This window comes from Bufo gargarizans, chromosome 8 (genome assembly GCF_014858855.1).
Source record: "Bufo gargarizans isolate SCDJY-AF-19 chromosome 8, ASM1485885v1, whole genome shotgun sequence".
Lineage (NCBI taxonomy): Eukaryota > Metazoa > Chordata > Amphibia > Anura > Bufonidae > Bufo > Bufo gargarizans.
Window position 1 is genome coordinate 171,022,399 of NC_058087.1, and position 72,089 is coordinate 171,094,487.

A 72,089-nucleotide genomic window follows, 5' to 3' on the forward strand; every position below is an offset into this window, starting at 1 on the left:
TACCGAGTGAATCTATTATATTCCTATAAAGCGAACAGCGGCCATCAATTTAAATATCGCTGCTCCTAAAATAGACAGGTGGAGGGAAAGAAAGCTTCTTTTTATGGATTCTGTTTGCGTTTTCTACAATTCATGTTTAAAACCTGTAAAAAGTAAATGCAATAAGCATGCCAGTCCATTAAAACGCTATTCCAATCTGCCATGAATGTTTTACTGTAACCCATTTGCTAAGGTTAAAAAGACGTTCTAATTGAAATTTGTGATCCAGTCTTCTGCCGGAGAGTTCACTACAGAATCTCTAATGAAGGTTGAGATGTATTGTTCTGTGCCTTTGTTGTTCTCCTTAAGAAATGTCGCTGAACCTGTTGATTTCGGCAGGAAGAGCCGGGCAGATGTCAGGGGCGTAAAAGATTGGGAATTGGATTTCAACATGCCCTATCCTTTTCTTCTCTGTGAAGATATGCTGCTTTTTTTTCTACCGCCAGCTCATGCGCATAAGTTTTATTTTATTTTTTGAACGAACTCTGAGCCCTTTCCCAATATTTTCCATCTCCAGAAGAACCTTTTTAAGTACTCCCCTCTCCCTTGTCTAAGCCCAGCCCCTCATCCGAAAATGGAACCGATCAGCAGGGGATTAACCACTGTAGACTCTAAATTTCTATAAGACTTTAGTCTAACAAACAATGGGGCAAGCGCATATAGCATTGTGCAGTATGCCTCCATAGTGTGCCTCTGGGTGGCTCTGTAGTACCCCAGACCAGAGGTATCTGCAAATAGTTTTATTGTTATTTAATGTTATGTATTTTATGCTGTTTTGGCCATAGGTTCCAGTATGTGGTATGGATGGCAAATGGATGGCAGAAGCAGGGCTAACCACCCTGTTCCTCCCTCTTGGTAGTAGTGGGTTGGTCCCACTTCCTACCAGGAGGAGGAGTTGCTGTGTAGACAGAGAGGGTAGAGGAATCACACTGCAGAGCTCCTGCTCCTGGTGGATATTCTCCAGAGAGACCAACTTGAGTGAGCTTCAAGAAAAGCACCTGAGAGACAAGACAGCAGTGTGAACAGCTAAGAACTACATTCCGTAGCTTCCAGTAAGAGGTATGCTTAGCAAATGGTTGTCAGAAGCAGGGTTAACCACCCTGTGCCTCCCCCCTTGGTAGGAGTGGGTTGGTCCCGCTTCCTACAAGGAGAAGTAGTTGCTGTGTAGACAGAGAGGAAGCACACCGCAGAGCTCCCACTCCTCGTGGATATTCTCCAGAGAGACCAAATTGAGTGAGCCTCAAGAAAAGCACTTGAGAGACAAGACAGCAGAATGAACAGCTAAGAACTGCATTCCGTAGGTTCTAGTAAGAGGTATGGTTAGCAAATGGTTGGCAGAAGCAAGGCTTACCACCCAGTTGCTTGACCCTTGGCAGGAGTGGGTTGGTCCCGCTTCCTGCCAAGAGAGGGGAGTTGAAGTTTAGACAGAGAGAGGAGAAAAGGCCCAATGCAGAGCTCATGCTCCTCGTGGATATTCTCCAGAGAGACCAACTCGAGTGAGCCTCAAGAAAAGCACTTGAGAGACAAGACAGCAGAGTGAACAGCTGAGAACTGCATTACAGCCACTGCTGTAAGGTAAGGGACTATGGCTCAGACACCTATCACCTAAACTACCACTAGACCAGATAGTCTGCACTTGACAGTGGACACTTATACCTACAAGTGACCAACCCGATTCCATACCTCCTTAACTAGTGCCAGAAACTGCACTTTGAATCTGCTGGTATTGGATGTACCATAAGGTACATTTTGCACTTAGGATATATACACTCTATGTGAAGAGCTCACCAGTATAGAGCACGGCCTGCTATAACCACCTAGCTACAGTACTTTATCATTCAACCAATGGTCGGCTCTAATTAATTAATCTAACATTTATTTTAAGATACAATTCATATAAGAATCCAACCAACAATTATAAAATATAAAAAAAATAAAAAATATTTCATATAAGACAAGGATAAAAAAAATTGAAATATATATATGTATAGTGATATATTAGTATTTATAGTTAATTGTAGTCACGGTCCCTCTTTTAGTTCCAATTGTGGAGCTCACGCAGTTTTGGAACCAAGTTCATATGCTGCGGTATATACAGTTAGATACACCACAATGAATTTGAAATGAAATGAACAAGATGTGCTTTACCTGCAGACTGTCAGCTTTAATTTGAGGGTATTTACATCCATATCAGGTGAACGGTGCAGGAATTACAACAGTTTGCATATGTGCCTCCTACTTGTTAAGGGACAAAAAGTAATGGGACAGAATAATAATCATAAATCAAACTTTCACTTTTTAATACTTGGTTGCAAATCCTTTGCATTCCATTACAGCCTGAAGTCTGGAACGCATAGACATCACCAGACGCTGGGTTTCATCCCTGGTGATGCTCTGCCAGGCCTCTACTACAACTGTCTTCAGTTCCTACTTGTTCTTGGGGCATTTTCCCTTCAGTTTTGTCTTCAGCAAGTGAAATGCATGCTCAATCGGATTCAGGTCAGGTGATTGACTTGGCCATTGCATAACATTTCACTTATTTCCCTTAAAAAACTGTTTGGTTACTTTTGCAGTATGCTTTGGGTCATTGTCCATCTGCACTGTGAAGCGCCGTCCAATGAGTTCTGAAGCATTTGGCTGAATATGAGCAGATAATATTGCCCGAAACACTTCAGAATTCATATTGCTGCTTTTGTCAGCAGTCACATCATCAATAAATACAAGAGAACCAGTTCCATTGGCAGCCATACATGCCCACGCCATGACACTACCACCACCATGCTTCACTGATGAGGTGGTATGCTTAGGATCATGAGCAGTTCCTTTCCTCCTCCATACTCCTCTCTTCCCATCACTCTGGTACAAGTTGATCTTGGTCTCATCTGTCCATAGGATGTTGTTCCAGAACTGTGAAGGCTTTTTTAGATGTCGTTTGGCAAACTCTAATCTGGCCTTCCTGTTTTTGAGGCTCACCAATGGTTTACCTCTTGTGGTGAACCCTCTGTATTCACTCTGGTGAAGTCTTCTCTTGATTGTTGACTTTGACACACATACACCTACCTCCTGTAGAGTGTTCTTGATCTGGCCAACTGTTGTGAAAGGTGTTTTCTTCACCAGGGAAAGAATTCTTTGGTCATTCACCACAGTTGTTTTCCGTGGTCTTCCGGGTCTTTTGGTGTTGTTTAGCTCACCGGTGCGTTCCTTCTTTTTAAGAATGTTCCAAACAGTTGTTTTGGCCACGCCTAATGTTTTTGCTATCTCTCTGTTTTGTTTTTTCAGCCTAATGATGGCTTGCTTCACTGATAGTGACAGCTCTTTAGATCTCATCTTGAGATTAGACAGCAACAGATTCCAAATGCAAATAGCACACTGGAAATGACCTCTGGACCTTTTATCTGCTCATTGTAATTGGGATAATGAGGGAATAACACACACCTGGCCATGGAACAGCTGAGAAGCCAATTGTCCCATTACTTTTGGCCCCTTAACAAGTGGGAGGCACATATGCAAACTGTTGTAATTCCTACACCGTTCACCTGATTTGGATGTAAATATCCTCAAATTAAAGCTGACAGTCTGCAGGTAAAGCGCATCTTGTTTGTTTCATTTCAAATCCATTGTGGTGGTGTATAGAGCCAAAAATGTTAGAATTGTGTCGATGTCCTAATATTTATGGACCTGACTCTATATTCATATATAGCATATCTCTATTATCATTTGGAGTTAATATATAAAGTTCAGTCTCACTGTAGTTTCATACTGCGTTTGCCTATTGATGACAATGTAGAGCGTAATTTATATACTGTATGGTTAAGCGGGGTACGTTGCGCTCTTGCGTCTCTTACCAGTATCCCGGTGTACCCGTCTTATTGTACAGTCGGCCACTACCAATAGATAGATTGATACATACGTGGCTTTATCAGTGAGGACTGTTTAAACTCCTTCTATTACTCCGGGATCGCTGAGCCTTGCGGTCCGTCCCCGCGCTTGTGCCGACACTTTAGTTAGTGCATGAGTATTGAAAATATTAGGACGACAAGCTCTGCCATTTATTCACTTTGCAGGTATGTATCTCGTGCTTTTGATACTGCAGCTTGTCTTTTATGGATCTTTTTCAAATGCGTTTTGAAACTCAAATAGTTTCAGGTGTCTCCTCTCCGGAGAGGGGTTTTCAGCAGCACTGACACTTTGGATCTCTGAGTCTCTAGATCAACCACTCCGCCACATTTTTGCACTTAGTAAAAAGAGATGTTATACATTCACTTCTGGGCTTGTTCTTCAAACTACTTTTCCAATCCCCAGGGAGCAACACCCTGAGGAAGTACACCATGACACAGCATTTCATCAGGGCCCCTCCCATCCTCTGCCTCGGCTCCTCAGGGGCTCACTGCACCTCTGGTTTCCAATGACCTTGATGAAAGTGGTTGTGGTCCAATGCCAAATGGTTGTCCATTCCTCCTTTACAAATTTGGAGGAGCTGGTGTGGCAACTTTTAGTCCATCGTCAACCGAAGTGCATATAAAGCCCATATGGCTTGTATGCATGTTCTGCTCTCCCACCCCTAGTTGTAATTTAGGGACGTATGTTGATTGTCACCATTGGACTAGATAGGTTTCAGATGATGAAAGCATGCCTGAAGGTCTGATTTACTTGCATATTCTACTTCTTTTCTAAAGACTACATTAAATAAGGTGACATTTGGGTAACTTAATTGCTAAATGAATAAATGACATTAAAATGGGCAATTATTGCTGGATATGATTAATTGATGTTTGGTAAAATCTTGGAAGAGACGTGAACTTTGATTAGAAAAATATAGTAATTTGTGGTGACATTTCCTTGTTTTCTTAGCTAAAAATGATGGGAAAAGTATCAGGCCGAGTTTCACTGTAAATACATCTCAAATTTTGTTTTTTAATAATTCTCGCCTACAGACATCTCTCTGATCTGATCTTTAAAGCTCTGCTTCCCCCTTTTGGATCCAGTTTTTAAATTATATTAGATAAGGGGAAGAAATGGCAGTCCTCTAACATGATGTTAATATCAGAACTACTCAATCTAGCTTCAGGGCTTTAAGAAAAAAAAAAATAAATGGAAGTGCAGAATGCTGACTGCTGCTTATGACAATATACACTGCCTGTGCAAAAAAAAAGTCACCATCTGGAATTAACTAAGCAAACAGTTATGAGCCTCCTATTGGATAATTACTGCATGCGCGGTTATCTTTCAGCTGGCAACAAGTTATTTAACCCCAGGTGGTGCAATGAGTTGCTTCTCATTTCTTGAACAACCATGTCGAAAGACACATCTCGTGGTCGTGGAAAAGATGTTAGTCTGTTTGAGAAGGGGCAAATCATTGGCATGCATCAAGCAGAGAAAACATCTAAGGAGATTGCAGAAACTACTTAAATTGGGTTAAGAACTGTCCAAAAAAATCCTGAATGATCGTGATCGGCGATCACTTAAACGTTTGGTGAAATCAAATCGCAGAAAAACAGTAGAGCTCAGGTCTATGTTTAATAGTGAAAGTAAGAGAATTTCCACACACACAATGTGAAGGGAACTCAAGGGATTGGGACTGAACAGCTGTGTAGTCGTAAGAAAACCACTAATCAGTGAGGCAAAGCAGAAAAAAAGGCTTCAATTTGCTAGAGAGCATAAAGATTGGACTCTGGAGTAATGGAAGAAGGTCATGTGGTCTGATGAGTCGAGATTTACCCTGTTCCAGAGTGATGGGTGCATCAGGGTAAGAATAGAGGCAGATGAAGTGATGCATCCATCATGCCTAGTGCCTACTGTACAAGCCTGTGGGGGCAGTGCTATGATCTGGGGTTGCTGCAGTTGGTCAGGTCTAGGTTCAGCAACAGTATGTGCTCCAAGAATGAGGTCAGCTGACTACCTGAACATACTGAATGACCAGATTATTCCATCAATGGATTTGTTCTTCCCTGATGGCACGGGCATATTCCAAGATGACAATGCCAGGAATCAACTGGCTCAAATTGTGTAAGAGTGGTTCAGGGAGTATAAGACATCATTTTCACACATGGATTGGCCACCACAGAGTCCAGACCTTAACCCCATTGAGAATCTTTGGGATGTGCTGGAGAAGGCTTTGCGCAGCGGTCAGACTTTACCATCATCAATGCAAGATCTTGGTGAAAAATGAATGCAACACTGGATGGAAATAAATCTTGTGACATTGCAGAAGCTTATCGAAACAATGCCACAGCGAATGCATGCCGTAATCAAAGCTAAAGGCGGTCAAACGAAATATTAAAGTTGAATGTGTGTTCATAAATAGGAAAAATGTAAAAAAAAATATTATTGGAGTACATTGATGGGGCCCATAGTAAATATCAACATGGGCCCCAGAACAGAAGAGCTGGGTGTTTGTCTGCCTCTCCACACACTACGACATTTCTTACATATCATAGTGACATGTCAGAAATGTTGATTGATTTGTGCCTGTATTCTGTCACCGATGTAAGTGAGAGAAGCCTCTGATGAGTGTGAGTGGCAATCTCTTGTAGAGGCAATGGAAGATAGTGAACTCGCAATAATCATTACCCTAGTGATACCAGTTGCATGTACAATTTCAGTGAGGGGGATGCAATGGATATGCCTTTAGGTAATTTATTAAAAGTACGATAGAGGCCAAAGGAAAAAATCCTCTCCTCAGCTCTGTGAAGCATGTCTGCCAAGCAGGAAAACACTGCAGGACACAGGATATGAGCTCACAGAGGAGGAGCAGTTATAAGATGAATGACAATGAATAACAACCATAGATAATTTCATAAACCAAATATAACAATGGCCACTAGATGGCAGCAAATCAAACTAAGTATAGTGAATAACAAATATAACACAGAATATAAAAATGTGTATTCTAGTTGAGAAACCATTACCTGGACACCACAGTCTGGTTGCTGAGACCCCCACTGATTGATGAAGTGAGGTAACGGAAACACTTAGCTTAGGGCTGTGCCTATCATTTCTGTTCAGCTCTCGGATTTCCAGGAGCAAAGCAAATGATTTAGAGTTTCATTAAAAGTCTATGGATGTTCTATGAGTCTATACACCACTAGCTTGGTAAGCCGAATGGAAAATAAGGGCCATGGTGCTCAACTGAGAACATCTGCGCCATCATTTTAGAAGTCTGCAAGGGTGCTAGCAACCTATGAGTAGAGATGAGTAAATTGATTTAAAAAAACTGGACTTGACTTGAATTTTGTAAAAATTCGAGTTGCATCTAGAAGCTGATTTTTTGGAGAATTGGAGAGAAAAGAAGATAAAAAATATAAAGAAAAAGTGAAAGACTAGAGATAAAAAAAAGTCCTTGGAGTCCTAGGAGGCCTCAGAGTATCATACACAAATTTTCATGCCAATTGGAGCACCTTTGATTCAGATAAAATCGATTTAGACATGAATCGAATTGGTCAACCGATTCTACCCCAAATCAAAATTTTGACCGATTCGCTAAAACAGACATGTCAGGAGCAGTGACAGGTCCTCTTTAAGGAGAAGGCCACAGACATGACTGCTAGAAAATACAATGCTATACTGTTATTATATGATTATATTTATATAATATTGTTATATATACTCTCATGAGTGGTAGATTTGACTTTTTTTGATGGTTCCCTTTAGTTATTTTGATGCAGTTTAGAAGCTATTTCTTAACCATAGGTGGTTGATAAAGCAGAGATGCCACAAGGATAAACCTCTGTCTGTGAACCTTCCTTCTTTTTTTTTTAACACAAGGTCCTATCTCCTCCTTGAAATATACTCATATTATCTAAGAGCCGGCAGATTGTCAGAGAAGCTTCTGTGGATTTATCATATCCACCCTAAGATTTATTTTCATTTTCATTACTGATATATACTTCATTTCAAACCCTTCCTCACAGATGGGAACATATTTAGTTTCTAAGGATTATGGGCCTTAAATTTCCCAGGTTTTCAGATTTCTAAGAGATCAGCAGATTGAGGTTTGCCCTAAAAATCTTCATGCATTTGCAGTGGAGATGTCAAAACACTCTATTATTCATGTTCCAAGTTCAGCCCAGGTGACACCTATTATAAATGGTCTTCTTGTCTGTAATAAAGCTACTTTATTCTTGATTTAGATGCTGGTGGCCTCACACTGGTTGCTATTTTGACCAGCTTGGGGGTTCTAATCTATACCTTATAATGGTAAACTTTGAGCAAAACTGATATACTTTCATGTACTTACCCATCTGCCCAACTGCAACGTGTCCGTCGGCACTATGGCGGCAATTTGTTGCTACGGCAACCAGCCCCGCTTAATGTTGGCCTGGTCGACCAAGCTTGGTGCAGACGTCACATTCTTCCTGAGGATAGGCTATTTAAACATGCAGCTGCTTGCTACAGTTGCCTGTGATTGGTATTCCTGCCTCACTAAGTAGTTCAGTGTTTGTTACTCTGGATCACTGACCTTTTGGCTTCTTCTATGACTTTGGCACTGTACTGTGTTTTTGCCTCTGATGTGACCTCCTGGCATTTGACTTTGCCATGTTTTATTTTTTTACCTTGCTTGATATTAGACATTGTTTGATATTAGACTCTGCTAGTTTTTGACATTGCCTTTGACTGCTGACTTTGTCTATGATGGTATCTCCTGGTTTCACTCTGCTGTGTATTTGACTTAGCTTTTACATTCTAATTTGGTCCTCTCTGGGCCGCTCTTTTTGTCTGACTGCTTCTTTATCGATTTAAGTTTAGGCCCCTACACTAAGTCAAGTCAGGGACCATCACTAAGTTGTGGGCCACCATTTAGAGCAGATTGTGCAAGTAGGTAGGAACAGTGGTATGGGTGGAGTTCAGGGCTGCTTGCTTACCTACCTTTCATGACTTGTACTGTACTTTGTTATACCTAGTACAGAGTTAGGGTCCCTTTAAAACAAACAATATCGATTGTGTCTGGATCTGTTCAGGAAAAAACTGATGGTTTTGGACACAAGTGCAGTCAGTTTTGTCTGCGTTCAGTGGTTCAGTTTTTTCTCACACGGATGATATCAGTTTTGATGCGTTTTTAGAAATGAATAGGTCAGGATTCAGTGTGGGTGCAATGCGTTCAATTCAAACATTGCACCCATATGGAAAACTTTTTTCTGTGAAAGGGGCCTTAGAGTGCTGCACATGACACTGCAAAACTCCATATGAAGCCTTGCCCTACACACAACACATTTTTGCTTGGACCATACATAAAGGGATCTTCTGGGAACTAAATATTGATGACTGATCCTCCAGTGGTCCGATCAGCTGTTGGAAGGGGCTGTGGCGCTCATCCTTTCTGAAGCTCAGTCCCACTCAAATGAATAGGATTAAGCTGCAATACCAAGTACAGCCACTAGGCAATGGAAAGAGGAGTTCTGATGCTTATTTCCAGCTCCAGAGCTACTCTCAAACAGCTGATCGGTGGGGGTGCAGGGGGTCAGATCTCTGGCGATCTGATATTGAACAGGAACAGGTCATAAACTGAGATGAGTAAATAGATTCTAACCAATTGAATTAATTCAAAATCAGTCTCCTCTGCACCGAGCAGCTGCTCAAGAGACTTTCCCTTCCTCCTTGATTGACAGGGCCAGACATCTCACCTGGCCCTGTCAATCTCTCACCTGTGCCATTGCTCTGAGGGCAGAACTTCTTCCAAAAAAAAGCATCAAACTCATCCAAAGGTTGTGTGCGGTTTTTCAGTGCAACCTCATTCACTTCAATGTAGCTGATATGCAATACCAGACACAGCCCATGGTCAGGTGTGGCGCTGTTTCTGGAAGAAACCAGTCATATTTTTCAAATCCACAACCCTTAAAAAAAAAATAACAGACAGAAAACTCAGCTGCCTCTCCTCCACGCCATCTCAACTTTTCAATACCTAAATATCACTGCACAGTAAGAGGAGTGAAGATAATCATATCCTAATTAATTTTAATGATGGCAAATGCAGATAGCAGTTTACCAAGGGACAGGATAGGAAAGCGTGTATATTAAATCACGGGGACATCTGGCAAACTATCAATTTGTACAGAATTCCAATTATATTCAACTGCTAAGTCAGAGGGCTTAGAATATAATAATAATAATAATAATAATAAGGGAATGTAATTATTATTGTAACATCTAAATGAAAAAGATACAATGAAGCCTCTCCAGAAGACCGCCTCTCTGAGAAGATCATCTCTGATCAAAACTGGTTGATTTTATGTTGGCTTTTAAGTGCTTGTCCTCATCTTTGAGAGTACAACCCCACCATTTTTTTTATTCAGTTGTATCACTATATAGTATTTTCTAAATAAACTCTACTAAATGAGTTAAAGGGATTGTCCAGCCTTTCCTAAGCGATGGCCTATCCTCGGGATAGACTTTTACTAGGCGATCAGTGGAGATTCACCAGCCTTAAGGGGTTGTCCCACCATTAGCCCATTCACGACATCAGGCGTGATGTTGTGAATGCAGACACCCGGAGGCAGAGTCCGTGATTGGTGATAACGCTGATCATAGACTTTTAACCTGTCAGATGCTGTGATCATTTGTGACTAAAGCATCTGATCGGTTAAATCCTGCGGTTCCTTTGTGCTGAGATCAAGGGAGACCTTCGGTTGCAATGGCAGCCTTGGGACTTCTAAAGGCTGAGAGGCCTGCCATAGTGAAGTTCCTATCAAGCCCGGCAGGTGGCAGGGTTTGATATGAAGGCAGTGGTTTTCCCACAGACTGCAATATTAAATGATTGCAGTCTATGGGAAAGTGATCAGAGGATTGTATGTTTAAGTCCCCTAAGGGGACCTAAATAAAAGTCTTAAAAATATTAAAAAAAATACAAAATATATAAAAATTTAAATCACTTTCCCCCCCTTTGCCCATTTTAAAAATAATAATAAAGAATAAAAATTAAGGTAACAAGTCAGTTTTACTATATAGGGAACTCTGTAAAAACAAAACTCTTACAAATATGGTGGAATTATGTTTTTCTCCAATTCCACCCCATACAGAATTAGTTTTCCAAGCATCCCACTACACCTGTGTATGGCTATTTGAACAGAAAAATACTAGAGGTTATGGCAGAGAGTAAAAAACTAAAATGAAAAACTGAAAAACTGCCGTGGTATGGAGGGCTTAAATATCATTTATTGTTTAGTTCAAATAAACACTTTCATAGACGGTTAAAATTTAATCCAATGAAGAGTAAGACAATTACTTACATATTAAGGCGCCACCAGGTGTTCAGAGTGTACAAGCAATGTGCATATCCACCTAATGAGCTGAGTGCAGCTGGTCACACATGCTCAGTCACTCTCTCCTCAGCCAGGTCTCTGCATAGTGATCCTCACTGCAGGGAAGCCAATGGAAATAGCCATCTGCCCTGCTTGTCAGGGAAGGAGAAGAGCTTCAGTATAGCTGATAAGTCTCCTCCAGGGAATAAGACTGGACTATATTGTCAGCTGCCAGAGGGTGATGGAGACTTATTCTTTTAAGCTCACCTTTTAAGCACAGATTAACAGCATGCACAAAGGGAGACACGAGGAAACAGATACTAACTGCCTTTCTAAACTTTTGTTATGAAAATCATGTCTTCGGATGATCTCTTTAATTGTACATCAATTTTTTTTTGTTTTTTGCTTATGAGATTTCTGCAGCCATAACTTTTTAATTTTACCACTGACATTGCTGTATGAGGCCTTTTTTTATGCTGGAGAAATTGTAGTTTATTTTTTTTACTTTTTGGGGATTTATATAAATTTATAATTAATTATTATTTATTATTATTATATAATTTTTGTACACAAACATAGGAGAGGATTCTTTACGGTAAGAGCAGTGAGACTATGGAGCTCTCTGCCTGAGGGGGTGGTGATGGTGAGTACAATAAAGGAATTTAAGAGGGGCCTGGATGTATTTCTGGAGTGTAATAGTATTACAGGCTATAGCTACTAGAGAGGGGTCGTTGATCCAGGGAGTTATTCTGATTGCCTGATTGGAGTCGGGAAGGAATTTTTTATTCCCCTAAAGTGGGGAAAATTGGCTTCTACCTCACAGTTTGTTTTTTTTTGCCTTCCTCTGGATCAACTTGCAGGATGACAGGCCGAACTGGATGGACAAATGTCTTTTTTCGGCCTTATGTACTATGTTACTATTAATAAATTAATAGACATTTTTTTTTTGCAGCACCAGTATAGAAAAAAGAGATTTTCTTCATTTTTTTGTGTACATTATATACCGCTGTTTTTATGCAATGCTTGTGCAAGAAAAGTTTTGTTCTATACTGCATTTATTAATTTTGTTGCGTGATCGTGCATTCGGGTATTGTTAGCTTTTACTAACTTTGCAATTGGTGCATTAGGTGGACTTCAGAGGAAAAGCAAACTAAGCTGGAATACAACTGGACACGTTTCTAATTTTTTTTCCTGGCAGCTGTTCAGGGAGCAGCCTGTTTTGCCAATGTCCTGCTCATCCGTGAGTCTGGATCACTGTAACTTGGCATAAAACCCGCGAGCTAGTCCCTCCATTATCTATAATAGTGCTGCCAACGTGTATTTTTTTAAATTTGTTGTATCAATTTTACAACCTTTCCTACGACAATAATCTGATACTGGGCTAAGTAATTTACAATCCTCCTGCCAAGTTAGCTGCCCACGGGAGAGTAGAGGGAAGGGTTGTTAGTTACTTACAGAATGTAATGAAACACAAATGAGATAAAACATCTAACCGATTCATATTGCATTCAGAGTGCGGTCCCACACACAAGCACTGTCGGAAATTGCAGGGAAACGTAAGGCAATTTGCGATATAACATTACTATGGTTATTTCATAGACCTGCTGTCTGGGAAAATGACAAAATAGAGCATTACACTTTGTGCTTTGTGCTGACTAAAAGCATTCAGGAACTGTATGAGTGGCAGACGCAGCAAGATTAAAATCCTAGGAGTCCCGGGAAAATATTCCTTTGGTGAGAGTCTCTCCGCAGGTGTGGCTGCTTCTTTGTTGCATTTGGTTTTTTGAAAAATGGTTTCGTGAAATGGCACTGACTATGATATAATACATAGAATGTGCATTTACAGCTTTCAGGATAGAGCTTGTAGGTTTTTGCAGGTTTTAGTTCAGAACTTTTTATCCCCATCCACTAGACTCTGACATGAACTGTCAACGTAAGTACATCAGTATAATCAGGCCTAAGAGATCTTTTAATAATGTATATAGTGTGTACTGTGAAAGCTGGCGGCAGATCCTCAAGCAGAATTGCACTGACACAAGATTGGTAAAATTGAAGGTCTCTCCGCAGGTGTGGCTGCTAATTTGTTGCAATTGGTTTTTGAAAAATGTTTTTGGGGGAAGTGGCACTAACTGGCTATGATATAATACACAGAATGTATACTTAAAGCTTTCAGGATAGAGCTTGTTGGTTTTTGCAGGTTTTTAGTTTGGATAGGAACTCCCCCCCCCCCCTTATTCACTGGACTGTCAAAGTAAGTACATCAGTATCGTCAGGTCTAAGAGATCTTTTAATAAGGTATACAGTTTGTACTGTGAAATCTGGTGGCAGATCCTCAAGCAGAATTGTATTGACAAAAGATTGTTTAAAGGGGTTTCCTAGTTTTAAAAAAAGCGTGGCTTAAAAACATACAGTACAGACCAAAAGTTAGGACACACCTTCTCATTCAAAGAGTTTTCTTTATTTTCATGACTATGAAAATTGTAGATTCACACTGAAGGCATCAAAACTATGAATTAACACAGGTGGAATTATAAACATAACAAAAAAGTGTGAAACAACTGAAAATATGTCATATTCTAGGTTCTTCAAAGTAGCCACCTTTTGCTTTGATTACTGCTTTGCACACTCTTGGCATTCTCTTGATGAGCTTCAAGAGGTAGTCACCTGACATGGTTTTCACTTCACAGGTGTGCCCTGTCAGGTTTAATAAGTGGGATTTCTTGCCTTATAAATGGGGTTGGGACCATCAGTTGCGTTGTGGAGAAGTCAGGTGGATACACAGCTGATAGTCCTACTGAATAGACTGTTAGAATTTGTATTATGGCAAGAAAAAATCAGCTAAGTAAAGAAAAACGAGTGGCCATCATTACTTTAAGAAATGAAGGTCAGTCAGTCCGAAAAATTGGGAAAACTTTAAAAGTGTCCCCAAGTGCAGTCACAAAAACCATCAAGCGCTACAAAGAAACTGGCTCACATGCGGACCGCCCCAGGAAAGGAAGACCAAGAGTCACCTCTGCTGCGGAGGATAAGTTCATCCGAGTCACCAGCCTCAGAAATCGCAGGTTAACAGCAGCTCAGATTAGAGACCAGGTCAATGCCACACAGAGTTCTAGCAGCAGACACATCTCTAGAACAACTGTTAAGAGGAGACTGTGTGAATCAGGCCTTCATGGTAGAATATCTGCTAGGAAACCACTGCTAAGGACAGGCAACAAGCAGAAGAGACTTGTTTGGGCTAAAGAACACAAGGAATGGCAATAAGACCAGTGGAAATCTGTGCTTTGGTCTGATGAGTCCAAATTTGAGATCTTTGGTTCCAACCACCGTGTCTTTGTGTGACGCAGAAAAGGTGAACGGATGGACTCTACATGCCTGGTTCCCACCGTGAAGCATGGAGGAGGAGGTGTGATGGTGCTTTGCTGGTGACACTGTTGGGGATTTATTCAAAATTGAAGGCATACTGAACCAGCATGGCTACCTACAGCATCTTGCAGCGGCATGCTATTCCATCCGGTTTGCGTTTAGTTGGACCATCATTTATTTTTCAACAGGACAATGACCCCAAACACCTCCAGGCTGTGTAAGGGCTATTTGACCATGAAGGAGAGTGATGGGGTGCTGCGCCAGATGACCTGGCCTCCACAGTCACCGGACCTGAACCCAATCGAGATGGTTTGGGGTGAGCTGGACCGCAGAGTGAAGGCAAAAGGTGCCAACAAGTGCTAAGCATCTCTGGGAACTCCTTCAAGACTGTTGGAAAACCATGTCAGGTGACTACCTCTTGAAGCTCATCAAGAGAATGCCAAGAGTGTGCAAAGCAGTAATCAAAGCAAAAGGTGGCTACTTTGAAGAACCTAGAATATGACATATTTTCAGTTGTTTCACACTTTTTTGTTATGTATATAATTCCACATGTGTTAATTCATAGTTTTGATGCCTTCAGTGTGAATCTACAATTTTTATAGTCATGAAAATATAGAAAACTCTTTAATGAGAAGGTGTGTCCAAACTTTTAGTCTGTACTGTAAATGAACTGATACTCACATTACTGATTCCCTGCTGCTGTACCACTACTACCCGGGTCCCTGATTCTCTATACTTCCCCCTCTGGTCTCAAAACCCGCTCAGTGATTCGCTGGCTAGTCACGGCTGTGGCCAGTGATTTACTAAGAGAGCAGCAGGAAGTAGAATTGGGGCAGAATTGGTAGCATAGGAATGGCAGCACCAGGGGATCAGTGAGATGAGTATCAGTTCCTTATAGTTTAAAGGGGTTGTCCAGGTTCAGAGCTGAACCCGGACATATCCCCTTCTTCCCCTACTTAGCCTCCCTGATATGAGCTTTGGAGAATTTCATGCTCCAATGCTCTCCTTTAACCTGCACTGAAATGCGCAGGCCAAAGGCATTTTCTAGAGATCTGGCGACGTACCGGGCTCTCCATGGGGAAAGCTAGGTGGAGGCTTGCGCCTAGCATTGAGCTTTGAGATGTCACTGGCACTAATGGGCAGGCTTTAACGCTGCTCTAGCCTGTGCAACGGCCAGGGCAGCGCTAAAGCCCGCCCATCAGAGCAGGTGACATCACTGGGAACACTGCTAGGCAGAAGCCTCCACCTAGCAGTGTGCCAATGTAAACAAAAAGCCCTGTATTGTGCAGGGCAAGGGAGCGCATCGGAGCATGAAATGCTCCAATGCTTATCTCAGAGACTGTTGCCTGGGTGAAAATGGGGATATGTCGGGTTCAGCTCTGAATCCAGGACAAACCCTTTAAGCCACTCTGAGCCAACTGACACCAACTCCAGTTTTGTGGGCTGGAAAACCCCTTTAAAACTTTTATGTTAATTCAAAAGCATTATGTGGCCTTCGGTGAAGTGAATCTTGCACAAGTCTACAGCGCCTAAAATTTTACACTAAGCACATCAGAAAATGCACAAAAAAATAAAAAACATCCCATCGCTTTCTTCCTTAGTCTCCTTCTATGCTTTGATCCTAAGTAGTCTCTTTTTTACAATTAAAACTGAGAAACATATTTTAAAAAAATGTTTAAAGGGGTATTTCCACCTTAGACAATGGGGGCATATCGCTAGGTGGGACCCGCACCTATATCGAGAATAGATTTTCCGCGGTCCGTCCACCACCAAGCGCTAATTCCCCGCCTCTCCCATAGAAGTGAATAGGAGCATGCTGCGCATGCGCGGCCCATGCTCCCATTCATTTCTATGGGGCAGACGGCAATAGCCAAGCCAGCGCTCGGCTATTTTCGGCGGCCCCATAGAAATGAATAGAGAGCGGCTGCGCATGCGCAGTGCGCTCTCCTTCACTTTCAGGGCTCCGTTCTCGATATAAGTGCGGGTCTCAGCCGTGGGGGCATATCCTAGCAATATGCCCCCATTGTCCGAGATGAGAAATCCCCTTTAACTATGTGTCCTCAGAGCTCGGTCATGTCTCCTCTCCTCCTTCTCACTATCCTGTGTCTGGCTGTTAAGAAAATGGCTGCAGCAGGAGCCTCTCCCCTCTGCACTCTATGCAGTAGGACAAAAAATTGTTCAGCCCTTTCTATTGTCAGCCCAGGAGATTTACCCCTGTGCTCTCTCTGCAAGGTTTCTACAAGACTGCCTGTTTATATCAGTCTGCAAAAGATCCTGCAGACTGATAAGCTTTGAGGGTATCTCCTAGAGCATTAGGTCCCCTTAAGAGGAGGATAGAGAGGGCCAACTGAAGACCGGCCCCTTCTCTATGGAACCCTGGTACCAAACACAGGAACTGGAACATCATATCGAGCAATGAAACTTTGTTTTATAGAGTGCAAATTTAGAAAATCTTTTTTTTTTCCCACCATAAATCACACTATGATTAAGTACGGGAAGGACAGAATCACTAGAGAGGACAATGGATGGAATTTTCCATTATCGCTAAACAGAGCAGTGAATTTCTTTCTAACATCCTGATACTAGTTTCAAATAATACAGAGAACTTTCTATCATATCCTCCAATGGCCCATTCACTTCTAAATAAGAAAGACAAATTTCTGACTAAAGCTCGGCAGTACTCAAGAATTAGCGCTTTTTTATAGCATTGTAAATGTTAAAGAAACAGGAGCATGAAATTACTGAGACTCAAATATCTAATATCCTAAAGCACTGATAGGCCATGGAAGGCAGAGAACAGGCCGGCATGCCGATTTTCATTTAAAGCAACTATCATGTTCGTATATACCCTATTAGGGCTCATGCACACGAATGTGTGCGGTCCGTGCCTGTATTGCGGCCCGGGAAACAGCTTGAATGGGTCCACAATCCAGAACATATGGTGCGGTGCAGAAAGGAGGCACTGATCAGAAGCCCGTGGAAGCACTACAGAGTCCGTGGCTCTCTACTGCAAAAAAGTAGCGCATGTACAATTTTTATGTGGTGCAGACCGTCGAATGCGCATCGCAGATCCCATTCAAGTGAATAGGTCCATGTCTGCAGATGGCGGGCACACGGTCGGTGCCCATGCATCGCAGACCGCGATTTGTGGCTGATTGGCAGGGATAGCGGGTGTTGGGCCCCCACCAATCAGGCATTGATGACCTATCCTATGGTAATAGTAATGTAATGTATTTATACAGTTGTACGTTACATCACTTAAAGGGGTTTTCCAGGACTGAGATATTAATGATGACCTATGATCATAGGATGTAGGTCATCATCAATATCTTAGTCCTGGAAAACCTCTTTAGGTGACGTAACGTACAGCAGTGTAAATACATTACAGATTAATACACAGCTCACAAACTACAATACTACATTTGCGGTCCGGGCTGTAGAAATGTACAGCCATAAGCTGGATAACATAATATTAAAAAAGATCCTATTCCAGGAACACGATCTGAGACCCTGGATTTTATATAACCCATGACATCGCTGGGGTTTATATTGCCTCTAAAATATTCATGCCGTAATAAAACTTGCCCAGAAGCAACAAGCCACGGTGAAGATATGTCGGCAAATGTTTATTAAAACTATTTAGCAAAATGCAACTTTTACATACTCAACATTATGTCCCCTAAAAATATACATGTCACTGGGCTAATGAATGGAATTAAGGGAAATCAGATGGATGTACATACCCTGGAACATGGTAAGGCTACTTTACATTGAAGGGGTTGTATGAGAGTAGAAGAGCAGAATGCTCTCTTTTTTGCACCTCAGCCCTATTAAAGTAAGTGGGGCAAGAATGGTGCTGTTTCTGATCTCAAACAATCCCTTAAAAGGGATCCCAAGGTGTAATTTCATGGGGTATCCCCATCATATTATGTTATGGCACATCACTAGGTTACAATTTTTTACACTGTCTCAATGTCAAAAAGTTGGCTGTACGCTGTCCATCCATCAGCTATTCCTCAAATCTCCTTTTCACACATGCACGATCAATCAAACATGTATGTGTTTTCAATTGGGGCAGGGGAGAAAGCTGCTGCCAGGCACATCTCGCGGTAGCCCCCCAGGGGAACAAAAATGTGGGCATGTTCAAATCCAACAAGCCCAACCCATCTTTCCCACAATAGCAAGGAGAGTTAGGAGGCCCCCATACACATTAGATGGTGGACTAGTTCGGTAGAAATTGGTGCATTTGACAAAAAGCCCCTTTGGCTTTTTAACCTCCACCGTGTGTTTTTCATGCAAACAAAATGTGAGTAACACTGGCCATAAGGATCATACATGTTGAAATCTGGCACTTATCTCCCTCAACATCTGCCATACACACTGGATAGTCAGCTGGTCTAGTTGGGATTGGTGCGTTTGGACAACATTCATTTAACGTGTATGACCAGTTTGCGTGTAAAGAAAAACTTCTTGGGATTTTTATATACCGATAGTTGCTGCCCAAAATTTAATTGTGTATAACCAAAATGGTTTGACAGGGGTTCCTTGTGCCCACCAGGGGACATTATTCTTAGGGTCCATTCTCCAGCTATGCAGATCATGTACATTTTTATTTGTAAACCCTGATGGCAAATGAGTAAATCCAATGTCTTCTACAAATAGAGTTCTCTTCTGCTGAACCTTTGGAAGCCCATTATTGTGGTAAAGTTTGGGATTCTGGTAGAAAACAAGACCACATCTTAAACTCAAAGGTATATTGTTGAAAAGGAAAATTGGAAACCTGTTCATCATTCTGATACAGAGCTCCAAACCCCCTGTATAGACTCCAAGCTCAATGATAAAATCAATGATAAAAGTCTGGCTTATTGTTTAATGATTTGTGTATTAAGGGGATCTCTGTATGAGAAAAAAATAGCTCTAAATGCTACAAAAATATATTCAGTTTAGAATATGTAACCTATTTAGATTAAAAACAAAATGTTGTTCAAGGTCTTACATTCACTTTAAGGCTGTCCAGAAACCAGTCTTCAAACTGCCTATATGCCACCATAAAGATCTGTTGGCAGCCAGGTATGAGCAGTGGACACCATACTTTTCTATGCTCCCTTCATATATGGTTCAATTCTTGCCCCATCAGGGGACTTGGCTGTAAAATTTTGCCTGCACTGATCATAAATGTCAAGCTTCCCATACAGTGTGACACCACACAGACGTTGCATTGAGGAAGCATTTCCTTTTCTACCACAAGTCACCTCCATGTATTCTGTCTGGCAGGTCTTCAAGTCATAAGGAATGGACAATTTCTGTTCTGAAGGGCATCTACAATGTGATATGAAAATGAAACAGACATGGATGTCCGGCACACGCTGCCTTTAGGCTCTCTGAGGAACACATGCCAAGATTCACCAGTGACTCCTGACAAAGCCTCCTTAGGGATCTTCTACACTGAATAAACATCCGTATCTGTTTACCTTCTATTGCATTTTTGTGGCTGCCTTCAACATGTGCATGCAGTATGTGTCACAGTTGATGTGAGCCTTTCCCGACATTATTGTGAAAGGGCGAGGAAACATCATGTTTGATATTTTCACATCAACATGAAAACTTGAGACAGCCCACCCAAGGAAATGTAGTATGGGTCATGGTGAGCACATCCTTGAGCAGCAACATCTTAAATTTTTCAACTTTTGAACATATATACCTGAAGACATGGAAAAGTCTTTGGTATCTTGTGGTTCTGTGTTGTTTGTTTAATGAATTTTAGACCTTTAGGGCCATTTTAGACGCCGTTCTTAATAAGCCCTATAGCTGGCGGTGGTTCGCCAAAGTTATATAGAGGCGCAAACCTCGACAAATCTTCAGCGGCGACACCGCCACTTCTAAATGTAAGCCAGCTTTCTAGTTCTTTTACATTTAGACCATTTTCTATGCCTAAACTGCCAACTTTTTAGACCTGACGTGAGCTGGAAGGAAGTCAGAGATTCTGCTGCACCATGGCATGCAACAGAATCTGCTCCAGATATACGCCACAAAAGTGCCTTATATGTGGTCATAAATGACCCCCTTAGAGTTTAGACAATTTACTTAAAGTCTATTTTTCAGGGGGCACTATGGGACCATTCTATATACTTGGGGCACCAAACTTAACCAGGTATGGTGCGGTTTTTGGAAATCAGATATGTTTTTGTGATTATGGACAACCTCTTTAGCCCTTTCACTATCAGTCATAAAAGATAGTAAAGCAGTCGTCTGAGATTTAGATATTGCTGGCCCGTCTTCAGTAGAGGTCATCTGATCAACATCTGATTGGTAGAGGTCCAACCCCTGGTACTCCCGCCAATCAGCTGTTTGAAGAGGCCGCAGAGCTCTAGGTGCAGCCTCTCCCTGCGGCAGTGACATCATATTCATTGGTCACATGGCCTAGGTACAACTCAGTCCCAGCTGTAATACCAAGCCCAGCCACTACGAGGAGGCCGCAACACTAGCGGGAGTGCTGGAGCTTCTTCAAACAGCTGATTGGTGGGGGTGTCCAGAGTCAGATTCCTGCCGATCAGAGAATGGTAACCTATCCTGAGGTTAGACCATCAATATAGGAGTCCTGGAAAACTCCTAGATCACTTTAGGAGATTGGGTAGAAGTAGATGTGAATGGGGAGACCATTGAAATTGAAAACCCAAGTTTGAATATCCTGCAGGTGGATCACCACTTAAATTAGAAATATTTTTTTATTGTACATTAGTATTTTTAGCCACCCTTTTGACATCAGTTAGTATGAACATACTCTATCAGTTTGCACTTGGCTTCAAAGTAGGAATGTTGGACACAAATATAGTAATGAGGGGGATAATATACTGAAAAGAACTGAGAGCTGTTAATGTGCCTCGTGGAGGAGCATTCTGCATCGGCTCAGCCTTAATTGGTTTACAATCTCGACCATGTATCTTTATTTTTCTTCTTTTTTTTTTATCTCAAGGACCCAATTTGCCCGACGGTTTTGTTTGAAGTTTTGCAGGTCCTTCACTCATTTTATTCACAACGTGTTCTCGTAAAAAGAAACATAACCGGGATGCTATTAATTTGTTCTCTAGTGATTTTCTCAAAGGATTCTGGGAACGCAGTCAGCGCTCGATCCGATCCCAATGTGTATAAACTGCTTATGCTGGAGGATTAACAGAGGGGGAAAAAAATTGTATTTTTGGGTGTTTTGTTACATTTATGTCTTGTTGGCTGGGATTTATTCAGGATTAGTACACGGTTCTGCATAATATTTCTGTCAAACAAGTTATTATAAAAAGTGCTTACGGAGAAACAAAAAATGTTTAATTTAAATGGACTGTATATGTGGAGGGGGGGAGCACCGCATTCTTGGAGCTCGGAGCTAGGAGAAACTGGTCTCTCATTACTGGTAGGAGATTAGAAGCCACAATTGTCCATAGGCTGTGTCTGATATTACAACTCTAGTCTTATTCTTTTGAATGGGGCTGAGTTGCAATACCAAATACAGCCCATAGACAAGAGTGGCGCTATTTTAAAAAAGAAAAAACAGGCACCAGATTTTTTCAAAATCTCAAGCAATCAAGAGTTGTAGTGAAATGGCCCTTCACACATGCCAATTATCGTCCCGATCTTTGGGGCTAATTTTCATGTAAAATGCTTATTTGTGATCAGTAGAGAAGCACAATTCAGTTGTATACTAATTCAATTCATTACGAGTTTCCCAAAAATGAGTAGTTTCTAGCGAATCGGAACTTCACGGGATTCATTCTGCATGAATCGCTCAAAACAGTGTCTTTCTTTTTACATATATCAGAATACAGGGAAGGTGAGGAGATGGAGAAAAAGAATCACGTATTCCTGTCCTAGCGAGCTTGACGATAATGCGTTTCAGTCATCCAATCATGAGGGATCAGGGATGTAGCTATACGGGGTGCAGAGGTAGCAGTCGCTACCGGGTCCAGGAGCCTGAGGGGGCCCAAAGACCCTTAGGCTGCATAAGAAGATTATAGAAAGTGCATGCTGGTCAAGTTACACCTCTGGCTGGAGGGAAGGGGATAGTTCAAAAATTTGGCATGAGGGGGGGGCAGCTTCAATTTTTGCCTCAGGCAGCATGAAGGCTATGTGCTCCCCTTTCCCTGGCCAAAAGGCACTGAGGGAAAGGGGGCCCAAGCAGAACTCTTGCACCAGAGCCCATGAGCCTTTAGCTACATCCCTGTGAGTGGATGTTACATAGGCACTATATAAGAGCCTAGCCAGGATAGAAGGGATAGCACATCTCTGAGATAAAGGAAAGAAATCTTAAAATACAGAATTTAGAGTCAGTGAGGAACAGTGAGAAGACAATAGCTAATTAGAGGAATGGTTTCAGAGAAAGGAATCCGTGTGTCGTATTGTGTAACTCATTCAGGTGGCCTCAGGGAGGCTTGGAGTGGCAGTCATTGTAGATGGCTTGTGTTACTGTGCAGGACTTACTCCATTCCGTCCAATCTTCATCACATAATTCACAATCTAAGGATACCTCTGGGACTCTTGCAAGCATGATATTAGTTAAATTAAAGCTACAAAACTCCATTTATTATATATGTGAATCACCAATATTAATCCTGGTGCTGATAGTGTGCCCGCCTGATGTGTTGGTCTGTGTCACAGTATTGCAGTGGTCTCTGTATAATTCACCCTTCACCCCAAAAAAAACATTTGTTGATCAAAATTTAGTGGTGGATAATATACAGGTCCTTCTAAAAAAATTAGCATATTGTGATAAAGTTCATTATTTTCTGTAATGTACTGATAAACATTAGACTTTCATATATTTTAGATTCATTACACACAACTGAAGTAGTTCAAGCCTTTTATTGTTTTAATATTGATGATTTTGGCATACAGCTCATGAAAACCCAAAATTCCTATCTCAAAAAATTTGCATATCATGAAAAGGTTCTCTAATCATCTGAATCAACTAATTAACTCTAAACACCTGCAAAAGATTCCCGAGGCTTTTAAAAACTCCCAGCCTGGTTCATTACTCAAAACCGCAATCATGGGCAAGACTGCCGACCTGACTGCTGTCCAGAAGGCCATCATTGACACCCTCAAGCAAGAGGGTAAGACACAGAAAGACATTTCTGAAGGAATAGGCTGTTCCCAGAGCGCTGTATCAAGGCACCTCAGTGGGAAGTCTGTGGGAAGGAAAAAGTGTGGCAGAAAACGCTGCACAACGAGAAGAGGTGACCGGACCCTGAGGAAGATTGTGGAGAAGGACCGATTCCAGACCTTGGGGGACCTGCGGAAGCAGTGGACTGAGTCTGGAGTAGAAACATCCAGAGCCACCGTGTACAGGCGTGTGCAGGAAATGGGCTACAGGTGCCGCATTCCCCAGAAACAGCGGCAGAAGCGCCTGACCCGGGCTACAGAGAAGCAGCACTGGACTGTTGCATGTCATTCGGAAATCAAGGTGCCAGAGTCTGGAGGAAGACTGGGGAGAGGGAAATGCCAAAATGCCTGAAGTCCAGTGTCAAGTACCCACAGTCAGTGATGGTCTGGGGTGCCATGTCAGCTGCTGGTGTTGGTCCACTGTGTTTTATCAAGGGCAGGGTCAATGCAGCTAGCTATCAGGAGATTTTGGAGCACTTCATGCTTCCATCTGCTGAAAAGCTTTATGGAGATGAAGATGTCATTTTTCAGCACGACCTGGCACCTGCTCACAGTGCCAAAACCACTGGTAAATGGTTTACTGACCATGGTATTACTGGGCTCAATTGGCCTGCCAACTCTCCTGACCTGAACCCCATAGAGAATCTGTGGGATATTGGGAAGAGAAAGTTGAGAGACGCAAGACCCAACACTCTGGATGAGCTTAAGGCCGCTATCGAAGCATCCTGGGCCTCCATAACACCTCAGCAGTGCCACAGGCTGATTGCCTCCATGCCACGCCGCATTGAAGCCGTCATTTCTGCAAAAGGATTCCCGACCAAGTATTGAGTGCAGAACTGAACATAATTATTTGAAGGTTGACTTTTTTTGTATTAAAAACACTTTTCTTTTATTGGTCGGATGAAATATGCAAATTTTTTGAGATAGGAATTTTGGGTTTTCAAGAGCTGTATGCCAAAATCATCAATATTAAAACAATAAAAGGCTTGAACTACTTCAGTTGGTGTGTAATGAATCTAAAATATATGAAAGTCTAATGTTTATCAGTACATTACAGAAAATAATGAACTTTATCACAATATGCTAATTTTTTTAGAAGGACCTGTATATATATATATTTTCTTTAAAATAAAACCAAACCTGCTGCTCCCCAAAGAGGGATCATTTTTGGACTGCTTGTCAAAAAGTCACTGCTTCTTCCGATACCGCTGTGTCTGTATAAACATCTTATATGCAGGTGCTACTTACAATGCAGGTTTTAATTTTCTTACACTAGGCCAGGCATGTCCAAACGGCGGCCCTCCAGCTGTTGCAAACTACAACTCCCAGCATGCCTGGATAGCTTACAGTTATTAGGGCATGCTGGGAGTTGTAGTTTTGCAACAGCTGGAGGGCCGCAGCTTGGACGTGCCTGCACTAGGCGGTGGGGGCACCATCCTATGAATTATAGTTACGCCCCCTATCACAGGGGCTCAGACTGGATGTGGTGGAACTATTGGTGGGCTTACTTTGAGACAGATTGCCCCTTTCCCATGAAGCTCTGCCCCATTTCGAGAAGACCCACGCCTTACACCGTGCTCATGCAGTGACATCATTGAGCCACCACCATGACACGTCGCAGCACATCTGTGCTAACTATAGGACTTCTGTTTTCGTAGATGAAGGGACCCCCTCACCCTCTGAAAGTGGGGACCAGTGTGTACATGTCGCCTCTTTACCCACCTTGTTATGCCGAGGTTAACCCCTTCAATTATCAGACTACAGCGTGAGAAGAAAAAACACTCATATCGCTTTGAACCACATTTTATTACCTCTGAAAAATTCTATGCCCTGAGATAAATCTATATGGGTGAAATGAATGGAATGAGGAACGCACACTTATTTCACCCATCACTGAATCTAGCTGAGCTCTGGATTCTGGATGGCGTCGCTCACCCTCCGAAGAAATCATTTCTATATACTGCACAACGTGTATAATGTTATATTAATGCCGTACAGCTTCTAAAGATGGTACAGGTTATATAATGCAGGCTGTATCCATACAGGAAAATATATGGATAGTAGATCGATTGATAGATATGAAATAGATGAGAATATATATATATATAGAGGGAGAGAGAGAAAGAGAGATAGATAAGATGGATGGATAAATATGAGACATGTATCAAATAGATAGATAAATATTAGATAGATGATAAGATATAGAGATAGATAGACTAAAAAATACTAAAAGTGGCCCCATTTTGTAGTCAGGTCCAAAGTGATGGAAGGCAGGGCCAACAATACCATATTGTGGCACATTATACCGCCCCAACAGAGCCAAATATTACAGTCCATCACAAAATACTGCCCCAAAAACTTCCACTGGCCGGCCGTGAGAAGCGCCCAGGTGGCCCCCTGGGCATCGGCCCACTGGGAAATGTCCCTGTAAGGTCTATGGCCAATCCGCTCCTGGACATATAGATAAATAGATATGGATAGATAGATAGATAGATAGATATGATAGATAGGATAGATAGATAGATAGATAGATAGATAGATAGAAAATAGATAGATAGATAATAGATAGATAGGAGATAGATAGATATTAGATATGGATAGATAGAAGATAGATAGAAGATAGATAGACAGATAGATAGATATGGATAGATATATACAGATAGATAGATACAGATAGATAGAATTCTAATTCCTATTGCTTCTATATCTTTAGTAATATAGTGGAGTTTCGTGAATTTCTTTAGCATCAATCCTTAAAGGAGCACTCTGGGCACAACCAGTACACTGTGAGGGGGAGGTGCCTAACACTGGGATTCAAAGGAGATGAGACATGAATTAGAGCAGCCCTTAGTTGGTGTGTTACATGCACTTAAGGGCTCTTTCACACCTGCGTTCTTGTCTTCCGGCATAGAGTTCCGTCGTCGGGGCTCTATGCCGGAAGAATCCTGATCAGTTTTATCCTAATGCATTCTGAATGGAGAGAAATCCGTTCAGGATGCATCAGGATGTCTTCAGTTCAGGACCGGAACCTTTTTTGGCCGGAGAAAATACTGCAGCATGCTGCGCTTTTTGCTCCGGCCAAAAATCCTGAAGACTTGCCGCAAGGCCGGATCCGGAATTAATGCCCATTGAAAGGCATTGATCCGGATCCGGCCTTAAGCTAAACGTCGTTTCGGCGCATTGCCGGATCCGACGTTTAGCTTTTTCTGAATGGTTACCATGGCTGCCGGGACGCTAAAGTCCTGGCAGCCATGGTAAAGTGTAGCGGGGAGCGGGGGAGCAGCATACTTACCATCCGTGCGGCTCCCGGGGGCGCTCCAGAGTGACGTCAGGGCGCCCCAAGCGCATGGATCACGTGATCGCATGGCACGTCATCCATGCGCATGGGGCGCTCTGACGTCATTCTGGAGCGCCCCGGGAGCCGCACGGACTGTAAGTATACCGCTCCCCCGCTCCCCACTACTACTATGGCAACTAGGACTTTAATAGCGTCCTGGCTGCCATAGTAACACTGAACGCATTTTGAAGACGGATCCGTCTTCAAATGCTTTCAGTACACTTGCGTTTTTCCGGATCCGGCGTGTAATTCCGGCAAGTGGAGTACACGCCGGCTCCGGACAACGCAAGTGTGAAAGAGCCCTAAGATTGTATCCTTCCTTGTGCTGGTCTATGTTGCAGGTGCATCCTCTCTCCACACTTACTGGGTGGGTGGGCTCCCCCTGGGTGGGTGGGCTCCCACTGGGTGGGTGGGCTCCCACTGGGTGGGTGGGCTCCCCCTGGTGTGATGTGAGAGCTCCCCCTGGTGTGATGTGAGAGCTGCGCTGGGCCAATCCCTTACCAGCTGCTCCCTCTCCCCTCTCATAGCACAGTATGCCAATTTGCCAATTATTTCACAGTCACTGCAGCTGCGTTCCCCTCCTACCTATATTTAATTACTTTTTTTACTCTAGAAGACTTTTTTTTTTTTTTTGTGCCTGATAAGGTTTCTAAAACAAAATGTCTGAAGAACCTCCAGACATGGAAAAGGGAAACTTCATCGATTGGGTGCAACTTGTGTGCATTTACATGTATTGCTCATTTTTGCAAAATATTCTAGTTATACGGGGACAATCCGGTGGAGTGCATGTAAACTGCATACCAAAGGCATTACCTAGATTTGTTCTTTAGAGTTTGAGTTCATTTCCATACCGTTAACCAGAAGTCTGTGTGACACCAGAAACGGAATCGTCTTTATCTTATCGAGACACCTAAAAAGTGCTTGCACGTCATTTTATTTCTTCTCTTTGCAAAGAGCTCCGATTTCTCTGTTTCCTATTGAAGAAGGGAGATTCTGGGTTATTTCCCATTCTAATTAATGCTTCTTGTGTCGAGCTGCTGTGTTGTCGCTATTATACTGGCTCTATTATTATGTGAAAGCGGAAGGTTAAAAGGAAGATTTGAACTTTGATCCCCGGGAATAAGCAGTTGCAAGAAGCGCTATAAAATCTTCATCATACCAATACCGAGAAGGGTAAGACAAAGGCAGCCGCTGAACTTGTGGGGCTGTATTCGCTTTTTGCATTATTCCTTCAGTGAGTAGGGATGCACAATTTATTAGTGTTTTATGAGCAGGTCATGGCGGTTCACACACACTCCTACCATACTTCTCCATTATTTTTAACCAGGTAGACTGCGTGACCATGAGTCTGACTTTCATTGCAAAGTAGGCGAATGCAAGTCTCTAGGTCAAGGGCGTACCGGTTAAGTACTGCAGAAACAATGGCATGGCTAATTGCAACAGAGAGCACTGATACATTGTAACGAGCCTGGCTCTGATGAGAGGCTGTTTCACGGTGTACTCTCTCAGGCCGTTGCTCTGGTGCAGTAAAAGGTGATGTGAAGGAATCAGTCAGACGTCATCTGTACAAGGTGAGATGATGAGGTATGGTGACAGGCAAGATGGCAGACAATATCACTCTAGAGAAGTCCTTCTCTCGCTCCTGATTTCCCTTCGTTAACATCAATGAGCTGGTACTTGTGGCTACAGGTGTCCATTTATGAAAGGCAGGCTGTTCTTAATTAGGGTGGTGGGTGTCTTAACTTGTTATCCCTCACCTGCAGCAGAGTCTGTATAGCTGTAGTGCTGATCACTCTACAGACTATAAACGCTGTAACTTGGAGATCTTCCGGTGGCCCGGAACCCTGCAGTCTCCCTCGAATAGTTGTCCTCACATACGAGCTGTAACTTCAGTCCCAAGACCCATAGAGCAGGAGCAGATGGGCATGCTCCCTCCCTCCAGGCTTCCTCAGTTGATTCTCCCTAGAACTCTGTAGAGCTCCCTCTCCTGGCAGGAAGCAGGACCAGCCGACTCCCGCCAAGAGGGGAGGAATGGAATGGTAAGTTCCATTCCTAATGCCAACTATACCTTATAATTCCTGAAGCTTATGGCAGATACATAACATAACATGATATTACTATATAAAATAAACACTTGCAGATACCCCATCTGGGGTTTTGCACATGCCCCTTGTTACTCCTCTAGCCTTACTCCTTTAGCCTGTAGAAGGAAACAAGAGTTTGCAGAAAGCATAGATCTTGATAACTTGGAAGAACTGATATACAGAGTATGAAAAAGAATGGCAGAAATTTTCATCATTTTTTTTAAATAGCGCCACTCTTGTTCATAGGCTGAATCTGGAATTGCATCATGGCTCCATTTAAAGGGAACCTGTCGTCAGATTTAAATGTTATACTTGACAGGCAGATGACTACGTATGATATAGGTGAGGAACCTTACCTAAGAATAAGCCGTTTAAATGAGTTGTGTGCCGTAGGCGAAGCCACAACGTGAAACTGTACTGACATACCGCCAGTTTTTCTGCGGATGGTACTATATTTGTCTGTTTTAGTAACTCCTTGCATTCCCCATGTAATAACAATTCTGGAGCGTCTATTCTTATGACTCTATGCTGTGCCGTTCCTTTATTATTCCTGCTAGAAGCTATGAATGAATTGCTAGGAGTTTGCATTGAAGGTCACCATGAGTGTTACCAGTTGGGGGTGTTTCCCTGCACAGTCGTACACTATACAATCAGTGCTGCCAGTGTCAGACTGTGCAGGGACACACCCCCAGTTGGTAACACCCAGACTGCAAACTGCTAGCAATTCTATCTTACAGGAATAATAAAGGAAAGGCATATAATGGAGCCATAAGAACAGATGCTCCAGAATAGTTATTACATGGGGAATGCAAGGAGTTACTAAACCAGACATGTCAGGAGAGGAGAGGGGGCACGTACTCTTTAAACGGGACGTACAGTGTGCTACCCGTGTATACTGACTCCTGATTGCCTAGAAATGCTACTGTATGTTGTCGACACTGTAACGGACTCTCGGAATTGACTTGCATTTTGGTGCGGATCCTGTGCCCATATCTGGCTCCGATCAGGTGACAATCCCCACCCGCGCATGTGAATGGCATTTCCGCAACCCATTGGCACGACGCAGAAAATTTCCCTGTGGATTTTGGCCTGCACAGTGGAAAATATATAATAATAATAAAATAATAATAATAATAATAAAAATAAAAATAAACAGCTGCTTATTTCAGCATGGAAAACCAAGGACAACCCCCACTGAATGACAATGGGGATCTGCAGAACCCCCCACCCCCTAAACATCTGCAGCCAAAATACACATTGGATTTAAAGGGAACCTGTCACCAACTTTGGGCTGCCCATACTAACAGCAGAATAAAGCAGAGACAGGTGAGTTGATATCAGCGGTCTGTCATTTATAAGTTAAAAGTAAGTGGTGGCAGAGAACCAACATCACAATCATTGCAGACTGGGCCTGGAAAAGAGTCCCGACCACCTGAGAAGAGTCCTGGTTATTGATGAATTCCTGCTCTCCCCCCCACCTGCTGATTAGTGTTGATCACGAATATTCGAATTTCGCATTTTTATCGCGAATATAGGTAATTCGAAAATTCGCGAATATTTTGAATATAGTTATATATTCGTAATTTCGAATATTCTATTTTTTTTTCATTAGATTTTTTATTTTTTTAATCCGTACACATGATCCCTCCCTGCTTCTAGCTTGTGGGCCAATAAGAAGGCTGCAATATACTTGACTTTAGGAGAAGTAGTGTTTGCGAATTTTGCTCTATATTAGTTTTATCGAATATTCGCTATATTGCTTTATATTCTTGTTTTAAACTAAGTTATAGCAATATAGCAAATATTCGAAATAGCAATATAGCGAATATTCGAAAAAAATCGAATATAGAGCAATTTAGCTAATATAGTGCTATAATCTTCTTTGTCTAATAGTTGTAAGTTGAAAAATTCGCAATAAAAATTTGAATTACGAAAATTCGCATATTACACAATCATTACTTTGCCGATTTTTCAAGTAAAAAAAATCGTGAATTTTCGAATATTCGGCGAATATTCTAAAAAATATTCGCGAAATATCGCGAATTCGAATATGACCCCTGCCGCTCATCACTACTGCTGATGACTGACAGTCTTCTACCTAGTTTTCTATCTTTCTCTCTAGGCGAGAACTGCCAATCATCAGCAGATGGGCGAGAGAGCAGGAGATTAGGAATAACCAGGACTCTTCTCAGGTAGATGTGACTCTTTTCCAGGCCCAGTCTGCAATGATTATGATGCTGGTTCTCGGCAACCTCTTACTTTTAGCTCATGAGTGACACACCGCTGACATCAGCATTTCTGTCACTATTTCATGCTGCCCTCAGTGAGGTCAGCATAAAGCTGATGACCGGTTCCCTTTAATGCCCATGTCTGAACATAGCCTAAGTGAGCAAAGTCACTGAACTGAGTCCTCCCGAACTCTGGCTAAGGACAGCGAGATTTTAATAGACCTGCAGAAAAGGAAGCTGATTGCTCTTTTATTTTACTATAATAATATATTCCTCCTTATAGATCTGTCTTTCTTGCCTGCTAACCATGTTGAATTTGCCACTGCGTTGTCCGCTCAGAGCGCCCTGTCCATGCAGCAGAGCCGAGCGCGTTCAGACGAGCGCACCATCTATCAACCTCCACATCTTTAATGGCTGCCATAAAGAAATGTTTATGTCTGAATATGCTCTTCCGCTGCCTCTTTACGTTCCTCCGTGTACTATACGGCGATAGAGGTATTCCCTAATAAATGTGCAAATCATCCCCTCTGTGGCCATCAGACCTATTTGTGCAATGAGGAAAAATGCTTGAAACCTAACCTTTCGGCTAATAAAAATCCAGGGAGGCTGGTGGCATTTATGAGGCCAATTTGTGCTGTAAATATGTTGCTATTGAATTAGATTCCATACTTAAAGGGGATGTGTCACCAAACATATTCTACATTTTTAATATCAGCTCCTGGATCTGAATACTTTTGTAATTGCATCTAATTAAAAATGTAGTATAACCACTGAGCTATCTGTACAGCGCCACCTGCTGTTTGTTCTTTCCCTTACTTGTTGTCCGTCTCACTGAACTGGTCGAATGCATTTAAATCTTAAACTGCCACCAGCCATATGTTATGTTAGAAGCTGTGGCAGTTACAAGGAGAGAGCTGCAGCAGAAGGGACACCCCCCTGAGCTGTAATAGGGAGAGAGCTGCAGTAGAAAGCATACATCCATGAGCTGTGATGGAGGGGAGGGGGGGCCGGAGCTGCAGCAGAAAAGATACGTGTCCTGAGCTGTGATAGGGATAGGGAGAGAGCTGCAACAAAAAGGACATGTTCTCTGAGCTATGATAGGGAGAAAGCTGTAGCAGAAAGGACACCCCCTGAGCTGTGATAGGGAGAGAGCTGCAACAGAAAGGACATGTTCTCTGAGCTATGATAGGGAGAGAGCTGCAGTAGAAAGGATACCCCCTGAGCTGTAATAGGGAGAGACCTGCAACATAAAGGACACCCCCTGAGCTGTGATAGGGAGAAAGCTGTAGCAGAAAGGACACCCCCTGAGCTGTGATAGGGAGAGAGCTGCAGCAGAAAGGACACCCCCTGAGCTGTGATAGGGAGAGAGCTGTAGCAGAAAGGACACCCCCTGAGCTGTGATAGGGAGAGAGCTGTAGCAGAAAGGACACCCCCTGAGCTGTGATAGGGAGAGATCTGTAGCAGAAAGGACACCCCCTGAGCTGTGATAGGGAGAGAGCTGCAGCAGAAAGGACACCCCCTGAGCTGTGATAGGGAGAGAGCTGCAGCAGAAAGGACACCCCCTGAGCTTTCATAGGGAGAGAGCTGCAGCTTAAAGGACACCCCCTGAGCTGTGATAGGGAGAGAGCTGCAACATAAAGGACACCTCCTGAGCTTTCATAGGGAGAGAGCTGCAGCAGAAAGGACACCCCCTGAGCTGTGATAGGGAGCTGAGAAAATACATGCTCCCTGAGCTGCCAGTTTGAAATTAATCTAGTAGAGGAAATGGAGCAATGAATGGGGAGATCTCTAGATCCATGTGAGCTACTGTTGGAAAGAGATTGTCCAAATTTCATTATTTACATCTCATGGGATCACCCCTTTAAAGCTGGGCGACCTGGAGAATCTTTGAAGCCTGTGACTGCAATTTACAAAAATGTTCATTGTTGCCCAGATCCATTTTTCACTGGGCTGCGCCTCTTGCTTCATAGTTATAGTCATGCTCCGAGTGTCTCCGTGTCACCCTTGTCCTCTATAATGTGGCGCCATGTCATAGACAGCACTGGCCACCTGCAGCCCCCCAGACAATATACAATATGCTCCCCGTGTTGGGTTGTATAATGCATTTATTGGGAAAACCTGCCCACACAGACATATAAAGGGAGCAGATATTAATATAGCTTACATTGTTTCCCCCAAGGGATATCGAGCAATTACGAAACGTGTTTGCATTATCCAAAATAGCGCTCACGCATTTAGTGTATATTAATCCCGCTAATGGTCAGACTGTGTTATTCTGGACTATCTGCTGAATCAGCACTGTCTATGGTCTATTCTCCAGCTACACCATCAGCATTCTGTCTCTCCGCCAACTGGATTTAAGTGGCTGTTCAGTAGATTTATTGTTTAACGCTTTTTCTTCCAGGGGAGGTTTGCCAGGAATGGGGACAAGCGGTCCTACAGTTGTACATATGTAATATCCCTGCCGAACCAAGCCAGGAGATATGATTGAAGTCTCTAACAAATCTTAGCACCTTGATAAGCACGTCTGCCGATTGATCCTTCTCTCGTTCATCTGATCCCTCAGCAAGGAGCAGACTGGCATTGTGTTTCATTTAGATCCTACCTTAGATTTCGGCGTGTGTAGGAGTCTGATAAAGCATGAGGGTCAGCTTCCTGGAAGGGGTTTGTACAAATCTGAGAAAAGTACCAGAAACGGTGGCTACAATATATATCTGGAGATTGTAGATTGATCTCTAGACCCTTTGTAGCTCATTACATTGTCAAGGAAGTTGGTCGACACCGGTTTACAGATCTCCTAGTTCAATTGTAGCTATGGTGTCTGTCCACCGTGGACCTTCAAGCCCAACTAGGTTGGTTTAGAGACGATTAGTGAATGTGGTCAGAATGTTCAGAACTTTCCGTTCTAGCGTCGAGGCTCCCGTCCCCACTGTTTCTGGTCACTGGTGGACCCAAAAGTGATGGTGTCCTGTCCATGGTCATGGGACCACTGCAAACTAAGTGATGACATGTGGCACGTGACCGCTGAGCTTCTGTGGCCAGGTGCTGCTCGTTCACTTGTCACCAGAGATTGGCTGCGGCGGTCAACCCGCTCATTTCGTAGATATCGGGGGTAGAGATGAATCAGACATGTTGGATTTCAACATGTCCAATCTTTTTGTTCTCAAGAGAGATAAGCCACTGGCGGAAGTGTCTGTCAGCGCTAAAATCTTCAGAGGAACGGCCTGCCTTAGTTCATTGGATACTACCTTTCCCCGCCAGGGTCCATTCACTATAATGGGACCAGGCAGAGATCCAGTGAAAGGATTTGGCGGGACAAAAAGCGTTGCTTGCCAAAAACAGTCCGGATCCCCCCTAGTCCCATTAGAGTCAATGGGGCCTGGTGGTGCTCCGACCCTTTCAGGCTATGCCGGATACAATGAACTCCAAAGGTAGTTCCTCTGCACAAATGTGAAAAAAGTCTTATTCCGCTCTCCCTACTGAGAACACACGCACGCTCGGCCGAACCCTGCATGCATGGCGGGTCAGGAAGAACAGGTAGCGGACGAATGAGCATTGAATTTGCTTTAGGTCCATTCACACGTCCGTTGTTTCTTTCCTGATATGTTCCGTTTTTTGCGGAACAGATCTGGACCACATCTGGACCCATTCATTTTCAATGAGTCCTGAAAAAAAAATCAGACATTGTGCTGTCCGATTTTTTTCAGGACCCATTGAAAATGAATGGGTCCAGATCTGGTCCAGATCTGTTCTGCAAAAAACGGAACAGATCAGGAAAGAAACAACGGACGTGTGAATGGACCCCTAATGTGACAACATATCCCCAGCACCCCAATATTATTCAACAGGGGAAGAGACAACTGGCCCAAGGGTAAAAAGTCCTTTAATACTATATGAGATGCCCTTGGGTATCTTGAGAGAGCACCATCTGTGGCCACTTTTAGACAGTCACAAAAAATTCTACAGCAATCTTCTACGTGTGAATTCACCCTAAAGGGATCATGCCATGAGTAATGTAAAAATCAGACATGATATAGCACATGACAACCTCCAACAAAGCTAGAACCAGCCCTGTACCTCACATGGATCCAGAGATCTCCACAGTCATTGCTCCGAATGTTCTGCTAGATTCTCTTCAGGCTGGCAGCTCAGGGAGCGTGTCCTTTCTCAGAGGGCACGTCCTTTCTGCTGAACTCTTTCCCTATCGAAGCTCAGGGGGCATGTCATTTCTTCTGCCGCTCTCTCCTTGTACCTGTCACAGCTTCTAATAGTGGATACGACTGGTGGCAGTTGAAGGCTGGAACTGAGCATGTGCGACCTCAGTAGGTGGACGTGCACATTACATACAAATTAAACACCATTACTAATGAAGTAAAGAGAAGATCTCACAACTACAGCATTTTTGTAAGAGAAAGCAAATTACAAAGTAACAAGTATTTCATGCATAACCCCCTTAGGCTACTTTTACACCTGCGTTTTTGCTGGATCCGGCAGGGTTGAGCAAAAACGCTTCTGTTACTGATAATACAACTGTCTGCATCCGTTATAAACGGATCCGGTTGTATTATCTTTAACATTTTTTTTGCGTCAGATTGTGGCAGAGAAAACGGATCCGTCCCCATTGACTTGCATTGTGGGTCATGACAGATCCGTTTTTTTCTCCAGGACGGAAAGCAAACCGCAGCATTCTGCAGTTTGCTCTCCGGTATGAGAATGGAATGGAATGCATTTTGGAGCATTCCCTTCTGTTCAGTTACGTTTTGTCCCTATTGACAATAATTGGGGACAAAACGGAAGCGTTTTTCTCCGGTATTGAGACCCTATGACGGATCTCAATACCGGAAAATATTAACGCTAGTGTGAAAGTAGCCATAACATTGCCCTCCAGGGTACATGGTATTTATCCCTCAGATGTACACTAGGTACATAAACATGACCTACACACCTGACAAAAGGAAAAACAATAGATAAATCATTACATCCCCCGAAATGTTCACTGTGGGAATTTGCGCTGCACAGGTTTTACAAAACGTTGCCTAAATAATAACTGCAGAGAAATACCACAAAACACATTAAATATTGCTGGTTTAACGTTAGGAAACGTTATCAATGTATGATTGGTGGAGGGACTGGGCCCCGGACCCCCTGGCCAATCAGCAGAATGAGGAGGTCCCATTCCGTGCATACACCGTGAGAGTGCCGCCACGTGTTCAGGTTTTTGAAGCCAAAATGTGGAGCTTATCCTGGAAAGGGGTCCGAGTCCCAGCACCCCCACCGATCAGCTGTTGATTTTGATGAAGTCCTGCCCCCCCACTGTCACCAGTATTGGCCACCCAATTACAGCTGTAAGGTCCCTTTCACATGGCCGAGAATTCCGCGTGAGGTGAACGCATTGCACCCGCACTGAATCTGGACCCATTCATTTCTATGGGGCTGTGCACACGAGCGGGGATTTTCAAGCATCACTTGTGCGTTGTGTGAAAATCGCAGCAATCTCTATATTGTGCATTTTTCACGCAACGCAGGCCCCATAGAAGTGAATGGGGCTGCGTGAAAATAGCAAGCATCCGCAAGCAAGTGCGGATGCAGTGCAACTTTCACACATGGTTGCTAGGAGACGATCGTGATGGGGACCCGATCTTTAATATTTTTCCTTATAACATGGTTATAAGGGAAAATAATAGCATTCTTAATACAGAATGCTTAGTAAAATAGTGACGGAGGGGTTAAAAAATTAAAAACAATTAATAAACTCACCTTAATCCACTTGAACGCTCAGCCTTTCATGTCTGCTTTCTTTTTTGATGAAAAGGACCTGTGGTGACGTCACTGCGCTTATCACATGGTCCATCACATGGCCCATCACCATGGTGATGGACCATGTGATGAGCGCAGCGACGCCATCAAAGGTCCTGAAGAAAGTAGAAAGAAGAGGAGATCCGTTATGCGATCAAGTGGATGGGGGTGAGTTAAATTTGTTTATTATTTTTAACCCCTAAATGGACATTTTAGTAAGCATTCTGTATTAAGAATGCTATTATTTTCCCTTATAACCATGTTATAAGGGAAAATAATAAAATCTACACAACCCTGATCCCAAACCCGAACTTTTGTGAAGAAGTCCAGGTTTGGGTCTGAGTACCAAACATGCAGATTTTTCTCACGCGCGTGCAAAATGCATTAAAACGCTTTGCACTCGCGCAGAAAAATCGTGCATTTTCCCGCATCGCACCCGCATCTTGTTCGGGTCTCACACACGACGACCGTGTGAAAGAGGCCTAAGACATTTTTTTTTTTATTGGACTTATAGATGGGATGGCTATTGGCCAAAGCTCTCCTAATCTCAAAAATATTCATGCTTAGATGGACCAAGCGTCCATGTTAAATTCAGTCGTGGGAGGGAGAGGAGTCACTGTTAGACCCTTAAAGAAGTGGTTATCGTCCGGGAGAAGAAAGAAGCAGGAATGGTACTGGCTTAGGCTACTTTCACACTAGCGTTGTTTCTGGATCCGGCTGGGCTCAGCAAAACCGCTTCTGTTACTGATAATACAACCGTCTGCATCCGTTATGAATGGATCTGGTTGTATCATCTTTAACATTGTCAAGACGGATCCGTCATGAACGCCATTGAAAGTCAATGGGGAACAAATCCGTTTTCTATTGTGTCCGATAGTGTCAGAGAAAACAGATCCATCCCCATTGACTTGCATTGTGGGTCATGACAGATCCGTTTTTTTCTCCAGGACGGAAAGCAAACCGCAGCATTCTGCAGTTTGCTCTCCGGTATGAGAATGGAATGGAATGCATTTTGGAGCATTCCGTTCTGTTCAGTTACGTTTTGTCCCTATTGACAATAATTGGGGACAAAACGGAAGCGTTTTTCTCCGGTATTGAGACCCTATGACGGATCTCAATACCGGAAAATATTAACGCTAGTGTGAAAGTAGCCATAACAGTGCCCTCCAGGGTACATGGTATTTATCCCTCAGATGTACACTAGGTACATAAACATGACCTACACACCTGACAAAAGGAAAAACAATAGATAAATCATTACATCCCCCGAAATGTTCACTGTGGGAATTTGCGCTGCACAGGTTTTACAAAACGTTGCCTAAATAATAACTGCAGAGAAATACCACAAAACACATTAAATATTGCTGGTTTAACGTTAGGAAACGTTATCAATGTATGATTGGTGGAGGGACTGGGCCCCGGACCCCCTGGCCAATCAGCAGAATGAGGAGGTCCCATTCCGTGCATACACCGTGAGAGTGCCGCCACGTGTTCAGGTTTTTGAAGCCAAAATGTGGAGCTTATCCTGGAAAGGGGTCCGAGTCCCAGCACCCCCACCGATCAGCTGTTGATTTTGATGAAGTCCTGCCCCCCCACTGTCACCAGTATTGGCCACCCAATTACAGCTGTAAGGCCCCTTTCACATGGGCGAGAATTCCGCGTGAGGTGAACGCATTGCAGCCGCACTGAATCTGGACCCATTCATTTCCATGGGGCTGTGCACATGAGCGGTGATTTTCAAGCATCACTTGTGCGTTGAGTGAAAATCGCAGCATGCTCTATGTTGTGCATTTTTCACGCAACGCAGGCCCCATAAAAGTGAATGGGGCTGCGTAAAAATAGCAAGCATCCGCAAGCAAGTGCGGATGCGGTGCAATTTTCACGCATGGTTGCTAGGAGACGATCGGGATGGGGACCCGATCTTTATTATTTTCACTTATAACATGGTTATAAGGGAAAATAATAGCATTCTTAATACAGAATGCTTAGTAAAATAGTGACGGAGGGGTTAAAAAATTAAAAACAATTAATAAACTCACCTTAATCCACTTGAACGCTCAGCCTGGCATGTCTGCTTTCTTTTTTGATGAAAAGGACCTGTGGTGACGTCACTGTGCTTATCACATGGTCCATCACATGGCCCATCACCATGGTGATGGACCATGTGATGAGCGCAGCGACACCATCAAAGGTCCTTTAGCCAGGTCCTGAAGAAAGTAGAAAGAAGAGGAGATCCGTTACGCGATCAAGTGGATGGGGGTGAGTTAAATTTGTTTATTATTTTTAACCCCTAAATGGACATTTTAGTAAGCATTCTGTATTAAGAATGCTATTACTTTCCCTTATAACCATGTTATAAGGGAAAATAATAAAATCTACACAACCCTGATCCCAAACCCGAACTTTTGTGAAGAAGTCCAGGTTTGGGTCTGAGTACCAAACATGCCGATTTTTCTCACACGCGTGCAAAACGCATTAAAACGCTTTGCACTCGCGCAGAAAAATCATGCATTTTCCCGCATCGCACCCGCATCTTGTTCGGGTCTCACACACGACGACCGTGTGAAAGAGGCCTAAGACATTTTTTTTTTATTGGACTTATAGATGGTATGGCTATTGGCCAAAGCTCTCCTAATCCCAAAAATATTTATGCTTAGATGGACCAAGTGTCCATGTTAATTTCAGTCGTGGGAGGGAGAGGAGTCACTGTTAGACCCTTAAAGAAGTGGTTATCGTCCGGGAGAAGAAAGAAGCAGGAATGGTACTGGCTTAGGCTACTTTAACACTAGCGTTGTTTCTGGATCCGGCAGGGCTCAGCAAAACCGCTTCTGTTACTGATAATACAACCGTCTGCATCCGTTATGAATGGATCTGGTTGTATCATCTTTAACATTGTCAAGACGGATCCGTCATGAACGCCATTGAAAGTCAATGGGGAACGAATCCGTTTTCTATTGTGTCCGATAGTGTCAGAGAAAACAGATCCATCCCTATTGACTTGCATTGTGGGTCATGACGAATCCGTCTTGCTCTGCATCCCAGGACGGAAATAAAACCGCAGCATGCATCAGTTTGCCCTCCGGTATGAGAACGGAACCAAACGGAATGGACTGCTTTTTGGAGCATTGCGTTCTGTTCAGTTAAGTTTTGTCCCTATTGACAATGAATGGTGACAGAACAGAAGCGTTTTTCTCCGGTATTGAGACCCTGTGACGGATCTCAATACTGGAAAATATTAACACTATGGTGAAAGTAGCCTTAGCATGCGATATTCGTCTCATAGATCTCTCCGGTGGTTCATGCCCTTCCATTTTCTATGAGAAATTCAAAGGACTAAAATCAATTTCTACCATATTTAGATATCGGAAGAACTTGTACATAAACCCATGCAATGTTCAAATTCTGATACACTCACCAAGTTGTGCTATATCATAAATAATAAAACAATAAAAATTTAAAAAAATGCCATTGCATATTATCTCATGTTTGCTTGCAAATAACCCCCATTGGCTCATCAATCCAAGCGTCCTTTAATTCATGCATAAACATATACAGTCAATTACTGTGCGGCCGGATTTCTCATTTACATTACAAATCTCGAGACGCTGACGTTGGTATAAAATGTACAAGCCGCAGCATGTTGCAGTGAGGACATGTAAATTGTCTCTGCTGTGGAATTAGCTTTGCAACGGAATTCATTAGAAGGCAGCGAACAATATGTACATACAGTATACGTATCCCCTATATGTAGCTGTATTATTAGCGTGGCTCCGCTGTACCTGCAGATGAACATTTCATTTAGAAATTCTACATTTCCAGACATCGCGGGGTCTCGGTGGTGGTCGGTATTGTTGGTTACCTGGGCTAAGACCTAAACCAAAGTAGAAATGCTTCCCTCACCGTCTTCCTAATATAACCAAGCTCCACCACCCCGGTCCAGTTTACTATACTTCTATAGAAGGACCTTGCTGTGATGATTGATCCATCGAAGACCTGCCTAAATAAGGGTTTAAAGGGGCTGTCTACTCTTAAAATAACATTTACTTGACCATAAAGCAATCAGAGATTATTCCATTGTTGAGATCTCCAGCGATCGGCTCAATTTCACCTGCAGTGACCCCGCAGGGGAAATGAAGTACTGCATGGTGGCCATGGATGGACTGTTCATGTCATGTATGGACATACCTGGTTCTCCAGAATGAGAGATGCTGATCTGTAAGCGCTGTGGCTGATAGATTAGGCTCCTGGATGAGACATTCTCCTTCCATTAATGCTGTGTGCCTCCTGGCACCCACTGACCGCAATTTGTCAGAGATCTGGCCTATACCCGGCATATATGCTGGGGTTTGGTTGGACAAAAACCATTGTGAGCAACATTGTTTGTCTGTCCACATCCCCCCGCATTCCATTATATATATCTGGATAACTCCAGCAGGTTGTTCTCTGCAGAACAGCCTGCCATATTTATTTGACGCATGTGTTAAAGTGTCCTTAGGGAAAGCCAAGTGCACCAAAATCAGTACCCCGCCCATGGTGCACTGAGAAACTTATCTGCATAAAAATAATATAATAATTCCTCAGGATTAGAGGAGTGCAATTTCAAAAGAAAGGAATGGTTATGTTTTGGGGGGGACCTACCCTACCTAGAGGTATGCTTATACTGATTTTGGAGGTGACGGACCTCCTGTCCAATGGGAGAATGAGGATTGCATTCCACCCATTAATGATCTCCTATCAGCGATATAAAGCTATTATACAGCAAATCTCTCTGCAAACAAGCAATTGCTTGTATCATTTTCATTAACTGTAGTGTTGGAAGTAATAATAGTACAAACAAAAAAAGCACTTATGGTAATAATGGCGTTATTAAAACATTTCCCACTGTTAAAAATCGAAAATAAAAGAAAGCCTCCTCTGGTATTTTATGGTAATATAGAGCGCTATTAGAAGTTGTTATTACATAATTGTTTTCTATGGAGAGGGGGAACAAAAAATCTAGCGTTCGCTAACTGAAGTAATTATCATCAAAATAACAAGCCTGTGTATTTTTTAATAGACACATAGATTTTTGTCAGGAGATATGAAGATCCTCTTTTTATGGGCGTCGTGGCTGAGTACGTTCTCGAGATTGACCTGTGTATGTTTTAATCTGGATAGTTAGTCCTTTGAAGCTCTGAATATTTTCATATTCATTGTATGAAATATTTATTCATAGCTGAAGTGCGAGGAGGTGTCGAGCTTAACACGGGCTATTATTCTCCGGTAATGAAATGATGTCAGAGCGCAGCGATGGGCCCACTCTTCTAACACCCAACCAGGTGCACACAATTAGCCCAACAATGCTCTACACGTTCCAACAGGAGGACGGCATAAAAAGACTATTACCATGTGGTGAATGTTCTTATAATCAGCAAATAAATTCCTATGGAACTTGCAGAAGCGTTTGTGACTATGCTGAAAAGAAGACTGAACAAAGCAGAATTCGGGCCACGGTCAATGGTATTTGTTATCACACTTTCTAGGAACTGCCAAGAACAAAATTTACGTGGAGGAACACGCAGTTCCTTGGTGTCGTCTTCACGGAAGACTGAAAAGCTGACATCAAGGACCTGTGGGGGCCCTCACCCTTGAGAGTATAGGGCCTGATTTCTCTTTGATATTCTCATAATCCCTTTAGCACATCCCTTCCAGGTCCTAAAATGGTGTACAAGATTTGGTTGTAGAATTCTTTTAAAAGTGCAACGCCTTAAAACTTTTGACCTGAAGCTCAGAATAAAAAAAACTCACCTTACTGATCCCTCACCGCTCCCATGCCACCTGTTCCTGGGTCCCCCATTGGTCTCAGCATCCTGGCCTTCAGCACATGGTTAGGTCAATCACTGCCTGCATCAGAAACCACTAAGTTCACCACTGCGGGTATTCACCGAAGGCCAGGCTACGGAGAATGTGGGGAACCCAGGAAGGGGCATAACAGGAGCAGTAGGAAGTAGTAAGGTGTATATTAATCTTTTTTAAGATCATTCTAAACTTTAAGTTAAACATTTAATGGGTCGGGACAACCCTTTTAACTATGACCTTAGCACTGTTGAGAAAATAGGGTAGAACCTAGAAGAGTTTAGTCAAAATGTACTTTTGTCTTGAGGCACTATTTTTTGGTGACTACTTTTCTCCTTCCTTGTCAGTTTTCCAAGCACGGGGAAACCAGTTCTCCAGTGTTGAGTCTATGGAAGAGGACACTAGATCTCATCCTCTTAGATTCCAATGAGTATGACTTGGTGGAACATGGACAAGGGTTGAAGACCAAAGGTGTATGCACCAGGATTCATTTTTCTTCCTTAGGACAACGTCAATCATTGTCTACACAACTGAGGCCAACATTTTGAGACATTTTTTCACTTCTGTAAATACTGGTTTGTATCCAGTGTTCAGGATTACATACTGAATAAATTACTTAAATGGCCATTAATCCTTCAAAAAACCTTTCAAAAATCAATAATGTAGGTGAATATAATTAACTTTGTAATATACCTTATAAGAGAAAATTGTTCTGTCTCCACTTACCAGGCCTTTTTTTACCACCCTCCTAAACTAAAATTCTCCAACTTAAGATACTGAGGCCTATCAGATCATGAAAGAATCAGATTACATTTCCCTAAAGATAGAGAATATTAGCTAAAGGTGGATTTAGACAAACCGATAATTGTCCAGATTATCGTCAACGACCGTTCCGGCGAACGCTCGTTACTGATAATCTGGCCATCTAAATGTGCCGCCGATCACCTGATGAAACAAAAACGCTTGTTTATGGGGTGATCCTATCGTTCGCGCAGGCACCACCAATTAACATGTCTAAACAGCGATCTGCTGGCCAGAAACAATGATTCTGTATGGGGATGAAGGATCGCTATAATGATCCCTTGTCCTCATACTGTGAAGGAGATTGTTGCATGTAAATTCATCAGTCTCCTTCACTGAGCGAGCAGTGGACTGACAATCGGCAACTCCATCGGCCCGTCTAAACCCATTTTTAAGAGAAGTAAATAATAAGTGGAGAAAGAGACATTGTTCCCTGATAAGATATATTACAAAGTTTCTTATATTCGCTTGTACTACTGACACATGCAAAGATTTGTGAAAAATTTGTGACCATTTAATGCTAGATAAACAGCCATGCCTAAAATAATCAATGTGACTGATTTATGGTGTTTTATAACCAAGTACACGGTGTGAGAGATGAGCTGCTTATAGTGTTTTTTGAGTTATCTATTTACAAACAAACCTTATTTCTGCCATATAAGACACTGGAGGCTAAGATTGGATAGTGGGAGCATGGGAAGCAGCTGCTATGGGGCCCGTACTCAGAAGAGGACTAAAAGATTTTATTGTCAGGACCCCCACAATAGTATTATACGATGACATTATATACAGTGACCTGACATACAGTATATACGTGTATGAAACGGGTGGAGTGGCTGCCGGTCTGCTCTGAAAGAGTGATCTTGACTAACTGCAGAAGTGGGGATTGCATGGGAGGAGGGGGTGTCAAGAAGTTGTTGGGGAGGGAGGGGGGCATTCAAAAATTAGTTGTTGGGTCCAGTCACTTATAGATCTGAATGGATATATCTTTAACCCTTCACAGTCTAAAACAGTAGTTCCTAAATGCAAATTCTACAAATTTCCAGGCTTTGCCACATCGCTATAATACAAAAATACACCCAACATCCAAGAGTAAAACCTCTTTCATCTGCCGTCCATTCATATATTCAATGATACTGCAATGAGTTGTATGAAATCAATGTTATAGTCCTCAGGCCTTTCTTAAACCAATAAGGTCTATGGAAACCATTAATTATTGATTGCCCTGCCTGGAGATTTATTAAAATATGTTTCCTTTACTTAACAGTTATTGTATGATTACCAATACATAAACAAAGAGTGAGAGCTAGACGCGGTGACTAAAAGACTGTGAAGAACACCGCCATCCAATAAATCTGAATAATGGTTGCTGACTCATCACTATGCATAGCGAGACAGTCATGTCTTCTGGGATCTTCAGGGAGTTCAGTGCAACATCATGGGAAAAGTTTCCTACAGCTATAGCAGGTATCACATGAACGACTGGCACCTACTGGTTGACTTTGTCACCAGTTTTACCCTGTGTATCACCGTCATGCAATATTCTCTTACCTTAAACGGGAAAAGCAAATGGTATTAAAGTTGTTTCAATATGTAGCCAGCAGGAGACGCCCCATGAGTGAAATGCCGTGCCACCTGGTAAAGAAAAACTGGCATTAACAAGATGGCACCAGTCAATGTTTGAATATAAATGAAATCAATTGCATTATTGGTCCAATGTGGACATCTTTACGGAGCTATGAAGAAGGCAACTGGTCAGCCATTACGCACAAGTCAACACCCCTGATTAAGAAAATGATATTTGTCTACAAGGAAAATTAGACCACACCCACTCACGATGACATCACATGCCTCTCCATTGTGAAAACTTAGAAATCAGAAATGCTTAGGTGCCGTTGCAGCACAGGGAAGGTGCGGTGGCTGAAACTGGAGAGGATGAGAGTGAGACGGTGGCAATGAGGGTAAGTGTAGTCCTCACAATGGCTAATCCCTTTCCCTCCAGAGCTCCCTGGGCCATGTGTGCAGTGAGTGGAGGGCACACCCATTCTTCCCTCAGGGCACACCCTGGCCTTTTTGGGGGCTCCTGGCTTGATGGCATGTGGTAGGCAACGTGCAAGCAAGGAGAACAGGTGTAGGGCTGGCGGATGAAAGGTGGAGTCATTGACCAGGCCGTTTGGTTGCAATAAATAAAGTTTTTCTATATTGAATAGATGATGGGAATTGCAGTACCTATAGTACCCAGAGTGGCATTACCACCTTTGCACCGCGCTACTGTCTTTATTGGTCTAACCTCATGTCATCATGTGTATTTATTTCGGGTCTAAACACTGCATTTTCTATTTTGCAACTGTTATGTTCACGTGTAATATGTCTGGTTCACCAGCAGGTGGCAGAAAACACGGCAGAGCTGTAGTTACATGGAATGGAGCTTTCCATTCCATTCTAACCCCCCTCTGTGGAGTAGTGGGCAAGTCCCACTTCCTGCAGGAAGGGAGGGGTCCAAGTTTAGTGAGCAGTCTAGCTTACCCCCTGCTAGGGGAAGGAAGCAAGGGCTGAGCACATTGCCAATTGACGTGCCCAAGCTAAGCAAAGCAAGCCAGTTAGAGCACCTTTAGCTCTGCTGGACATGGAGGCCACAGCTTAAAGCCTCAAAAGCCAGGAGGTGTTTTCCCTGGACAAATCTAGAGACAGACCAGACTACAAAGTGAAGTACACCATCATTATCAAAAGTGGTTGTCTAATTGGGCTTACAATGTAACTGGATCATGATTTTGTATGATATCACAATAATAAATAACCTAAATCGCAAGCAAATACTCTGTGTGCCACAATTTACGTATTATTATATACAAAGTGAAGTACAGCATAAAGAAGAAGCTGAGTTCTATAGCCAGCCTGTCAGTACAGCAGAGCCAGAGAGCAACAGATGTAGCAAAGACGAGTTTGCCTGCCACAGTTTTAATGCTAAAGCCTGCTGGGACCAAGACAAAGTCTGTAAACCGTTTGAAGAAACGTTTACGCAAAGTGAAGCTGTTATTGAACTTCATCACAAGGTCTGGACTCAAGTTATTTCTTTCATCCTTCAAGTTAACCACCCCCCTTTTTCTGCTTCGGAGCCAACGCCTGGGGTTCCAGTCATATCCGGGTAGGAGCACCGTGACACAAACATTAAGGGACATTGTAGGCCACCCTATACCACTCGGCCATTCCTACACCTGGGTACCCAACACCATTCCTTAAAGGGATTCTGTCCCGTTGTTGCTTCATTGCAACTGGCGTCACGTATATTCCTTGGCGTCACGTATATTTCTTAAAGGGACCCAAGCCTGTTGCTGCCTCCTTGGCACTTGGCGCTTGGTTTCGCTGCAATAGCTGCAATAGGCACAGTTCTGAGGTATATTACAGGGTAGGATTTTCTTAATAGCTGTGTAAAAGCAGAAGCAATGATGGTGGTAATCCTCCCTGATTCTTTCTCTAAATACAATATGCAGTCTTCCCAAATAACTACAGGCATGTAGTTCCATTCTCATTAACACATTCTGCAATTCCATGCCTGAGGGCTGCAGATCTTAGATGGTCACTTTGGTGGGTATTGGAGGCAGTAAACCCTTTTCATAGCAGTAAAGTCCTTTGCCATAAATGAGCGCTACCTTACTGTCTTTATCCTGTACGGCCTTGATGGTTCTAAACAGGGGCGTAGCTAAAGGCTCATGGGCCCTGGTTTAAGAGTTCAGCATGGGCCCCCTTCCCCAGTGCTTTTTGGCAAGGTGCAGGGGAGCACATAGCCTTCATGCAGCCTGAGGCAAAAACTGAAACAGCATCCACCACCCCCATGCCAAATTCTTGACCTAACCCCTTCCCTTCAGCCAGAGGCATAACTTGACCAGCATGCACTTTCTATAATTCCGGTGTCTTCTTATGCAGCACAATGGTCTTTGGGCCCCCCTAAGGTTCCTGGGCCCAGTAGCGACTGCTACCTCTGTACCCCCTATAGATACACCGCTGATTCTAAACCTCCTGCATGGATTTCAGGCTCTCTCTCTCTCAGGGGTAGTAGTCTCTCAGTTTAGTTGCTTTTCTCCGGCAGCTTTTCAGTCTCTGGGATTGTGGTTCCCTGGACTAGGCTTCTCTTTAGGCCTACTTTGCAGAAGTTCAAAAAAGCACATCTTGCCTCTAGCTCTACTTACAAGGAACTCTAACCAGCAGGCAGGACCTGCTTATCACCCAGCAACTGCACTAAGAAGACTGCCACTTAAAGAGGACCTCTCACCGCTCCTGACATGTCTGTTTTCATAGCTTCATGCATTCTCCATGTAATAACAATTCTGGAGCATCTATTCTTATGGCTCTATGTTGTACTGTTCCTCTATTATTTCTACTAGAAGTTATGAATGAATTGCTATTAGCCTTCAGTAAGGGTACAGAGGGGCGTAACCAGTTGGGGGTATACCTGCACAGTCTGACAATGGCAACACTAATTGGATGGAGTGAGTCTGTGCAGGTACACCCCCCCCCAACTGGTTACCTCCCTATTACACTGGGCACTCTTCCTGGCAGAGTTGATCCTGCTGATTAAAATGATAGCTGTCTATGAAAATCTCCATTGCACCGAAGGGAAGGGCCTGGCCCCTCAGATTCCCAGTGCTGGCCATGCCCTTCGGTGTATGTGCATAAAGAATAAAAACAGTTTTTTTGGGGGGGGAATGCTGCAACTGATTTTCACAAGACAGGTCTCGGTTTAATTAGCAGGATCAACCCCACCACCCAGTAGGCCTCATTTAATCAGGGTTGATCCTGCTGGCAAGTGCTCTCCTCTTAAAGAGGTTGTTTAAATTATACAAAAAACTTACCGGTAAGTGTGGATAATCACATACGTTGGTCATGCAAAAATCAAAATATCATCACAGAAAGCAAAAAAACTATTAAAACAAAACTTTTAATACATATTATATAAAAAGATCCCAATTCGGGCTATCAATGTATAGCCCAACGTAGCACTGCTATACCGATAATCAGTGATAAACTTGGCATCAGGGGTAAATAAGGGCTACATAGCGGGAATTCTGACCCTGTCAGAACCCTAGATAATGGCTCATCCCAGAGGCACACCCTGATGGTGGATGCCCTCTGTCCTTGTACCTAGGCCTAATATGCCCCTAAATCTTTTTTTTAAATAGACTAGGCAACCCTTTTAAGGTGGATTAACATGTTACCAACCCTGCAGTCACCCAAACACATGCCTGCCACCAAAAATACCTTCCTGGCGGGCTCGCCAACCAGTAGAAAGTAGACCGATTTTTCTAATACTAACCAAATTGCAAAAAAAAACTAAAACATCAATTATCATATGTGAAAACATCAGCTCAAATTTAGCAATTTAGCTACAGTACAATGTTATTTCTTCCTAAAAACAAAAGAATGAATTTCATGGAAGCCCGAATCCAACTATTTTAATTTGTGCTATTATTGCCAGCTAGAAATGCTTTGTTTCTTGGTAGACTCCACAGCCCCAGGTGATCTCCACTCAAAGTTATTGACCAAAAAAAAAATGCAGGATTTCGCTGGATGTATTCTTGAACCTTATCCAAAAAACAAAAACAAAAAAACAACAACAACCTGCGGAGTCAACCAGCAGGGAAAAAAGCATATTACTGCAGCAGGTTAGGAAATCCTACCTCATGTTATACAGAGCAAGAAAATTTGATTTCAGTCCCAAAGCTGTGGGTGTACAACAGGAACATTAATTATTTTCTAGAACCCGCTTTCGAAAGAAGCCTATTGCTTAGCGCCATCACTCTACATCAGACCCGACAGTGGAAAAAAAATCTGCTGATAGCTGAGACTGCGGAGAGGTGCGGCAAGATCCTGTATGGAAGGCCTTTAATGTGTGTGCCCTGCGGGCTCTGATAAGCATGACTGTATTTCATCTATCCATAATTATAAATCGTGCTCCTGTAATTACTGACACAGTCAGTGAACAGAGAAGGAGCAAAGATTGTATTCATCCCTTTCACTTTTTAGAACGAGAGTAATTAAAGCCGAGATCAGCGGCTCGAGCCATTGGCAAGAACGCTGATTATCATTTGCGTTTGAGTCAAAATCTATCTGTGAGGTGTGGGCAGAGCCGTCTTCCACCTTTGGTCTCTTGACAATCACAAATCTGTTGTTTGCAGCACGACAATGGGGGGCGCTGTTCTCGGCAATCATGCCTTCCTGGTTGTCATATAATAGTAATTGCTACTCCGAATATTTTGTGGGTAAGGCAGCTATATTAGGTGCAGGGGCATGCACATATGTCATAGGGCGCCATAGCAAAAGTTATTATGGTCCCCCATGCCCCACCCGGTTTCCCAGGACATGTGCAGTACCCCAGACCTGCAAAGTTTAGTTTGTTATATAATGTTTGTAATGTTAATGCTATGTACTGTGCACACAGTATTTTCCAACGTGAGACGGGCAAGGCCACACTTAACGATCCCTCCCTGGAGCTCAGGGTGTGGGCTGGCTCCACCTTCTAGTTCCAGAAGATTCCAGGGAGAGTAGGTGTAGAGAGGGAGGAAGAAGGAGCAGTCTCCATGTGCTCCTCTTCTAGATACTCCAGCTTCAGGTCCCGGTGTCTCGGTCACCTCCACAAGCTCCAGGAGATGCAAGCAAGAAAGGACTAAAAGAGGAGGATTTGTATGGCTTCAGAGAGAGAGTGAAAGAGAGACAGCACGGTAACCCAGCTTAAAGCATTCCAGATCCTGCTACTGCATAGGGGAAACAAGTTAAGACACCCTATGCAGCCCAGAATAGTGGACACTACAGACAGCATTGCCAGATTGTAGGTGCTAGCCAGAGATCCCAGTAACAGAGATTTTAGCAATAGAAGAACCAGAGGGACAAGAAGAGAGTAACCAGAGGGACATTGCTGCAACAAACTGTTTAGCTCATGCTTGGATGTCTGGGAGAAATTTGCACTGTACGGATAACTGCTGGATATAATAAAACTTCTATTGTGTACACAGTAAAAAGAGACTTTTGTTAAGTTCATTCTGACCTGATCTCTGACTCTTAACACCACATGTTGGTCATTGTATCTCCTACACGTGCCGTGCCTAGCACCCACACAGACATTAACACCATGGGCTCCCCCAAACTACCAGCAGAAAGGGAATCAACAGCTGCAGGGAGTGCCCCGAGGGAACACAGGCTGCCCCTCATTCACTGCACCGACCTCAGGGAGCAATGACCTGAGGGAATACACCATGACATATTATTAGGGTCACTACCACACCTATCCTGTTTTAAATTAAGCAAAAGAATGTTTAATTAAAAAAGTAATTAAAAAGTCACCTTCCCTACTTTATCTGACTATTATATCTTAAAAAGTGGAATAGGTGCTTCATAAATATGGCACATGTTTCTTAATGTATTAACACCACACAACTGGCAAAAATACATTGCTTTATGTTGCATTGTGTGTAATTTATGTTTTGTTGTAGGTACTTTATGTTATGCTGTGTGTACTTTATGTTATGTTGTGTACGATTTATGTTTTGTTGTGTATACTTTTTATGTTGCATGTACTTTGTTTTGTTATGCCTACTTTGTTATTTTGTGTGTCTTCTGGTACAGTCATGTGAAAAAATTAGGACACCCTTTGAAAGCATGTGTTTTTTTGTAACATTTTTAATAAAAGGTTATTTCATCTCCGTTTCAACAATACAGAGAGATTAAAGTAATCCAACTAAACAAAGAAAACTGAAGAAAAGTCTTTTCAAGATCTTCTGTAAATGTCATTCTACAAAAATGCCTATTCTAACTGAGGAAAAAGATAGGACACCCTCACATGTATTCCCTCTTAAATTGGCTCAGATCTCACACAGGTATATCACACCAGGTGCACATAATTAGTAGATCGTTACTCTGCATGTTGAATGAGGCTTGCCCTATTTAAACCTCAGACATTTAGTTTGGTGTGCTCCTGACTGTTGAAGTGAGAGTGAGCACCATGGTGAGAGCAAAAGAGCTGTCAGAGGACTTCAGAAAAAAGATTGTAGCAGCCTATGAGTCTGGGAAGGGATTTAAAAAGATCTCAAAAGATTTTGAAATCAGCCATTCCACTGTCCGGAAGATAGTCTACAAGTGGAGGGCTTTCAAAACAACTGCCAACATGCCTAGGACTGGTCGCCCCAGCAAGTTCACCCCAAGAGCAGACCGCAAGATGCTAAAAGAGGTCTCCAAAAACCCTAAAGTGTCATCTCGAGAACTACAGCAGGCTCTGGCTACTGTTGATGTAGAAGTACATGCCTCTACAATCAGAAAGAGACTGTACAAGTTTAACTTGCATGGGAGGTGTGCAAGGAGGAAACCTTTGCTTTCCAAGAGAAACATCGAGGCTAGACTGACATTTGCCAGAGATAAAGTTGACAAAGACCAGGACTTCTGGAATAATGTTCTTTGGACAGATGAGTCCGAAATTGAATTATTTGGACACAACAGCAGAGGACATGTTTGGCGTAAACCAAACACAGCATTCCAAGAAAAGAACCTCATACCAACTGTGAAGCATGGAGGTGGAAGTGTCATGGTTTGGGGCTGCTTTGCTGCAGCAGGACCTGGTCAGCTCACCATCATAGAATCCACGATGAATTCTACTGTGTATCAGAAGGTGCTTGAAGAACATGTGAGACCATCAGTTAGAAAATTAAAGCTGAAGTGGAACTGGACCATGCAACATGACAATGACCCAAAACATACTAGTAAATCAACCAAAGATTGGCTGAAAAAGAAGAAATGGAGAGTCCTGGAATGGCCAAGTCAAAGTCCAGATTTGAATCCCATTGAGATGCTGTGGGGTGACTTGAAAAGGGCTGTACGTGCAAGAAACCCCTCAAACATCTCACAGCTGAAAAAGTTCTGCATTGAGGAGTGGGGTAAAATTTCCTCAGACCGATGTCGAAGACTGGTAGATGGCTACAAGAACCGTCTCACTGCAGTTATTTCAGCCAAAGGAGGTAACACTCGCTATTAGGGGCAAGGGTGTCCTATCTTTTTCCTCAGTTAGAATAGGCATTTTTGTAGAATGACATTTACAGAAGATCTTGAAAAGACTTTTCTTCAGTTTTCTTTGTTTAGTCGGATTACTTTAATCTCTCTGTATTGTTGAAACGGAGATGAAATAACCTTTTATTAAAAATGTTACAAAAAACCACATGCTTTCAAAGGGTGTCCTAATTTTTTCACATGACTGTATGTTGTGAATACTTATGTCTTATGCATAATTTCTGTTATGTTGTGTACTTTTTGTTATCTTGTGTGTACTTTATGTTGTGTCGTACTTTATGTTATGTTGTGTGTGCGTTATGTTGCATGTGATTTATGTTATATTGTGTGTACTTTGTTTTGCTGTGCATGCTTTATGTCTTGTTGTGCAAACTTTATGTTATGTAGTATGTAGTTTATGTTATGTTTTGTGTACTTTATGTTAGGTTGCATGTGTTTTATGTTATGTTGTGTGTACTTTATATTTTGTGTACTTTATCATGTTGCATGTGCTTTATGTTATGTTGTGTGTACTGTACAGTATGTTATGTTGTGTGTACTGTACAGTATGTTATGTTGTGTGTACTTTATGTTTTGTGTATTTTATGGTATGTTGTGTGTGCTTTATGTTTTGTGTATTTTATGGTATGTTGTGTGTGCTTTATGTTTTGTGTACTTTATCATGTTGCATGTGCTTTATGTTATGTTGTGTGTGCGTTATGTTATGTTGTGTGTACTGTACAGTATGTTATGTTGTGTGTACTTTATGTTTTGTGTATTTTATGGTATGTTGTGTGTGCTTTATGTTAAGTTATGATGTGTTGCCATTCATAAGCAAAAAAAAAAGCTCCAGATCCATGAAAATAATTTACAGCCTTGTAAAGGGGTATTTTTCATTCTCCTACAGTAGGTGGCTCATTTCCCATAGATGTTGCCAAAAGATATGATCTTCATGTATTCTAAAGAGCTTTCATCTCATGCACAAAGAACACAGGGCATTTCATGGTGCCGGCAGATGCTGTCATGTAAGCTTTGTGCAAACACATCCTTGTTGTTCACTATTTCAAGTATATTTTAATACGTCCGTGTTTTAGTGCTACAGTACACGCAATGCATTAGATTTTCTGTTTACATAATGGAAATGAATTATTTGTTGAAAACAACATGATAGCAACCATGGATTCTCTGCTTGCCATGAAGTTACATTAGATACTAAGGGAGCGCTCTCTCTCTGTTAGGATCTGCTGCAAAATGGATCATAATTGGTCTGTAACATCCATCATGAATCCTGTAGAACTCATTGTGCTGGTGTAATCGGGGTCATGCAAAGTTGACGACTCCAATGTAAGATGTGACGTTTTTTCAATTGCAATTGCGTAGCTCCAAGAAGAATAGTGGGTACCATTGTTTTTCAAGGTCACGCCAGGTGATCAAATCTGTGTCTGTCTCTTCACTCATAAGCTGGATTTACACTGCCTGACTGAGCGGGCAACTCTCGTGAAGGGACCGTTCCTTCCAGATAATTGGCTGCTCATCAGTGGAGGTGAAGAGCTGCATTTATCGCCTCCACTCTATGGGGACGAGCGTTGGCTACTGCCTCATACAGTTTTATTGTTTCTGGGCAGCAGAGTGCTGTTCTCATAGCAGGATCTGCTGCCCAGAAACACTGATTGAGGTGTCAACATGAAAGGTAATTTCCCCCCATGAACAAGCGTTTTGCTCATTCATTGGGTGATCTGCGGCAAGTTGACACGGGCCGGTTATCCGGAAGGAGCTTTTATATAAATGTTAGTTCTCAATAATTGGCTCAATAATATGGATATGTAAATTCAACAATAGGCACTCCACATAGTAGATAACCAGAGGAGTCCGAGACGTTTCTGGGTCTGGATTTATAAATAAAATAACAATGCAATAATATACTTTTATGGGATATCTTTAGACTATGCCTAAGGCCTCTTTCACATGACCGATACGGATCAGGTCCGGATGCGTTCAGTGAAACTCGCACCATTTTGCAAGCAAGTTCAGTTAGTTTTTTCAGCGTTTTGATGTGTTTTTCACGCGCGTGATAAAAAAACGGAAGGTTTACAAACAACATCTCTGAGCAACCGTCAGTGAAAAACGCATCGCATTCGCACCTGCTTGCCGGTGCAATGCGCTTTTCACTGAAGCCCCATTCACTTCTATGGGGCCAGGGCTGCGTGAAAAAAGCAGAATATAGAACATGCTGCGTTTTTCACGTAACGCAGAACTGAAGCATGAAAAAAAAAACGCTCATGTACACAGACCCATTGAAATGAATGGATCAGGACTCAGTGCGGGTGCTATGCATTCACGTCACGCATTGCAACCGCGCGGAAAATTCGCTCGTGTGAAAGGGGCCTAAATGTCTTGAAACCACAATCTATTGTAGAGCGGGTCGGGGGGTTCTTTGGACCTTTGAGCCCTGCAGAACTCAACTGCAAATGGGAGTAGAGGTGGAGGCAAATCAATAGGTGTATAGCGGGTTTGTTAACCCCATCCATGTTTCTACTGTTAAGTAGGAGGACTATGATACTATGATCTTTAAAGCTGTGAACACCTTCAGGGAGAATTTTTATCATTGCATTTTACTCGTTTTGGGATAAAAAAAAATCAATTGGTGTTTATAAAAATAAAATAAAAAATGTATAGTTTTGTCCTATAGCCTTCACCTTTAGGGTATCTGCAGACCATTCCTTTCTGCTCCTCAGTGACTCTGTCAGGGAGCTGCTATGACGGCTCGGTGTGTAGCCCTTCTCTCTACTTTTCTGACAGCTCATAAACACTCATTTAAGCCATATTAAACTAATCAATTTGATAAGAATTTAGCTATAATGAGTGGTCATGAGCTGTCAGGAGTTTAGAGATAAGGGCTACAGAGCATCTGCCTGATGGATTCAGTGTAAACTAGAAAGCATTTGTTTGCAGATACACTGAAAGTGAAGGCTGAAGACCACAAAAGTGTTGAAAATGTTTAACATAGACCAACTGAAAAATAATAATTTTTTGCCCAAAATGAGTAAAAGGCAATGATAAAAACTGCCCCAAAGATGTTCATTTTCATAGACTTTTAAGGAGTTTTCAGACTTATTTAAAAAGTTGCCCAAAGCCTCTAAATATAAGTGAATTGATCCTATTCCTATACTTAACACATTATCCAGTCCTCCCCATTTGTTTAGTTGACTGCAGCAACGATGTAGCCATATACCCAACATCACCACTGCAGCCAATCACTGGCCTCAGTGGTATATGCCACAAGACCTCTGAGGTCAGCTGTTGACTCCAGTGGTCATGTGGAATATATGACTTTTTCACTGCTAAGCACAGACCGGAGCTGGAAATGGTGGATAATTCACTGAGTATAGGAGTTTAAGGGGTCATTTAAAAAAAAAATGTTGGACAACCCCTTTAAATGCCTCAGCCAACTTTCAGGCTTTGTGTGGGTGAAGTGAACTTTTTTATAGGACAGGATATGGAGATAAGTGTGTCGCTCTTACAACCTATTAATATTATTGGTTATATAAAGATATTTTTGAAAATTTACATCCATCATATATCTGTAGTTTAGGTAGCTTTGCAAGGGTTAAGCCGCAAGAAGTAATCTTGATGTAGCACACCGACACAAAGGTAGGCATCTGGAAAAACGCTGGATGCTGCTGCGAGATTCCCACTTGCCAAGCAGAAGGGCACCACTGCACAGAATCCTACTTTATTGGAAAATTACCTGGGGCTGTCCCCATATTGTGCCGCTGTGAAGCTGTTCTCACTTCTCCTTAGTGGCAATTGATGGCATCCCTAAACTGGAAGGGCGAACAGCTGAATTATAAACTGGCATCGAATAGAAGCAGCTGAGGGGAAGCTACGACTGCAGAAATTTCACAAAGCACCAACTGTGCCCTGTTGTGGGAAAGCTGCAGCTCCTGGCATCTCTCAATCATGTTGATACAACCGATGAAACTGGATGATTTACCAGCGCGAGGCAGCACATGAAGCGTAAACTGGCCTTCCCAGGATCTCAGCTGAAAGCTGGCACCACGAGCGCCAACAAAGGGTGCACCGAGCCAGATCTCGGCAAGCCAAAGGAATCAAAGTAACAAAACATATCTGCATTTCTTTTTTTTTAATGATGTTAAATCTTGTACAATGAAAGCAGAAAGCAGAATGAAGCCCAATGAATACAGTGCACAGAAGACATTCAATATGTGCAGCTACATGGGGGTTTAGTAGGACCGGAAGTCGACTGCAACCTTAAAGGGATTCTGACAAAAGTTTTGACCATGTAAAACTGCTGACAGCACCAGGTAAGGGCTGAAGAGAGCAGGACAAACATAACTTTTGTGGAGCTTTTATTATAAGGAGAAGTGTGAACTTGAAGTTTTATTCTGCCAGATTCAGCTCCCTAGAGGCGGAGCTTCACTGTGAAACGCTTTCTTCACTGAACTGCTTCACAGCCCCTCCCATCTGACAGCTATAGCATCCAATTAGAAGACCACTACAGCCACCACTCAGAGGGGAGGACCTGTGAAGCAGCTCCATGCAGAGAGAGCTTCACAGTGAAGCTCTGCCTCCTGAGAACTTGCAGGAGCAGAACCTGGTTCGCATGGTGGATTTTGACACTGTATACCACAGCAGAAACCGCACATTGATTTGTTTAAAAAAAAATCTGACCGAGTATATGGCTCCTATGCAGGCCTATGTGTATCCATGGTTACAGAATACAAATAAACCCTGTGTGTAGTGAGATCCTGTGGGCAAGTGTTACTACATTCCCCTTCTCCCTTCTTCTTGCTAATTTACAGCAGAAGAGGGACACGGAAATGTATGACTGTATGATCTGACTACACGTCAGGTTTGCTGGCAGTCTGTAACCATGGAGACAGATTGGTTTGTATAAAATACTGGAAACACAAAATGGTAGAGTTTTGATCCAGACGATTTGTAAAGGTAATTAATTGTTTCAGTATTTTTGTATTAGAAGCATTGGAACATTAAATAAAGGTGTCCATCAGAGAGCCTAACATGTTACCGGACAAGTGAGTGCAGCATGTTGTGTTCTTTTGTCCAGAAATCTTCATGGACTCCCTAAGCAAACTCCCAACACAAAGCCTTGAATTGTGTAGGTCCAACTCTTGCCACCAACACAATGCAGAACCATCGTCGTAGACTCCACAAGATTTGAAGGTGTCCATGATTAACTTTTTCAGTCAATGAGCCTTGGGCTTCTCTGATCCTGTCAGCGGTTGGCCTTTCTTGGTCTACTTATAGTAGGTACTAACCATACTGCATGTTGGGAACGCCTCATAAGACCTTCAGTTCTGGAGATCCTCTGATCCAGTCATCCAGCCATCACAATGTGGCCTCTGTCGAAGTCACTTAAGTCCCGACGCTTACGGCTTGCCCATTCTTCCTGATTCCAACCCATCAACTTCAAGAACTGACTGTTCACCTTGCCGCCTATTATAACCAACACCACGAGTGGCACTAGATAATTAATCTTATGACTGATCGGTATATATTACGATAAAAAAATGCTAATAATAATCATCCTATAATTTAACATGCGATATTACTTTCATATTCTCATATCTAGTTATAAAAAAAAAAGACAAATGCATCTTCAAATAGTTGATTCTCTTTCTCGTTGCCAAATGATTTTCTTGAAGAAAAATCATCTTCCGTAGTGCAAAAATAGGTTTTTAGAAGAACAACTGTAATGTAAAGTAATAGCCCCATCGATAGTAATGCTTTATGTCTGTTCTCTGAAGGCATATTTATTTCTTTTAATGGAAGCTTCTCACTTTTATAAATATGTTTTTATATAAATTTGGTATTTGCTTTGATGTATGTTCCCGCACAAAGAAAAGAGAGCATAAAACAAAATCAGCACCTCATCTATCCAAGGTATTATAAAAGGGAAAATCAGTTAATATTATTTCAGAAAAGAATGCCAAAAATGTTTCAAAACATTCATATTTTTGCATCTTAGACATATTATGTACCTTTTATGAAATAATATCTCCCGAGCTATGTGTCTGGTAAAGATGGCCCGTCAACATTTTCCCATGAATTCCATTTGACTCACAAAATGTGTGAGTTCATGCAAAATTTGGATGGCTTGTATGGCTGTTTAGGAGCATGGTAGGAGGTGGAATTATATATGTTTTGGGATTCAGGTGCTGGTAAGCATGCTCTTGTCCCCTCTCTAAACCATGCAATAATGCTAATGAAATTATGTAAGTTTTTGGTTTTCTAGCATCCTGCACTGACCAGGAGTGCACTAGAGAGGAAGCTTCGACAAACTGATTCTATAGCAGTGTGACTGCATTAAAATGGAGGAAGAGATTACATATTAATGACTGGTATAGAAAAATTGCTCATTGCAATATTACTTAAAGGGATTGTCCAGGTTTAGGGGTGACCCTGAACATGAGCTCCGCTTCACTCCTTTGCCATGTAAGAGTGGAGCATCAGAGCATGTCCTTGCTCCGATGCTCCCCATGCCTTGTGCTGCATCGTGCCGGACAAGGTCTGTTTGTTGTGAGCCAGTGATGTACAGGACTTCACATCTGTATGCTAGACGGAGACTTCTGCCTAGCAGGGCGCCCGGTAACGTCATCAGACATATAAGGGTGGTGTATAGTGGTGTTTTAGGTGGTTTTAGAGGCGGGTATCACTGATAATTACACATGCTCGCCGGCTGCGAATTCGACGACGAGCAGGTAAACAGAACAGAGAAAGCGGTGCTTGTACAAGATTCTACTTTCTCTTCAAACAGCTGATCGGCGGGAGTGCTAGGTGTCAGACCCCCGCCGATCTGATATTGGATAAGTCATCAATATTAAAATTCGCAGGAGACCCCCTTTAAGAAATATAAAATAATGAGAGCATAATACTATGTGGTTTATAGGGAATGCAGAGGAATTTACAAAAAGTAATACTAAGTAGTATAAAATAGAAAAAGTAAGCATAATCTACATGGTGATGCATCTTTTGTTCCTTAAACCAAAGCCTAGTTTGCCTATAATGCAGCCTGGTTATTAGAATTCAAAGGGTATGCAATCAAAATTTTGACCATACATCTAAAATAAAATTAAATAAATGAAACAACTTTGCAAATACTCTTGATTAAATATATCACTCAGTTTTGTGTATACAGCTCCCATGCAGACACGTGTCTTGGTAATTATTGACTGCAAACAAACCTTGCATATGGTCTGATCCTACAGTCATGTGTTACTCCACTCCCTCTGCTACTTTACAAACGAAGAAGAAAAAAAAAAAAAAAAGATGGCTGGAGGACCTGACTACACAGGGCATCTTTGTAGTCAAGTTTGTAGGAACCATAGAGACACATAGATCACCATGGGAACAGTAAACACAAAACAGTAGGATAGTTTTCATCCAGGCTATTTACAAAGTTGTTTCCATTTTTACTTTAAAGGCACTGGAGCAATAAAACAATGGTTGTAAAAGTATACATACCCACTAAACAGTACCATGGGAAGCAGAAATTAAAATGAACGCCCAAATTGTATTCAATCCAATATTCATAAAAAGATCTTCTTAGACATCATCAATTAGACTGTAAAGGCTTTTGGGCAGCGCTGAGTACATAGTCAGCACCGTGCTAAGTAAATTATTCCCAGTGATTCCCATAGCTATTAAAAGCAGAGAGAGAGAGAAATGCAGTGTAATAATGAATATATTCTGCAGCCCTGTCATGCCTCTCACCCGCTGGCATGGATCCACAGCTATACATCAAAAAGCAATGAAAAGTTTGACTCCTGCAAATGAAGGCTGAACCTGAAGAAACTGCCGAGGGGGCTTTAATACACGGAGAGACATTTGGGATCTGCTCCAGGTGTATTGGCTACGGCCACGGGAACTTTTAAGTAGAGATTGTCAATGGAGATGGAGTCTGTGCCTTGCAGTACAGAGAGGGAATGCGGAGCTGCATGCTAAAGACAAGGGGCCCCTGTTGAGAATTATTACAGAAAAAACACAGGTTTCTGGATCCCTGGGCCCTTTCATCAAAATTTCTGATGCTTGAATTAGGGAAGAATACAACACTCCCTGTGATATTATGAAGCTTACGTAAGTTCCCTAGAAATAAATAGCACGACATCTTATTACAGTCACATGGCACGCAAAAGAAGCTTTGAGAGATGGACCCCTATGCGTTTTTCAATCACAGGCTCAGTGGAATGCAGCAAGACGGACAGAACAGATCTGAAAGAATAATCCACGAAATATCACAGAGCTGCGTTAAAACAGCCATTTTATACAGCAATGAGGCGGTTATCTGGTGCGACCTGCCCGTAATGTAGAAATGACCCTCTAAATGCCAACTGTGCCACTATCATCAGTCAGGAGAAGGGATCTATTGTCATGCTATATCAATCTGCAGAGCGTAACATCACTGTATTTACAGCAGCACTGACTCCTGCATCTCTCTCATTCTTGTTACAAAGCGGATGTGGATCTGCTGTGCCACTTAAACAGATTCCGCTTCCGGCTACTCCTGAGGGCTTTATATCTAGGGGGCTTCCCTTAACCCGTAGAAAAAGATCTGGACCTCACTGCAGGGGAACCACCAGGTGGTTCCTGCAGAACCTGCAGAAGTGGTAGCTGCAAATACAGTGGAGGAGTTTAAGCATGCATGGGATAGGCATAAGGCCATCCTTCATATAGGATAGGGCCAGGGGCTATCCATAGTATTTAGTATATTGGGCAGACTAGATGGGCCAAATGGTTCTTATCTGCCGACACATTCTATGTTTCTATGGTTTTGGTTAACAGCTGCCTCACGGGGGTCAAGAGACACTGGTGCAGAGCACTGAGGGATCAGGCAAAACCATGGTCAGGGCAGGCTCAGTTTGCACAATCTGATAAACACTCCAAGGTCAGGACGGGCAGCTCATGATAAGAACAGAGATCAGGCAGAGGTCAAGTCAGGCTGCAAATGGGTCAAATCTGGGAAACAGGCAAAAGTCAGTACACGAGAAGACAAACTTAAAACAGCACACCTTTGCAGGACACTAGAGTACTACAACCTATTGCTCAGGCACCCTCCCCCAGGGGACAGTGCCTCAAGTACTCCTGGGTGACCAGACATTGGCTGGGGAAGATTAAGATGCACACACTGGCCCTTTAAGAGCTGAAGAGAGCATGTGCATGCTCCCTATAAGCAGCAAGAGGCAGTGCTGGCAAGAAGCAATAGAGCCAGGAAGTTTCTCCAGCAGTCGGGCCCGGCGAGTCCAACCTGGCAGAAGAATGGGGGAGCAGGTGAGCCTAGCGGTGGCCATGTCCAACAGAGGGAGCAGGGGCCACTGCTATAACAATGTGTTTTGATAGGAGTCTCTCCCAATAGATAAATACTGTACATAATAATAGAGAGATATGAGATAGATATGAGATAGATATGAGATAGATATTAGATAGATAGATATTAGATAGATATTAGATAGATAGATATTAGATAATAAGATATGGCCCCAGCAGTCGGAAAAATCACAGATATACACAAATGTAATGCTTATCCTGTAATATAGTGGACTACCAGAACAGACACTATATTAAAGGGAATCTGTTGCCCCGATTTTAGACTATTATCTGCAGTAATACATGAGTTGTACTGCAGATAAGGAGTGCAGATCACCATTTTATATTTTCCTACTGCCCCCTATTACCCCGCTATCAGCGCTCACAGCTGCAGTGAAATACATTGTCAGGACTGCTGTGCGCACAGGAGTCCTCGCTATTAGCAGTCCTGACAATCTGTTTCAGTGCAGCTTTGAGAGCTGACAGCAGGGGAACGGACAGTAGGAAATTATAATATGGTAATCTAGACTTCATATCTGCTTTTCTGCCCATATTCCCAGGACCGTGTGTACACCCGCAACCTCTGCACCTCCTCTAGGTACACCGCCCTCTAATGTCCTAATATTTAAGTACTATTTGTATATTCCTAGAGAACCCCTTAAAAATAAATTCTAGAAACGGATGCAGCTCGAATATGCAAAGCCCCAGCACAGAAAGTCCTGCAATAGTGTTATATTGGCTTACGACAGAAACTGGGTCATGATTTAAATGAAGGCTTTGGATAGATAGCTGAAGGAACAAGGCTTATATAATCCAACATGTATTAGTTCGGCGCAGATAAAGTGGTATGGACAGATCTAATTTGTGGCTCAGGAATGATGTAAGCTAGTTACGGCTAAGCCTGTTCGTCATGTGAGGAGGCTGTAAACAAACAGTCACGATGATTTGCTTTCCCTCTCTTGTCCACGTCTATCCTCTTTAAGCCGCGCTTTCTTGCATAATGTTAATGTTTAATGCTTTAAGGTTACGAGCCCATCTGACATAAATTGTAATTAAATTAAAAGGCAAATGAGAAGCCAAAGATGGATTAAAATGACGGGCCTCCGGCATGAGGGAACTGAGGTGACATCCATGAGAGGGCGGTCAGGATGAGAGAACTGGAGACGATAGCCGGGTATTGAGACGTATGGCCTAGGACGGCGCTTTAATAACTACCGGTACAAACAGGCTGTAAACTATAGCAGACAATGAGCTCCTCGGAGAGCGACTCTTCGTGGAGCCATCAAAGCTAATTCCTTCTATTGGTTATGGCACATTAGATTATAATCTCCTCTGAAGTGACACGTCTTAATACCGTGTCACATTCGCTGTGGTCTAAAGTTTAGCGCTCTATACACTGATCTTCAGGAAGGAGACGGTCATAGGTTAGTCTACTAGGTTGGTTCTGTAGAAGTCAGGGTAGGTTCACATATGCGACACGTATCTGGCATAGCTGGGCACGTGGGATCCCCATCCACTATAATGGGATCCGGTCAGGTTTCTGGCAAAAACGCTGTCTTTCTGCTGGACAAATACTGCTGCATGCGTAGTGCCATGGTACTTTGGACTATGGATGTTTGTGGACATTTGCCCCTAATTCTACTATGCAAAGCCATGAACTTACTACTTTATTGCACCTTGAAGAGGTTAACTTGCACTGTGAATTATGCTGTTGTGTGCAACATACTGTTTTATCTTGTTGAACATGCATTTTATGTTTATTGTAACATATCCTGATCCTTTGCACTGTTATTGCGCTGCACTGTGGAAAGGGTTAATGCACAGCCAGCTTATATTGAGAAACTCTCTGACTTTTTACTTTATGCTAAGTTTTGGAGGGAAAGAATGGACACACTAACCTTTTGATTGTCTGGCTCTGTTTTTTACGTCTGGAAACTTGTTTATGTCTGAAAAAACAGCTTAGTCATTCCCATAGGCTTGCACTGAAACTCTATGCAAGTCTATGACAAACAGAAATTGTAACAATGTTTCTGTTTAGGCTGTGAATCTCCACTCTACCCCTCCAACTAGATAGGTTCCTAGCTAGAAACTGTATATAAAGAGGGCAGTCATAGCCCCTAGTTGGGTGCAGATAGAGACCAGTGTTTAGTAGGAGAGACTCTGCCAGTCTGCAGCTAGGGACCAGAGTTTATAAGGAGAGACTCTGCAGGTCTACAGATAAGGACCGATGTTTAGTAGAAGAAACTCTGCCAGACTGCATGAGTGACCAGAAGAAGATACTGAGATGGGAATACTGTGGTACAGACCCTGGGTCCCCAGCCCTGTGACCAGGGACCCAGCCAGGGGAATGAGCCACAGATTGTTTTGCCCTTGAGTTCCTCCAGTAAAGCAGTAAACTGGTTTACTGCCGACTCTGACTCTCTGGATGTATTTCCCTTTGGTGTATTCCACGCCTTACCATCACCTGAGGAGAGCAGCAACATGTGGTGATACGGCTTCGTTTCCAGGGGACCCAACATATCATTGGGACAACCCCAAATCCGGACACTGTTATCTTGAGGTAGCCCATTAGAGAAAACTGTTTTATGGATACGCAGGTCACTTAAAGGGACATCCCCCTATCCAAAGTTATCCCCCATCCACAGGATGGGGAGAATAAGTGTCTGATTGGTGTTGGCCTGACTGCTAGGGCCCCTGCTGATCACTGGAACTTGTACTTGACTATCTCCGGCGGCAGCCCCATAGAGTTGAAAGGAGTGGCAGCACGTATGTGTTTCAGGTACCCCATTCAAATGGGGGGGGGGGACATAGGCTCCAGTTATTGAAATCGATGGGGCCACAGAGGTTGGACCCCTGACAATAAGATACTAATCCCCTATCCTTTGGATATGGGATAAGTTGTGGTGAGAAAAACCCTTTAATTAATATAATCAATAAAGACTAGTAGGCTTCATGAGTAATAGCTTGTGATATTTTTTTATTGTTACACATTTTTTAGATACCATATAAATAGACTTTTTTAGTATTATAGTGTGAAAATGTACAAAAAATTCTTAAACTTCCATTAACTTGAACTCAGCAGACAGAAGTCCTGTTCGGTCTAGTCCTTGTAGGACATCCTCTGGTGCTCCAGTCCAACCCTGACAATGATGGAAGACTTGAACTCGGGACAAATAAATCATCCAGGTTGGGATTTTCCTTAGCGAATATATGGTTTTTACCTCAGATATCTGAAGAATTCATATGCACCCCTTGCACAGCCTAACACAAACAGGATACACACCTGCACTTTTTTCTTTAGTGTGCAAGTACGATCACTGCTGCTGGATTGCAGGGTGATCATAAACATGGAAACGAGCAGCTGTATAATGTGATGGAAAAATGAATCCAGCCAGCAAAGGAAGGCAATATGGACAATCACAATACATTAGTAAGTGCCTTGTATTCACTTTCTCTACAGGATAAATGCCATTTGCTAAAGTGAAGCAACCCCTTTAAGCATCTACGTGAATGAACACTATCATACGTGAAATCTATGGCTGGCTAAAAAAAAAATGTAAAGCCAGAATTCAGGGTAGTCATTATTTAGTTGACATCAGCCCAGAGAAGATACTGTCACGGATCTCCACTCATTAAACAGATGTTCCTGTACAGATATAGCATGAACTGTAAACCTAATGCCTAATTCTTGGTAATCTCATTGCCCATCAGTTTAGTTGAGGTGACACGCGCTTCGGTTACTTAACACGTAGATTGGCTAAAGACATTAGGCAAGTGTTGGAAGAACAGCTGTTCCTCCCAACCCCCATACAAATGCACTCTTGGCTGAACATGCATGTGTTGTGAATGGAGAGAGGAGAGCGGTCTGCTGTCAGACACATCTGGTGTTGGCTTATCTTCCTGGAAAACAAACGGATCGGACATGCTGAAATCCAACAGCCCAACGCTTCTTTCCCACTGACAACTGTGATTAAGAAAAAGTTGGGACACTTCCATACACATTAGGTGGTCAGCCTTTCCCACCAAAATTGTCCCGCTTAAAGAGGTATTCGCATCTCAGACAATGGGGACATATATTGCTAGGATACACTCCATTGTTTTATAGCCAACAAAGTAAAGGAAGGCACACCGCGCATGTGCGGCCACCCGCCATTCATTTCTATAGGGCTGCCGAAAATAGCTGGCTCGGCTATTACCGCCAGCCCCATTGAAGTGAATCGAAGCAGTGGCCGAGCAAGCATAGTGTCCTCCCATTCATTTCTATGGGGCCAATGGAAGTAGCTGAGCCAGCGCTTGGCTATTTTCAGAGGGCCCATAGATATGAATGGGGGGGGGCGGCCGCGCATGTGCGGTGTGCCGTCCTTTACTTTGCCAGCTCAGTTTACGAGATAGGTGCGGGTCCCAGAGGTGACGATATTCCCATATTGTCTGAGATGGGAATACCTCTTTAAGTTCGTATAAAAGAAAATCTGTCAATGTCTACACCCCTGGCTCTTCACTTTTCTTCTGCCACGGTCCCCTCTGATTGGGTCCCAGTGATCTGGCTGGAAGCTGGGGTAAGCCCTCTGCAGTCAGCCCTGGGAACCTAAAAAGAAACCTCAGGACTGTAAGGTCAGTAGTCCTGCTGTCCGGGCCCACTAGTGTTGTCCTAACCATAGCCTGTGCCATAGAGACACAGAGCATAATGTATTAGCATACAGGATTGTTCTAATGCTTTATAAGTCTAAAATAATTCTGGAATAAAAAGTTTAAAAAATAAATAAAAAAATAAGCAATTATTTTTCGGAAAAAACATTTCTTTGCACATAACATACATAAAAGCACCAAAAAAACAATACAAAAACCCCCACAATTATTAGGTATTCACACGACCAAAGTAACCAGAACAACTCATTTTATGGGTTATTCAGTGTGAAATATGTACAGCGTAAACAATAAAGTGAAAAAGAAATGTCAGAAATTGCTTTTTCTATATTTGTAATACAAAAAAAAAGTGTATATAAATCACAAAGCATTTTATATTTGCCCTCACAACAGCACCAACAATAAAACCTAGGGCTTATACATTCATGTCTATACTAGAAAAAAATAAAATAAAATTGGCTGGTCATAAGGGGTTAAAGCCTTCACTAAATGCTGTGCTTTGTGCCATTTTTGTTAAAATCACAGTTTAAAGTTGGTTGCATTATTTGGACAAAATTGATTTCTCCACTAAACCTTTTCATAAAGTGCTCAAACGACACATCAATAAACGTAGAAGTAAAAAAATAACCACCAAATGCTACTCTCTAAAATACATTGATGAAGGCGTAAACTCCACGTAAATCAATTATATCTGTACAGCATTAGAAAACAACAGGACTAATCATGGTCTGATATTTGAATGCCCACTGGGAATCTGGATAAGCCTAGAAAATGTTCTACCTCTTAGGAACTGAAGGTTCCTACATCACAAAGAGGACGCCAGGAACATTACAATCCTGGCCTTGCATGAAATGAGTGATGGATGAAAAATGAGAAATACCTCTTAGCGAGCGCCACACTCATACATATATACAACGCTTGTTCCTTTGGGGAAAACAGTCGACAAATGTTGAATAAGCTACATAGAAAAAAAGCAAACAAGCCGGAATCCGTGTTACACAAGAGTTACGCAGAATGAAATACAAATAATTGAACAGACCAGGTACCGGAGCCGTACGTTCTGAACAGTGAATGTACAAAGTCTCATCCTCTGGCAGAAGGGAGGATATGGCTCGGGTTGTCATATCTGGTACCCAAGCCAACACATATAAAACCCAGAGCATGCCGGTTCATGTCAGACAAGCTTATGTACCAGCGGATGTGTCATTATAGTCAACGAATACAATACGGCTAAACAGGACGCAGTTGGATGAAAGCCATATGGCTCTTATATAAGCCTCCAAATGTTCCTCTCGTTATCCTGATATCTGAGGCTATGAAGTGGAACGATCTACCAAACACGAAAGCTATCCAAGTGTGGTCGTCATCGACTTTGTGACAGTGGAGTGTTGAGTTATTTGGAAAGAAAGCAGCGGAAAATATCGAAGACTCCAAGAAGACGTGATGTTAGGTTTCACACAAATTGGAGCAAATGCTAGCCAAGTATGATAAAGGAGAAATTAATACCCATTCGGCCGACAGCTATTCTTCTGGACCCCCCACCCCTTAGACCTGTGTACTGGGTGCCACTGACAAACACCTCGGGTGGCAGCTAGACTCCACTGAGAACAAGACAATCAGGAATGTTGAGGCTTAAAGTGTCTGATTCTTTTTGCTCCCAACATCTGCCAAATGAATGTCAGCTGAATGTCTAATAAGCATTAGAGGGTGAGCTCCTGCCACCGAAATCGGCAGGTTCAGCCGACATTAATCTAAAGTGTATGGCCAGCTGAGCACGGGAGCCAAGATCTAGTCATCATTTAGGCATATTGTCTACTTGTATTCGGGGTAAGGGTCAGGGTCGAACTGGCCATAAACCCCACAGTGGAATTTACCGGTGGGCTGATGCCCAGGGGACTTTCTGAGCCTGCCTCATGGCTGGGTGCATAAAGATTTGATGCTATTAGCATTAATTAATTTAGGAGCACAAGGGTACATATGCACCTGACCATCACCATTGTGGTATCTGGTTCTGCTGAGGCAGTACTTTTTGCTGCACTGTAGTATTTGGTTCTGCTGGGGCGGTACTTTGTGCTGCTCTACGGTCTTGCTGGCCCCGCCTACTTCTGGTGTCCCGCCTACTTGTGTTGGCATGCGTTCTTTCAATTTGTACCAGCCTACAACACAGGGTCCCTTTTTTTTTTTTTTGTCTTTTCAGAGCCACTTTAAATTCCCAGTCTGCCCCTGGGAAAGGTTAAAGAGCCACCAGGAAAGTGCTGCGTATGCGTGTGAATGTGCGTGTACATAGGGGAAACCTAGGGGCCTGCCTACAGCACAAAAAACGATGATGACAAAAGAAATGAGTGAAAAATCTAGTATTCCAGTACATAAAGATGTTATCCCACAAAGTAAAAAAAAATGTAATAAAAAATTGCTAGAGTGATGAACGCCATTATTTTTACTACATCAATGCAAAAAATGCTCTCCTGTGTAATTTACTCACATCATCTGTAGGAATTCTCTCTTCCCTTTCTGTGGGTGAGCAGCAGCTCATCAAGCACCTGCATCTCCCAGGAGTGCACTGCGGTCAACTCTTGTTAACTCCTTCCTCACCTGCCTAGAAAATAGTCCCTCACACACAGCCCTAGTGACTCCACTAATAAATAGATAAATAGCACTATGGTAGGTAATGCAATTTCCTTCTTTACTATCAGAGATAGAAATAGGGACGAATGAATGAATGAATGGTGTCTGGGCTGCTTCACTACCCAAGCACTGGGAGCAGGGAAACTACTGACCATGATAGTCCCCCCTCAGAATACAGGAGAAGGGGGACCAGAAGGATAAACAGCAGGGGGCGCCACCAGAGAGGAAAATCTAATATACCTAAAAAAAAAACTAAAAACAAACAAACAAATTTTTTTATTGCATATACAGTGGCGGAAATAATTATTTGACCCCTCACTGATTTTGTAAGTTTGTCCAATGACAAAGAAATGAAAAGTCTCAGAGCAGTATCATTTCAATGGTAGGTTTATTGTAACAGTGGCAGATAGCACATCAAAAGGAAAATCGAAAAAAAAACTTTAAATAAAAGATAGCAACTGATTTGCATTTCATTGAGTGAAATAAGTATTTGAACCCCTACCAACCATTAAGAGTTCTGGCTCCCACAGAGTCGTTAGACACTTCTACTCAATTAGTCACCCTCATTAAGGACACCTGTCTTAACTAGTCACCTGTATAAAAGACACCTGTCCACAGAATCAATCAATCAAGCAGACTCCAAACTCTCCAACATGGGAAAGACCAAAGAGCTGTCCAAGGATGTCAGAGACAAAATTGTAGACCTGCACAAGGCTGGAATGGGCTACAAAACCATTAGCAAGAAGCTGGGAGAGAAGGTGACAACTGTTGGTGCGATTGTTCGAAAATGGAAGGAGCACAAAATGACCATCAATCGACCTCGCTCTGGGGCTCCACGCAAGATCTCACCTCGTGGGGTGTCAATGGTTCTGAGAAAGGTGAAAAAGCATCCTAGAACTACACGGGAGGAGTTAGTTAATGACCTCAAATTAGCAGGGACCACAGTCACCAAGAAAACCATTGGAAACACATTACACCGCAATGGATTAAAATCCTGCAGGGCTCGCAAGGTCCCCCTGCTCAGGAAGGCACATGTGCAGGCCCGTCTGAAGTTTGCCAATGAACACCTGAATGATTCAGAGAGTGACTGGGAGAAGGTGCTGTGGTCTGATGAGACCAAAATAGAGCTCTTTGGCATTAACTCAACTCGCTGTGTTTGGAGGAAGAAAAATGCTGCCTATGACCCCCAAAACACCGTCCCCACCGTCAAGCATGGGGGTGGAAACATTTTGCTTTGGGGGTGTTTTTCTGCTAAGGGCACAGGACAACTTATTCGCATAAACGGGAAAATGGACGGAGCCATGTATCGTGAAATCCTGAGCGACAACCTCCTTCCCTCTGCCAGGAAACTGAAAATGGGTCGTGGATGGGTGTTCCAGCACGACAATGACCCAAAACATACAGCAAAGGCAACAAAGGAGTGGCTCAAGAAGAAGCACATTAAGGTCATGGAGTGGCCTAGTCAGTCTCCGGACCTTAATCCAATCGAAAACCTATGGAGGGAGCTCAAGCTCAGAGTTGCACAGAGACAGCCTCGAAACCTTAGGGATTTAGAGATGATCTGCAAAGAGGAGTGGACCAACATTCCTCCTAAAATGTGCACAAACTTGGTCATCAATTACAAGAAACGTTTGACCTCTGTGCTTGCAAACAAGGGTTTTTCCACCAAGTATTAAGTCTTTTTTTGTTAGAGGGTTCAAATATTTATTTCACTCAATGAAATGCAAATCAGTTGCTATCTTTTATTTAAAGTTATTTTTTCGATTTTCCTTTTGATGTGCTATCTGCCACTGTTACAATAAACCTACCATTGAAATGATACTGTTCTGAGACTTTTCATTTCTTTGTCATTGGACAAACTTACAAAATCAGTGAGGGGTCAAATAATTATTTCCTCCACTGTATATTGCAATATCACTTCATCAGAATTTTTCTATTCCTTGCATAATAATACTGTTTTTGGGGATTACCCCTTTAAGGCTGGGTTCATATCACATTTTTCCCATCTGTTTAACGTATACAAAAAACTTATACCTTAGACCAGTGTTCCTCAACTCCAGTCCTCAGGGCCCACCTGCCGGTCATGATTTGAGAACATTCCACAGAATGAATAGCTGTGATAAGTCCTGATGCATTAACGCCTGCTCAATACTAAGAAAATCCTGTAAACATGGCCGGCAGGTGGAGTTGAGAAACTCTTTCTTAGGGCTCATGCACACGAACGTATTTTCTTTCCGTGTCCATTTCCGTTTTTTAGGCGGACGTATACGGAACCATTCATTTCAATGGGTCCGCAAGAAAATGGAAGGTATTCCGTGTGGATTCTGTTTCTGTATATACATATTTCCGTTCCGCCAAAAAATAGAACATGTCCTATTATTGACCGCATTACGGACAAGGATAGTACTGTTCTATGAAGGGCCAGCTCTTCTGTTCCGCAAAATACGGCATGCACAAGGACGTCATCCGTATTTTTTGCTGATAGGTTTTTTGCGGACCGCAAAATGCATATGGTCGTGTGCATGAGCCCTTTGACTGGTGCCATACAGTGGCATCCGTTCACCAAAGAGTTCCATTGTCA